Below are 72,089 nucleotides of genomic sequence, written 5' to 3' on the forward strand. Positions count from 1 at the left end.
TTCATCCAAGTTTTTCCATTCTTCATCAAGACATTACATAAACACTCTCATTCATTAGGTTTTGGATTTCATAGTTTCTTTTTTGTTTTGTGTTGAGTCAACGCTATCACATTCTCATACTTGATTACATACTAAATTTAATTGTATCTACAAAGGTGATTATACTCCTCATTGTTAGATTCAATGCTAAAACTTGCTAGAATTTCCTTTATTAGTATTTGCATTTCAATTTCAAGGTTGATTCCTCGATCTAGGGCTTGACCAAGACAAGTTCTTGTGTGTAGGAATAGGTTATGGAATTGTAAATTTGGATTTGGAAACTATCAGCCAAGGGATTCACGAAAAATTTGGGTCAACTTTGTTCTAACACTTTGAGAACATGTTTGTCATTTTGTAAACCTACTAGTAGATGTCACTCAAATTCCTTTGTACCTAGTAATTTCACATTTTGGGTTCTTTCTTGGTTTTCTATTTTGATCATAGATCCACAATCACATTCTTAGTCACAACTTCAGATCCTAGGTTTTTATAGCAAAAAAACATCTTCCTTTGCATCTATGGAGGTCATTTTTCCATCGTTCTTTTTATCTCTTAGCATAAATCTATTTTCATATTTTATTTGGTTTGATTGCACTCATATAGCTCCTAGATCTATTTTATTCTTGTCATTAATCAATTGGTTTAATTAACACTCATATTACAAATCTAAAATTAATTAACATTTCATTAAAGAGGACTTTCTTGTGTACTTCCTTAGTATAGTTTGGATTTAGTATTGGCATCCTTTTACCTTGTTTGGGTTTCGCTAGTCTAACTTGAGTTATATTGAAAGTTATGTTAGGAAGCCCCTATTTCTCTTGATCCCAAGGCATCATTAAGCTATAAAAAAAATCAAACACACTGCATTTTTTGGATCTTCTAACATTTTATAATAAATATTTAAGAACATTGGTATCTCTACTAAAGCTTGTTGATTATCATAATTAGAAAACATTTGAATGGTAGACACATTACAATGTCCTTGACTATTCCCAACTGTGGAACCATAAATCTTCTCACAAACTCTATAATTTTTTCACTTTGTCAAATAGTGAAATAACTGATCTTAATCTATGACACCATAACATAACCAATTCATCACATTCAACATCTAGAACTTGACATATGCTATGTAGAAAACATCTACATTAACACATGAAGTACACAACTCCTCATATTTAGTAACTTCCCTATGCCACTTATCTAAACATTTCTTGTTACTAGTGAAACTGCATAACAAACATTCATATTGTATGAATAGACACCCATAATTGATAAAAAAATACATTGACATCAAATGATAGATATGTTGACATCAATGACAACACATCCAACTTGCCAACATTAACAAGCTTACTTTAGCTAGAGTATTAAATAATGATTTTGGTGGCAATTGATGGTAAAATTATAAAGAGCCCATCATGAAGCACATGCTTCAAAGGATCAACCAAGAAACATGCCTTCCACAAGAGAATGTTTGAACAAAAGTTTGCATGAACATGAGATTGAATTAATCAATGAGATATGAAATTAATATGCTATAATGTACAAATGAGCCCTACTTATATAACCAAGATGATGACACAACATTTAAATTTCCCTTGGTACAAACATAAAATAAATTCCTAAGAAAATTAAAATAATAAGCTATCATCAATCATCTAGAATGCCACTTAGGATAACTAATATGATCCCGTGAGAAAATATTATGACATGTTACCAAAGAAATTATATGACATCTAAGCCTAAGTAAGCTTAAGAAGAAAATGATGTCTACAATAACAATCAATGTTTTGTAGCTACACTTATTACTTTTCCATATTACTAGAAAATGATCTATTGGGATATTACTTTTATAATGTGAAAAATGCTTGATAGTCTAAAATAGACAATCTTAACTACATAATAAACCCATAAGAGGTATAAAATCATAGAATTGTTCTACCAAAATGTCACAAGAATAAGGGAAAACAATCAACATAACAAACATTATAAACAATAATAGTAAGAAAATAATGAAGAACTAAAGCTTGGTAAAAACCCCTTCCAAACACATTACCAATGACATCCAAGTAAGAGACACTAAGCAAAATAATTCGACCTTGTGCAATTAATAAATTTATTTGACAACATATTCACACCACTACTAGAATCATCTAATGATTTAAATTGAATCTCATGAATGATTAGTTGCTTCTCCCTATAGGGAATTAAAATGTCCCCAGTAAAAAAAATGGACTATAATTACACTAGCTACATTCAAAGTTCCACTCTTATGAGACGCTGGTATTATTTTCACACCCATTAGAAGATCACAATAAAAAGAGGAAAAAGCTTATAATTCCTTTTCATGGCATACACTTTATTTTAAAGAGAATATTAGAGGTTGGGCTTGAATACCTTTTTCCAAATCAAGACTAACAATTGGTACACAACTTATTATAAAGACCTCCTCATTGCATTCCACTAAAAAATCTTTACCAATAATTGCAACAATAGATTAAAAAACACTAAATTATTTTTCTTATTGTTTATTAATTCTCTCCTTGATTTTTCATTCTTCTCTTCTCTCACCTCCTTTATTTTTTCTTAAGTTTGTTCCATTCTACAATTTTTTTATTTTTTTTCATATCCTTACTACTCTCTTGACCTAACGATGCTTCACTGAGTGTGATCTGAAATGTTGACTCAAAAAGATACGCACAATCCCTAGTTTACATTTGAAATATGTTAAGATCAAGAACTTTAAATGAAGCTTTTCGATGTCTCCTCAACCATCTTGCTTATTAAAAAAATAATAATAATAAATAATAAATAATTTTTACCATACTTAAATTTTCTTATTTGGTGATAATTATATATTAGAACTTAATTATACATATTTTATACACTATAATATTAATATATATTATAGTGTATTTAAAAATAATCAGCCCTTTTTCATAATAGGAATTTGCTTTTTTTAATTTTATATTAAAAAAATCATTGAGTTCCACTCTTCCTCTCTTCACTAGGCGTACCAAATGGTTCAATCTCACTCCACATATTTCATACTCCACAACTCTCACGTGCAACTTTCTCCGATGTTAACGTCAGTTTTATACTTGAAAAAATAATCGTTGCGACCACCTATGCTCCAGTCGTTAACATGGTAAAAGACCATTGGAATATATGACAAAATATAATACAAAAGTCTGAGACCAAGAGACAAAATCTACTCCAAAAGCTACCAAAAGTTTCCGAAGTTCTCAACATATACAATGAAAAAGTTGGGGATGGGAAGTGGTGACTTCTTCACCATATACCCATTCAACTTCTACGCTTCTAAATTTAGAACCTAACTTTCCAATTTATATGGTTATAAATATAAAAGCTAATCTATTGAATGGGGAGAACACCTTAGTCTTTTCACTAATTTTTTTCCTCCTTATGATAATTTCTAAAATATGTTGTAAAATTGACATGATATGTTGTAAAATGATAACCTTTTTTTTGGCATGAAAATAAAAGATGTTGATGGTGTGAACGCTAAATATCAAAAAAATAATAATGTGAATTTTAAGTACAATAATAATAATAAGGAGAAATCATGTTCATATTTTACAATTAACAATAATAAAGATGAAATGATGGCCCATTAATGGGCTTGGTAGGGCAGATCCTAATCTAAAAAGGGATAAGGTATTTTGAATACCACTAGAGGAACGATGGGTCAAAATAAACTTTGACGAGACTGCCAGGGGAAATTCGGGGGTCTTTGGGTGTAGTTGTGTAGCGAGAGATCATAAGGGCAACAATCTTGCTTTTGTGGCCAAACAATTGAGTAATGGCACGAATAATGTGGTAGAATGTGTTGTGGCAAAAGAGGCTCTAGTATTAGGGGCTAAATTGGGTATTCAAAGAGTCCATCTTGAAGGAGACTCGAAGATAATCACTAATGGAATAAAGGAAGGGAAGTTGGAAGCATGGCAACTTGACAAATACATTTAGCAGATCAGATGCCTGTTAATGGAGTTTAAAGATTTTAAGGTTCCCCATGTTTACAGAGAAGCAAATAGTGTGGCAGAAGCAAATAGTGTGGCAGACAAGCTGGCCAATATGAGCGCAAATGCAACTTTAGAGATCTAGAATGAAATTTATGAAGACCTTAGACTTCTCGAATTAGATTAAAGAGAGGAAGTTACAATGAAGAGGCCAAAGAAGCATTCGTGTTGATTATTTATGTAGTACAACTATCATCATGATTACATCCCCCTGATGACATATATGAAATTATGGCATTCATGAGATCACAATCTCTAGCTCGTGTCAAAGTATGAAATAATTTATTGACACCTCAACGTGAGCTTGCCTTAAGGTTATACGAAGCAAGTAAATTTAAGGAGGAAAGACCGGGCACTACATAGAGTTTTAAACAAGGGAGGTGAAAATGGAGGCAAATTTTTCCCTGGGATCAGAGAACCAGATACAAACTTATGAAGGAAAGATTATAGTCTGATGCTTGAAGAACATTTTCATTTTTGATGATCCACGTTTTTTGAAGGGCATACATTAGATGTATGGAGTGGAGTGTGTGGACTCTTACTAGAAGCGATGCTCTAATGTGGATGTGGCCTCAGTTTTTGTGGCACTAGCACTGGTGGTGGGTGAATCCAAGGAGGAAGTTTGTAGGGTCATGGCAGCTTGTGTCGACTCACAATGGCTGCATGGGTTGGAAGAGATTGTAGAACATGTTGTGTTGGGTGTGGGCTTAGAGATGGGACAAGAGTAGTGGAAATAATTGATTGGAAGAGGGGAGACTTCTATACAACCCCTAGTCATCTGGTCTTTGGTAAGTGCAAAAGGGGCGCACGTCCCACAGGTAGAGAAAGGATGGAGGAAGATAGTGGATTTCCTGTAGGTGAAGATTTGGGTGTCGGCTAAGGATAGGTGTGGATTCAAGAAGGCAACACCACGCAAGAGTTTGTTAGCTCTAGGACAACGCCTGCGACATCAGATTGTGAGGAAGAATAAAAAGGAAGGAGGAGAATCCATGGTGAAAAGCATGTGGGTGGATGTTTCATTGACAGAAGGGGCGGGAGCAAGCAACAACAAGCATCGCCAATATGTCATTCCACATGGGAAGCCAAGGCCGAGGTTTGTGCCGAATGATTGATTCACTCCAACCTCTGCACGAGAGGAGGCAGCTCGTTGGTTCAAAGATTAGCCACAAGTGGTTGGTGGAGGTGGATGGTGTCAGTTCGTTGGGCAAATAAATGTTTACTTTTTGGTGGTTATGTGGGTTTGGGTTGTTAGTGTTTATGGCAAGGTGTTTGTGCCCATTTTTTGTTCAAACATATATGTTTGGCCTTGGGGTTGGGTAGATATAAGTTTGTAAGGACTTTGGCCAAACTTTACATATGGCAATATTTGTAATTCCTCTTTTTAATATTAATACAAAATCAAAAAATGTTACCTATCAAAAAAATAAAGATGAAATGATATTATATGATATAATATTGACTTGTATTGATATTGATATCAAGTATAAGGGCAATTTAATTATAAACAATTAAAACAACTTGTTTCAAGAAAAATCTAGATCAAAGTATGCATTTCTTTTATCAAGGCTTGTAATAGAATATTTGAGAATAAAAAAGACTTAAAACTACTTAAAATATTTAATATCTATTAAGTAAGAGATACTTTACACACCAAGTCAAAACATGATATTGATTCATTTGTGTATTTATTGAGCTAAAGCCCATGTTTCATGAGTAGTAATTCACAAGAATCCTTCTCATGAGAATCAATAGAACAAAGTTTTGATTCAAACTCATTAAGCCATGTTTCATGTTTTCAAAAAGTCACCCATCTCATTACTACTCCAACTAAAAGTGCTAACTAAGAGTTTCCTCAAACTATTTGATCTTTTCAAAATTATTAAATTCTTTTGTTTACTCTTTTATTTATTTACTAATTTATTAAACAAAATTGATATCAAAGAAAAGAATAGAAAAAGTGTTCTTGTCGAGCTAGAGTACTTGCCTTTTGGAGGGTTGGGAATAGTGAGAATGGGCTAATACTAGGATTGGTGACTATGGTTGGACTACAATGTATTGTAAGCAAGGAAGGAGGCAAGAAGCATTTGTATGAAGGCATAAGTGTAAAATTGAAGGCACAAGGAGACAATTGCTAAAATATTTACATATTATATTTGATGTTGTAGTACATTGCACAGTCAAAAAATAACATTTTTCGATAATCTATTTACCAAATTTGCAGGACAATGTCGAACTTCTTTAACAAGATGCACAATTAGTAGAAGTTAATTTGTTGGACCTACATTAGATGTGGTTGTCAAAGTTAGAGCGTCAAGTATTTAATGTATCCAACTTTGAAGTAAAAAGTAAGAAGATAAATATCCTCTCAATTCTTATATTCTTAAGAACACCTCAATTGTTTTCTTGGTCTGTACATATAGGCTATAGTAATTATATATGTAGTAAATAATTTCTAGCATAGAGCAATTCAAGTCTTCACATGAACTTGACAGTGACATTCGACAACTACATGGGAAGAGGCTGGGAGTATCCTTGTAAATGGTAGTGGTAATAGATAGCCAAATATAACACAAAAGATACTAGCATCATGCTTGTGAGTAATGTTGAACTCAATTTATCATGTTAGATTAAAACTTGTAATATTTCATTAAAGTTGAACCAAAAAATTATAATTTTTTTGCTGGTTAGTAGAGTGCAATTTAAGTCTTAATAATGTCATAAACATTGTTTCATAGAGTTTTGGATTGGCAAAAATCAATCCAAATATATGTTTAGTTTTTCTAAACCTAGTCACAAAATTCTTGATCTCCAACAATTAGTAGATAAAATAAAACTGACAAGGTTGAAAAGAGAAAAATAAAAATACAGTTAAAGAGAACATGTGTTGACCAAAAAATAATATTCTAGAGAGGCGGTTCTCATACAATCTTACATATGCATCTTGGTTTTGTTTTTACTTTCCCTAACATGAAACAAAACCATAACATACATGTACAAAGGTGTTGTACCCAATATCTCAACTCCCGTAGATTATTAGGCCAACAAATCAGGGCACAAATTTTATAAAAAATGTGCAACAATATAGTTCAGATATCAAGATCTATAATTCCTTAAAAAAGTGGACAAACAACTTTGGAGAAGCTTGTCAACTTAAATTTTGAATGATCCAATTTTTAAGGTAGAACAATGCCATATTGAAACTTTGTATCTAGACTACCAGAAACATGAGGAACCATGACTCAAGCTTGTCAAGATAGTTGAAGATTAAAGCAAAAACCAATATTCCAAGATAGAACAAAGTTAGGAGTAAAAACTAGTTCAAATCAAGTTTAGAATCATTTTATCTTATTTGATGTTCAAGATTGAATGTTGATTTATCTTAGTAAAAACAAATTCCAAATATATTCCCTAGCATAGCAAACAAAGTACCAAAATAATTGATCAAAACATCTACAAGCAATAACATTGAAGTAATTGTAGTTATGATTAGCAAATGCATTGTCAATGACTCCATGGATGAAGGCTACATGATAATTTTCTTAGATAATATTGTAAAAAAAAATGTGAATAATGTAACACTTTTGCATTATGAATCATGAAACTTCCACTCTTTCAATGTATGTTCAATTTAATCCCACAATCTAGTGAGAGACATTCATAAAAAAAATCATTAAAAGTTGTTATTTGATCAAATATAATTCTTGAATAATTGGAATAAAATATGCAAATTCTTAGCCCCTCCTTCCCCATACTGCTCAAAATCTGCTACCAAATGTAATTATGACTACAATTCTAAATCTTCTTGTATTCTTGTTTTAGAACTTTCATAAAATTACCTTAGCAAGGAAACTAGGTACAGTGTGCCCATAGTGGGTTTACATCCATACTAAATGTAATGTACCAGATCCATGAGACCAATTCATTGTAAAGAACTCCTAAAATATATGAAAAACTTACGAGAACATCTATGAAAGCTCTGTCCATTGGTCCAACATTGACATTTGTGATCATCAAACAAGACACAAGTTTTATAAGTTTACAAGGTTATATACAATATAAGAGTGCCCAAATAGAATGTAGGTCAATTGAATACATGGATTAGATGTAGAATCGAATGAAATTGGGTAAACTGATTGCATATTTATGCCTAATTGGTAGAGATCTCTTAAAGATGTAAAGAAAAGAAGAATAAATGAGTAGAGTAGGATACTTGTATATGCCAAATAACTCTCAAATAATAATCTAGATGTTCAAAATTTGGAAGCATGTCCTAGATATGCCCAATATAAATCTTCCTCACCACGTTGCAAGGTAAGCATTTTTTATGACTGGAGTCTACCACAGTTTGAAGAAATATGTTGTATGATAATCTCAGATGCGACATAGGGAGATGCACCACCTTCACTCTATAAGCTATTTCTACTAAATCACACTGGTCTGACACCAAAATAGGGGAATTATGTACTTTTTGTTAATGAAAACCAAAATGCTAAATTTAAACCCTAAAAAAGGAGGATAAAATTGAATATTCAATAAAGGGGCGTTTGTGATGCAGTATGTCGTATTGGCGAATCTTGAAATCAACAAGATTGAGAGTAGTTGCTAACTTTGATGGGAACCTGGCTAGGCCCTAAACTTGGATTTGTAATTTCCCCAAATAACAAGATGTCTCTAGAGTCATATTCATTGTAGAATGATGTCTTCAATACTTGTTGTCTCTAGCAACAATGAAGCAAGGGGGAAGATTCTAGAGTTTCTTGTAACAATAAGCATGGGCAAAGATTTTAGAGCACCACCTTTTAATTTTCTAATTTTCTGCTTAGGAAAATAGAAATAAACCTTGACAAATTACCCATGGACCAATCATAAAGTTAAAATAAGCATATCATAATTGATTTTTAAAATCATACCTTTAAAACTTTTGAATGCGAAATTCATTTTTGAACATTAAAAAATTAATACTGATCTAAGAGTTAATGAGAACATTGGTTCCTTACCTTATATATAAGACATAAACTATTAAATATATTTTTGAAACTTTTGAATGCGACATTAATTTTTTAACATTAAAAAATTAATACCAATCCAAGAGTTAATGAGAACATTAGTTCTTTACCTTATATATAAAACATAAACTATTAAATATATATTTTTATAACAAATTAAATTATAATATTATTTTAACAACATAATGAATATCAACAATAATTTATTTGACTATAAAAATGACCCGAATGTTAAAGAATCATTAAAAAAAAAGAGCTCTGGAAGAGCTAGAGTCCTTGCGTTTAGTTTGAAGTAGAAGATTGCTTTGTGCCTAGAATATGACGTGTAAACATTTGTCATGTTTAGTCACAACAAGTGTACGACTAATTATATATCAAGTCTTCAACATTTGTTTCATCAAGAACAACTATTCTAGTACTTTGAGTATTGCTAGATGCCCTTTGTTGTGGTGGTCGTTATCATCACTCGTGCTCATGAAAGTAATATTCAAATTGGAGTTATTTAAAGCTTAGCTTGTAGAGAAACTCAATAGTTTATGTGGTTCAAGTTGAAGATTAAAGTTGTATGAAAAAATCATAAACTCTAAATTGTTTGATCTATAAATAGAAAATAGTTTAGATGTAGAAATCTAGTTAGTAAAGAAATTAGTTTATATTACTTGGTAAAGTTTATAGGAAAAATTATAAATATAATTTTTTTAAGTTTATTTATAAATAGAAATTTAAATATGGATATCAATTTAAAATAATATATTTATAAAAAAATTTGAAAGACACCTTTATTAATAGATTCAAGTTTTAGACATTATAAGTTAATTACTAGATTTATATACCTAGATTAGTTACTATTTATTGTTTTCTATTCTTGTAAATTTTTGTTGACTATATTATGTTTAATATTAGAGATTTTATTTTATAGTTTTTTTTTTTTGGATTGGTAAGAGGTTGGAGCCATGATTAATTATTATGTGTTATGATTAAGTTATTATTATTTATTAAGCGCTTGAGTAGATTTGAACCCAATACTTCTCCGATAAGAGGCTCACAATTTACCATTGTGTTGTAGGCTCTTGCCTAATTTTATTTTATAGTTTTAAATTTGACATAACAATATTATATTTTTTAAATTAATTTTAACAAAGAATAAAATGCAATAAACTAAAATTCCAGAGATTATATTTTTGAAATCAATTTTAACAGATTAATTTCCATTTTTAAAGAAAATATTTCTTTAAATAAGAATTAATTAATTGTGTCAGAAGCCTAAGATAAGAATGAATTAATTATGTATTGTGAAAGAGAGTACTCTTTAATCAGGATTAGATGTATGGAGAACTGCTAGTGTGAGTGCCTCTACTATCACTTGTCCCGTGAACAACTAGGAGTTGGTAAAATTGTTGTAGATTTATTGTGCTTGGATTACAACACTTGATTATTAAGACTCTAAATGGTTTACTTGCAAACTAGGAGCTGGACAAAAGGAGGATTCAACTTTGATGTGATACCAGTGCATAGGAAGTAGAAAAATTTGGGAACAGAGGATAAAACATGTTGATTGATGTAAAATTTTGAAGCTTTCTTCAATAAATTTTTTGATGACGGTTCCCAATCATGGCTAACAATTCATTGATAAAAAAAAAATCACATTCCTTCAATTATGTAAGATGCTTCAGTCTTCACAATAGAGTAAGACACTACAAGGATTTTTTTTCCTGGGATGGATTGTGTGCAGAAAAATGTCATTTGTAGTTTTAGCCTGGGTTCTTTGGCTTGGTTTAGGCAAAGAAAGTATCTCCTGTTGGATGACCAAAGCAGAGAGACTGGTGGTGATTGGCAAATTTACAACAATGAAGACAAGAAGTAGTCCAACTCATTCTCCATGGAAAACAATTATGACATGAAATTTTAGGTGAACAAGAAGAATTACCAATTTTTTGCCTCTTTTGAAATAGGCAAACCCCTCAAATTCCTTCATTTTGCAAAGAATTACCAATTAGTTAGTGAGGGCATTATTCACATGCACAAATACATAAATACCCCTCCCCTACCATTGAGGAGTCCCTTGCTACTCATGAAGTCCGATAGGAATGTCATTAGATTTTGAAAAATTAAGTCCCTTGCTACTCATGAAGTCCGATAGGAATGTCATTAGATTTTGAAAAATTAAGTCCCTTGCTACTCATGAAGTCTGATAGGAATGTCATTAGATTTTGAAAAATTAATTAAAAAATAATCTGATTCTTAACTTTAGAAATTCAATGAGGTTGTGAAGTGAAAATTAGTTGGGATCTAAAGTTAAAACATTAGTTCCCATAGGCATGGACTAAAACAAGCCAAACAAATAATATAATAAAAAAAAGGCCATAATCTATACCCGTAATGTCAAGTTGAAATTGTGTCAACCATCTACTATACTTTAGATTAATTTATTACTCAGTCCTCTAAACTAGTAGACTTCCACAACACAATACATTCGTTCATTCGTCCATGCGTTCGTTCTCTTGGGATCTCACAAACGTTTCATTTAATCTCATCCTTATTCCATCCCCGCATACATATTCCCTCTTAATGACAAAATTTTAGGTGGTGTAAAAAAGACGAGATACGATAACTAATACACTCTTGAATTTATATAAAAATGACAAAGCTCCCGGCATGTACGAGGGGACAAAGAGAGATTCTTTTCCGAGGCTTCTCTCACACGTGTGAAAACCCTAGTGCTCGCAGATAAAATCTTGGCTAAATTTCTTGTTGCTTTTTCCGCAGGTGAAAATAATCCACTTCTCAGTAGACTCGGCCTTTTCGGCGCAGTAAATCCATCCCATCGCTTATGAATTTCTCTAGCATTCTAGGATTCCTTTATACTGTTCACAGAACTTACAGTTTATGCTCAATGGCTTCAATAATTTTGAGGGCAACACTTATTTCAATGTGACGCATTTTTAGTTTTGACGATTAAGACGGGCGTCAATGAAAATCTGGGCTCTAAAAGATTGAATATGGATTAAAAAAGGTTGAAAGCGCGGGCCAATTCGTACATTTGACGCCCCCGATAAACGAAAGTGGCTTTTGACGGTGATTTTTTGACCGTCATATTCCCGAAAAGCAACAGGCAGGCCTAGAAAGCAGCAAATGCGGAAGATGGCATGCACAGAAGCAGCTGAAAAGGGCGATTCACTGACGGAATTTGAAAATTGAGAGTCAGATCGAAATGGGTTTTTCGAAGGCGCGCCCTTTTCCCGTCACATAACGGACAAAAGAAAAACAATTTTTATTCATAATCGTTTTGGTTTTTGTTTAGGAGATTATATTTTGTCTCGAAGAGGGGGTGGTAGTCCAGATCAGCGGTCAGAGAGTTGGCAGCTATGCTATCTGTACTGAGATTCCCCCTAGTAATATTATTGCACCCAATCATGTTGTATATTCAACATAGGGCAGCCAAATATTTATTCAATTCTGATGAGTTACCGTATGTCTGTTTGTTAACAACTGCAGTCAGTCTCACTCATTTCGTTGACTACAGTTAACAAGAAGAAACATTCTTCCGTCTCTTAAGCCATGGCCCGTTTCTTGTAGCATTAATTTCCAGGGATGAGGGGAGCAAAGTAAGCCATTCATGCTTTCTTATTGCAGTCATAATACTGTCTGACGAGTGATAGAGAAATCAGGTGCGTTCATAGAGTATGTGGAATGTGTCACTCTCAATGCCCATCAATATCAGGGACACTGCAATCAGTCCCTGTTTGCATGGACACCGCCATTATTACCTGTAAGTTAAGTTCAAGTAGCTTACCGAGTTCACACAATGTCTTCTGGGTGTTGCAGCTATGGACATAATACTGGCTAAGATGACTACCCTTGTTATTGTGAAACTGCTTCCAACCAGATGACGAAAAGTATGGTTTTTGTCAGCATTCTCTGAGGTATTGAGTTGGTCTTTGACATTTCTCTCTCTGACGCAGTCAAGGCTCTGAATGATAGTAGTTGGTTTATAGAGATGGGTTGCTCTACTTCAAGGCTAGAGAATGAGGAAGTGGTAATGTTATGCAAGGAGAGGAAGAAGCTTATGAAGCAGGCAGTTGACCAAAGGTATGCTCTTGCAATAGCTCATGTTACTTACATTCATTGTCTTAGAAACATTGGCGTTGCCCTTAAGGATTTTGCGGAAGGGCAGAGCGTTGAAGTAGTAGAAGAACAGGACTATGGTGATACTAGTCCTATATTGAAACTGTCCATACCGGCAACAGCTAAAACAATTGCTTTGCCAGATAAGGACCCCGCAGCTCCTCTGCCACTCCGTTCCCCCTCCCAATCTCCACCCGAATCCCCGCGACAACGCAAGGAGAGCCCTTCTGGCTCTTCTCCATCACCTGATAATAGGCCTTCTTCTCCTTCCTTTTACGAGAGTCCCCATTACCTCAGATCAGTAGGAAACCGATCTTTGTCATACGAGGAGAGACCTTTCTCTCCAGACAGAATTAGAATGAATTCTTATGTTCTTCCACAGTATGGAATGACTGATTTTTTCAGTAGCAACACGCCTCCTCATGCCCCTATTGGGCCTCCTGTCAATGGCAGTGAGAGTAGGTATCCTTATTACCCACCTCCTCCACCACCTCCACCTAGTAACTTTAGTTGGGATTTCTTCAATCCATTTACTTCCCTAGACGACTCATTTGGTTTTCAAGAGCAGAAGAGGATCAGTCGTACTTCTGATGATGATTTAAAACAAGTGAGGGAAGAAGAGGGAATTCCTGAGCTTGAAGAGGATGATCACATAGTGGATGACAGTGATGAGGAAGAGAAGGGCAACATGCAAGTTGAGGAGCGGACTGTAGAGGCTAATGCATCTTCACAGACTTCATCTTGTAGTCTAGAAGAACTTGAAACTATCCATACTTGTTCGGGGGATAAGGATGGAGATGAGGACAAAGAAGAAGAGAAATTGCATGTTATAGAGACAAAGCAATCGGATGAAGTAATAAATGAACTGAAAGTTGAGGTGATCAATTCTGTTACTAATGAAGTTATTTCAGAGAAGAAAGACCTAGCCATTCTAGATTCAAGCAGGGCAAGAAATTTGTTTGAAGTTATGAGGGACATTGAAGACCAGTTTATAAGAGCTTACGATTCGGGGAAGGAAGTCGCAAGGATGCTCGAGGCAAACAAAGTGCATTATCAGTCAAGCTTGACTGAAATTAAAGGTATTGCTCAAATTCTATTTTATTTGTAAAGTAGTTTAAATGTTAAACAGCAGAGTCTCATATAATGAAAACAACCGGAAAGGGGAATAAACAGAAGAATGCCAAAGAGAGGGTTGACTTCTTGGCCCAGTTCTGTTTATAATGCCATTCCATGTGATTTGAACTGCTGACTTTAGTGAGGCAGAGCCTGCAGGAAATATACTGGCTTAAACTTCTTAACAGGTGGTTCCTAAACAAATAGAGTGATGCTATGATGTCATGGGATTGAACTTGTTTGTGTCACAAAATAGCACGGTGTAATGCTGAAACATTGTGCATTGATAGCGTAATACTATTTATCCACAAAGAAATTTTACGGTAATTGAGGACACTACTTTGTGTAAAAGAAAATAGTTTCTCAGTGGTTGAGAATTAATCAGTACTGAGGAATTAATAACGATGAGAAGATTTTCATCTTCTGTTGGATAAGGAAACTTGCCAGTGCAAGGAAGAGACGATGCTTGTATCTTATCTACCTGCTGTGCAGAAGTGGCTGCTTGATGGCTTTATGCCCATAATTAAGTTTTTATTTGTTATGTTTAAATGCTGAGAGAATGTTTTCTTTACCATGTGATGACTTATTATTCTTACATGCAAACACAGAACATTCTGCAAAGGTTTTAAATGCAATAACTTGGCATCGATCATCATCTTCGTCGTCTCCTTTATCCAAGTCTCATTTTACATCCAGCCCAAAGAACCTAGTGAATGACAATAGTGGGGATCTTTTTGAGGATGGTGGTATGATATCTGGAAGTCATGCATCAACATTGGAAAGACTATATGCATGGGAGAAAAAGCTTTATGATGAAGTGAAGGTATACTTTGCTCTCGAAATTCTTTATTATATTATATTCAAAGTTGTAGATAGTTATTGGTTTGTCCCGTCATCCATTGACATGGAGGTTAAAATTGTATTATGCATGGCATATTAAAGTAGTTATTGATTTTAAAATCCTTTGTTATGATAAGAGGTATCTTATTGGATCATAGGCCCTTTTGTGCATCAAATTAGTAGTCGTAATATTTGTGAACCAAAAGCAACCGATCTTCAGGATTAGTGAGGGGACTGGAAAAGATCCTAGGTGTTCTCATGATATTTGATTCTGGGAATGTGACTGTACTGTATGCAGTGTAGCAGAAACCTATGAACATGTTTTCTATTCCTTCTTAACATCTGAATCGGTAAGCTTTTAATGCTTAGGAATTTTGGTGATAAGATCAAAAAAAGAATCAAATCTTTCATTAATGGATACATTGCAATTTTTTCATTTCTAGGTTCATCTTAATAGCCAATTTCTTATGGCAAACAAAACTAAAATCCAAAAAATGGTCAAATTCCATGTTCTTCATATTTGCAGATTTCATTAGTGATCGCATACACCCTTCGCAATCAATATCATGGTCCATTTATTTTTCAATATTTTGGAGCTAAATACATTCTTTTCAGGTCAAAATCTAGTCCTGCAGACTGAGACACTTCTCAAAAGACATTACATACAATACAACTCCTTTTATATTTTTGGCTTATTGTAAGGCGTTTCATACAAAAAAGTTAGCACCTATTTTGAGGACATACCATGTTAGAAAGTGAACTAAAGATTATATGCATGCTGACCGAAAAAAATATAATAAAACTAAGCATCTGCAATTGTATGCAGATATTAAGTTGTTGACAGCTGAAACAACAGTAAATGAGTAATGACAGATATAAATAAATGGAAATGTAGGTGCATGGTTGGAAGTTTTGAACAAATAAAAAGGTAGATAGTAATAAGTGAAACAGTAAAGGAATTACTGGAACAGCTGTAATGGTAGATAGAAATAATTAAAAGTAGATTGACATCTAGAAAAACTGAATGACCTTGCAAAATTATTTCCTATATATACAGATTTCTCGTATGTTGTGAACACCAAACACATGCAAAATACAATGAGCATCATAATCATATCATTTGTGTCAGAGACCAATGTTCAAGGTTCACATATCTTAAATTTCTTGGCTTGTTTGCAAATTTCAGATCACCGAGCCTTTAATTAGTCCCTGTGTATATCCAACACATTTCCTAATAATCAGGCAGCTATTCAGCTGGAATTTGACCACCTTGGTTAAAGAATGGTTATTACTTATTAGTACAATGATTCTATTATCACCATACACAATGTCCATTGGCCTAACAAATACATGGCACAGTTCAACTGTTTCTATCAGATTGGAGGTGCAGGAAATTGAATAGATAATTTGTGTCGAACATCTCTGGGTTGTTTTGTCGTCTTTGGCAGGATTCAAACCTTTGCACCACCTCTTCCTCAGAGCATGCTTTCCAACTTGCTTAAGGTGGAAGCTAAGCAACAAAAGGCACCATCAAAGCCCAATCAATCTTGTTCTCTTTGAAAATGTTACTTGAAGATGGCAATTTTTAATATAATTTAATATTTTCCAGAAACTATTATGACAGAGAACTTTGTGAACAAGAATAGGAAATCAATTATACGAGAACAGTAACTAGTCAAGGCAATTTCTCTTTAGACCGTTACAATGACAGAAATCAGTCACACAACTGTTATGCCTCTCTCAAAAAGTCTACACTATCAGTAGATCAGACCATTTTAACTTTGGATGGATTTTTCCATCATCCTAAATGTCAGCATGAAACATTATTCAGGATTTTTTTATTTGTTTGCCTTTTAGTGCATTTTGTCCTAAGTTTTCTTGTGGGAGACATGAATTTCTAGTCTGGAAACTTCAAAGGTGGTGGGAGAAAAAAACCTTGTGCATCAAGAAGTTTCTGGAGATGTCTCCAGTGCTGGAGATATGTATCCATCTCTGAGACATGTCTCAGGGGATGGGAGGCGGGTCTCCGGGTAGCTAAGTTATTTCTTCCTCTGGTGGTTGTGCAAACTATTGTACGTCAGCTATTAGATATATCAGTTTGTGTAAGTATCTTACTTCCTATTTCATCAGTGAAGCCAAACAAGACAACACTGATAAACTTTCTCCTAAAGCAATTCAGTCTCTTGTTGATGCATATTCTGATGTTTTTAACGAGCCTAAGAACTTCCTCCTTTGAGGACCATTTAACATTCTACTGAATGTCTTCAGATTGAAGATCTTTTGGATCAGCTTCAAATTGTCAAACAGTTCACTAAAATTGATTTGACTTTTGAGTATCAATCAAAATCTCATGGATCCCAGTGATGTTTTGGAAGACAGGTTTTAAGACCAAGCTTGGAGTCTATAAGTAATTTCTTATGCCTTTTGACCTCACCAATGCACCTGCCACATCTTGTTCATCTTGGCAAATTTTCTGTCTTCTTTCTTCATGATATCTTGGTCTTTTACAAGTCTTGTGATTAGCACTTGGTCAATGTGCGTTCTCTATTCAAAGATTAAGAAGTTGTTTCTCGTCAAGCCTCAGTTAAGTAACTGATTTTCATAATTTAGGAGTGTGGAGTACATTTGAATCTAGACAAAGTAATGGTCTTTCAGAGACAGTCCACTCCATCTATGTTTCAAATCTGAGGAGTTCTCTGAGAGGCATGAACTCGTCAAGAATAATTTTGTAGCTAATTTTATATTTACCACCATCTTCATAAACTTACTAGTCAAAGGATCTTCATTGAAGCTTCTGGCTATTTGTTTTGCTCCAGTGCTTGTTATCCTTGACTTGTTATTACCATTTGAGCTTGAGACCAGTGCTTCTGAGTATGCCATAGGTGAGGTGTTAAAATAGGGAGGGCATCTACTCCAATATCGTTTGGAAGCAGTTTCCCACAAGCTATAAGTTCAATTGCAACACATGACAAAAAATTCTATGCCTTCGTCCAAGCATCAAGCAGCAATTTCATTATATTCATGGTAGAGATAATTTTTCCTCTTGTATCATCAATTCGTTCAGTTTTTGAACTTATTTATAGATTCAAAATATGAACGTTACAAGTGGGTATCTTACATTAACATTTTCATTTGGTGATAAAATAGAAGAGGGGTGTCACCAGCAAAGTTACAGTTCAATGTACATCATATGATGAGTAAAAATCTTTCTACTCCAGATATGCAATTTGGCTGGCCTATTTGTTCAAGCTTTATATCTTACATTGGTAAATCAACACCTTTCCTTGCCTATACTTTCTTGGCATAGGTGGTTCAATAATTTGAATTTCACTAAACTTTGTGTTCCAACTGGGCTCTCTGGTCAACTATTTCTAAAGACACCCTTGTCTTTTGGTGGTGGACATTAGAATATAAGAAGGCATTACAGTGTCTTTGATAGTACTCTTATTGGCCTTCTAAGGAGAACCAGGTTGGGGAATACATCTTTCAGTACTCTCTTTGCAGTCAGTTTAAGGTTTAAGCTTTCCAATCAAAAGCTTGGATTATATCTATTATCAACTATTGCCAATACCTTTTCAACCATTTTTGTGGACCTAACTGTGGAATTTCAAACACGTAGCATTGCTGTGATTGTAAATTTATGATTGGCTGCTTGTTTCCAACCTGGCTATCCTTACACTATGTTTAAAGACCATGGATGCTCCACAACCTGTAGAGTTCTACAATCTTGTTCATAAATTTTGGATTGGTGCTCACCATCATTTCAGATCACTAATCATGCTTGTTGAGTTGCTTTTGTCAATCATTGTGGAATCTGTGTTGTCAAATGCACTTCTCTACATTCATTCATCTGCAGGCAGGTTGTTAATCTCAATTTTAGTACATGCACGCTGCATTTATTATTAGAGGAAAAAGCAGTGAGGTACCTTTTTTTATGTTATTGGACATAGCCATGGCCGATAACTAAGCTAGGCATGTCTCTAAAGAGCATTTCTCTTTTGATATATTTTATGCCTTCTGACTTTTGTCACCTATGAAATTTCCATAACTTTCGCAGCTCCGAAGACTTTCCACCAGAAAAATGAGCAAGGCACTATCTTTGTGCCCAAGGCATTTCATTTATTGACTTTAAGTTCATCATTCTTTTGAAGATGATGACTGTGTTTGACTTCACTTGAATGAACAAAGTTTCACAACAAAACAGCACAATTTGAAATATTTCAATTTTTAATACTATGCATCTTTCTACACGCATTCGGACCCAATGCCTTTTAACTTGATCCTTCAGCTCAGCTTGGCATCCTTAATGTCGTCAATTTGATTAAGCTTAAGTTGGATGATCCGTCTTACTTGGAGGAGGAGATTTCTATCTGTCATCCGAAGGCTACTATTCCCAATTTTAAAGTTAAACATCACTTGGCTGAAGATACTGCACTTGATGTTCAGTTCCACACAAACGGCAAATGAAATACAACTAAATACCCTGTTTGCTACAGGGGAACACTACTGAGTCAGACAAAATGGTCCTCTGAGTTAGCTGTCCCCATTTTTTCTCTCAAATCTCAACTACACATTGGGTACAATTTCCTTTAAGAAGGGATGAAACTAGAAGGGTATACTATATTCTTAGAATGTTAGCTAAAGTTTTCATGCAGACTGAGAAAATTGAAAATAAGATATATGATAGCTGTATAGGACCATAGGTAGCTATATATAAAATACTCAACAGCTAGAACAATTACATAGGATGGACAGAAATAAAATCCAAAGACAACAAAAGTGTCAAAGAGAAGATTTGTGAATGTAGACATTAAAAGTACCTTCTTTTGAGTGTGGAGATCTTTTATGGCAATTAATTCTCACTTCACAAGCCTGGGTGGAAAACATTATTTACCCAGAAACAAAATACCATTCAATCCAGTTATTAATATACACTATTAATTAAGGCTTAAAAGTAATAATACACGGAATTAAATTGAGTAACAAGCATCATTATTTAAAAGTTAAGTGGACAACTCGAGCAGCTGTAAATATCAAACAAATAATTGGATGATTTATTTATAAATAAAGAATTGTTCTTATAGAAAGAATCTATTTTACAGGATATTTACAAAATCTACAAGAGACCATTAAAATAGAAATAAAATTAAGAGATATTATTTTAATACCCTCCTTTAATGATCAACTTATCAATGACACCAAGCTGCCCCTTGAATTTCACAAACTTCTTTTGAAGTAGGGACTTGGTGTGAATATCAGCAGTTTGTCAATGGTAGGAACAAATTGCAAATCCACAGATCCATTGTCAACCAGATGATGGATAAAATGACAATGAATGTCAATATGCTTAGTGCGCTCATGGAAGGTTGGATTTTTGGCAAGTTTGAGAACCCCTTGATTATTGCTAAAGACGGGTGAAGGGCCTGCCTGAGACATGGATGATGGAAAGCATCGTACGAAGCCAAATTGCCTCACAACCTGCTTTGACTATTCCTTGATATTCAACTTTTGTTGATGAAAGAGATATGACCTACTGCTTCTTATTGGTCCAAGTGATAGCACCCGTGCTTAAACTAAAAACATAGTCAGAAAGTAGACTTTTTGTCATCAACAAAGCCTCCCTAGTCTGAGTCTGTGTAGCCGATGAGTCGGGCATCTTTGGTTCATCCATAGAGTATACCAAAATCAGGAGTGCCCTTGATATAGCACAAGATGCATTTTGTTGAAGCCCAATGATTTGAAGTGGGAGCTGTCATGAAGCGAGATATGTAACTCATTACAAAGTTGAGATCAGTTTTGGTGGCTGTGAAATATATTAAACTGCCCACTAGTTGTCTGAATGCAGATTCATTCTCAATAGGAGAAACAAATTTGGCTGATAACTTGAGACCAAACTCCATAGGTGTAGATGTACTTTTACAATCATGCATTTCGGATTTGTTTAGCAAAGCCCATGCATACTTAGGTTGAGAGATGAGGATGCCAAATCTTGACATCGAACAATAGTGAAGCCCAAGGTTGGTTATGTCAAGATATTGACAAAGATGCTGTTTGATTCCTTGAATGAATGATTCAAAACTACCAATTATAATTGAATCATCAACATATATAATTATAATGATGATATTACTGCCGGTAGTCTTGACATTCAAATTTGAGTTAGAAGGATTGCTCCAGAAACCCTGATTATTGAGGTACCTATCAATTTTCGTGTACCATGCCCAAGGAGCTTGTTTGAGGCCACAAGGTGCTTTCACCAGTTTGAGTACTTGGTGTTCTTTATTGGCAACCTTGAATCCAAGAGGTTGTGTCATGTATACTTTTTCTTCTAACTCACCATTCAGGAACACATTCTTGATGTCCATTTGATGGACTTTCTAGTCACACCGAGCTGCATGGCAAGGACTAATCTGATGGTGCTCATCTTTGTAGTGGGAGCAAAGATCTCTTCATAGTCATTTCCTTCCCATTGAGAGAAGCCTTTGGAAACAAGACGAGCCTTGTACTTAACTAACATACCATTAGCTCTGTATTTGACTTTGTAGACCCATTTGCAACCTATGGGTTTCTTTCTCAAAGGAAGATCTGACAAAACTCAAGTGTTATATTTCAAAAAGCTATGATATTCAGTTTGCATAGTTTCTTTCCACTCAGGTGTCCTGTCACCTTTGTGTGTTTGAGATTCATACACACTATGAATGTTGGCCATGAGCGCAAAATTTACAGAGTCAGAAGGTTTTCTCTTCTTCTGAGCAATTCTACCCTCGATGAGCTCATCATCGTGAAGATTGCCAATCATCTTAGCTTACCATTTAGGTCAGACAATAGAAGTGCTAACATTTGAAGGAGGAGGTGCACGGGGATCATCATCATCAAGTAGAAGATTAGATGAACCTTGAGAAAAATTAGGCGGTGTGATTGGATGTCTAGATAAGCCTATAGGAGAAGAAATTGGTGGAGAGGCAGGAATAGGAACAACTGGATCCTTCTTAGTTGAAGCCCTCCCATCAGGTGGATCTAATGGAAGACGAATATCCAAGTCTTGAGCTTGGAGAGATTGATCCTTTGACATTGTAGCTGGAGGAGAGAGTTGAAATGGCCCTCATTCCTCATTAGAGATTACATCACGAATGAAGATGATGATTAGTCTCGATGTTAACTAGGCAATAGACTTTGTGATTATCACTATAGCTACTTAGCACGAGTTTTTGGCTCTTAACATCTAACTTGGTGTGTTTAGCATTAGGGATCTAGACAAATGCAGTGGAGCCAAAACTTTGATATGATTGATTATGGGCTTATGACCTAACCAGGTTTATTCTAGAGTCAACTTCTTGACAACCACTATAGGAGAGTGATTGAGAAGATAGAGGATAGTGTGGACAATTGCAACCCAAAACTTCTTTGGAATGTGCTTGAGTCCAAGCATAGACCAAGCCATTTCGATGATTGTGTGGTTTTGATGCTCATTGACATCGTTGTGTTGAGGGGTGCATGGTGTTGTTAATTGGTGCTTTAAACCATGTTGATCATAGAATTAGGAGAAGGCAAAGCAACAAAACTGTCTCTCATTGTGAATTCTAAGAGTAATAATATGTTGACTAGATTCTTTTTCTACAAATGTTTTGTACTTTGTACTACAACAAACACCTCTGATTTCTGATAAAGAAAATACACCCACATTTTGAGTGGAATCATCAACAAAAACTAAAAAGAAAACCTAGATCTAGTAATAGAGGGAGTAGCCATAGGTCCACAAACATTAGCATGGATCAATTATAATACCTTACAAGCTCTCTAGGAGTCATCATTTGAAAATGGAGTGCATTGTTGCTTTGCGAACTCCAAGATTTTGGGTTTGAATCTTTAGTAGTCCAATGACAAAAAGATCTTCGCCAACAAGATGAGAAAGATAGTGCACATTCAAGTGTCCACATCACTAATGCCAGAGTGTACTAATGAAGGAGCGACCATAATCTTCAACAAAAATGGTAGCTGTTAGTTGAGTTTTCCGATCAATGATATTGCATTGATATAAATCGAAGATCACATCAAGTCGACAAGAATGTCTTAGAATCTAATTGACAAAGAGAAGTTGAGTTCCATGCCTTGAGCATAGGACACATCAAGGAAAATCAATTTCCTTCCTCTCGACTGAATTTGGATATTGCCTCTTTTGGAAATGACACATTCTTCTAATCCTCCAAAAATAACTAAATCTAAGAATGATTGGAAATCTGTGAACCAATCTTGATGATGAGTGAAGTGGTAGGAGGCATTTGAATCAATATACCAAGCAGAGGATTTTACATGATCGATAGGTCTTTCAGCCATGAAGGCATAAAAGGAAGATTCACTTAACTCACTGTGCTTTGTAGTTGCATTAAACATATTTCTTCTTTGGGCCCTCTAATGATTGGGCAAAAGGATTCTGTTGAGAAGATGGATAAAATTGATAATTGCCTGTGGATTTAGCTGAGAAGGCTTTGAGTGTTAGAAGATGTGCTAGTGCCACTACCAAATTGTTGTTACCAGTGATCTTGTTGGAGAAGCATTATATGGAGATCGAAAAATGAAACATTAGAATGAGTGGAAGCAATGTTGAGAGTTTCAAGAAAGTGCACATAAGAAGATGAGAAACTCTTCAAGGTGATGACCATCATGTCTTCTTCCATTTTACGCCCAATGGCTTCCAACTGATTATGAATATCCTTGATTTTATAGAGATGCTCCTATATGGATACGTGATCGTCCATCATGATTGAGAAGAGCACATTCTTCAAAGATAATGCACAACTTTTGTCCACAATTTCATGTAAACCTTTCAGATTGCTCCACATTTCTGCAGTTGTCTTACTAGAAGGAACTTGCAACTATGATGGAAAGTTTGATGAGCATGACAACTTTTTGACTCTACTTGTCAAATTTATTCCATTCTTTGCCTTCATCGGCAGGATGAGCAGATGTTCCCAAAACAATTCTGGTCAAGGCATCTATATTCAAATATGGTCATCACGCGCTACTTCCATGTGTTGTAGTTTCTACCATTGAATCTTTGACTACCTTCTAACAGAATGTTGGTCAAAGATGCCATTGCATGCTTTTTGAGGCATGAAAAAGAAGACTAGGTGGCTGAATGCACAAATTTGAATATGTTGATTACAGAGGCAAATACATGCACAAATTGCAATGTGAGTTTGTTGGCACAAAATTTGAGGCGTGAAAACAGAGTCACACAGAAATTTTTGAAGACAACCTAGTTGAGGTCTTGAAAAACCCACCAAAAATCAATAAACATAATAAAATTCCAACTAGACAGAAATTGAGGTACCTAGAAAAATCTGAAAGCAACCCAATTGAGGTCTTGGAAAACGACCAAGAATTTAAAATCAGATTTTCAATCTGATAAAAGAACCATGTTTTGAAAAAACCTCTAGCTAGTTGCAAAAATCTTCAAAAAATGGTAGATAATGTGAGGAATCACTGATCGCAGGTGTTGAAACCTTTTGCAGCGAGTAACAGATAGATCAGGACGGAGTTTGTTCCAGAGTAATGTGAGTTAGACTTGGCTCGGACTCGGCAAGGGTAACTTGACTCGTGACCCGGCTCGAACTCGACAGTGACTCAGCAAAGTGAAAAAATTTCAAAATTTTGAGATTTTTTAGGATTTAAAGAACATTCCATGCACCCATTATTGAATAAAGCTTAAAGACACAATAACATCATTAAATAGAAGATGATTTGATCATAATGCACATACTTAAAACTTAAACATAAATCGATTACATAAGTACAATACTACAAAGGTAAATTGCTAAATACTATATTACTAGTAACTAAACAGTAGCTGAAGGAAATATTATAAAAGTAAAACATAGAATCATATATAAAATGATAAATCCATGCAACCCATCAAAATGTATATGTATTATAAAATCTAACACGTCAATAGTCATCATCAAATGTTCCAACTTCTGATTATATGTTAAGTTAAACAAAAAGTTAAAAACAAAACTATAGCTATGGCTCCTAGTCGGAGTCCTCATCGTCATCGTCATCCTCATCATCATCCTCATCCCCAACCTCAACCTCAACCTCAACCTCAGGCTCCGTATAATCTATAAAATGCCTCTTAGTAAGGCATCTAAGGTAGGTCCTGGATGACTGATTAGTCATAGCATTAGCCTGTGAGGTGCCTCTAGGATCAACTGTAGTCTTTGGCTTTGCCAATGCCTGTTAGGTGCCACTAGGAACAACTGGAGCTCTTTGGTCCTTTGCTACCATAACTACAGCCTCATCCTGACCCTCTCTATTTGCCTAGTCAACCCACTGTAGGTCCTCATCATCAAAGATAGGATCAGTAGCCTCAGTGATCCAGTCAAACTCTGGATCAACCTCCTCTAGAGTAATCGGAGAGGTGTCACTATCCAAAATCTCCTTGGTCCTGATGCGCAGGTTGTAATGCACAAAGACTAGCCTATTCATTTTCTCCACAGACAACCTGTTACACCTCTTCGAGTGGATGTGCTCGAACATGCTCTAGTTGCGCTCACATCCAGAAGCGCTACTTGGCTGGCTCATTATGCGGATGGCGATTTGCTGAAGGTTTTTGGTTGAAAGCCCAAACATTTGCCACCATCTATCAGAATTTTGAAAAAAGGAAAAGAAAAAAATAATAGGCTCATTTCAAAATTCGAACTTTAACGCTAGAAATTTAGAAACTAGATTGTATAAGGCTTAAGCTGCAATTTTTACCTGGCTGCAATTTTGTACGACCTTCTTTGCAAATTTGACTTGAAAAAATAGGCCCTAATGCATTATTATAGGCATCCATCTCAAGCAATATATCTGTGGCATTAGTGGCCATCTTCGATATCACAGTGTATAGGCCACTAGGAACCTCCTCATCTGCCTTGAAATCTTCACGGAAATGGTATGCTGGATTGAGGTAATAGGCTGCTGTGTGGATGGGCTTATGAAGCTGATTTTGCCATCTCCTATCAATTATGTCCCAAATAGGGCCATAGTTTTCCTCAACTCCTACATATTTGGGCTTAATAGCCTCCTTGGCCCTATCCACGCCCTCATATATGTAGCCCATAGATGGCTTCTCCCCATCAACAACTTGTAGGAGGGCTACAAGGGGCTCAGTAATCTACAAAACAATTAAACAAAAAAACAATTTAGTTAATGATGAAACTTTGCAAAGTTGCACAATGAAAACAAAACAAAAATATGTATGAGATAAATAAATTTATAAAATTTTAAAACTTAAGCTTTTAAAATTTAAATTACCTCCACAACCTTCTAACATGATAAATGCATTTTGTTGCATCTATCCTTGTAGGGGTGGTGGCAAAGGAGGAGGAACTCCATTCTGGACCAACAAACATGCACCTCAAAGCTAACCTTGAACTTAGCAAGGATTTTAGTGTGATAAAATTAGAGGCAAATCTTGTGATACTGGGACGAGCCAACTCCTTTCCCTTTGTGTATTGCCTCATAGTGCTGAGGACCAAGGCATGATTATAGATGAACTTACAAAGATTTTTGGCCTTAGCAACACATGATTTCACCCATTCAAGCTTGCCAATATCCTCTAACACGAGGTTGATGCAATGGGCCACACATGGAGTTCAAAAGATTTTTGGGTGTCTCTCCATCAAAAGTTTTCTTGCAGCAATTCTAAATTAGTTAGTAAACAATGAAAATTTTTGATGTATTAAAAAACCTCTAATTTTTAAAATTTAATGAAAAACTAAAATATTTTTTTTAGAACTTAGAAAGTTAGAAATTAAAATTTTACCTAAAGCAACATAATTAGCTGCATTATCAGTCACCACTTGGACAACATTCTCTTCTCCCACCTCCCTTATGACCTCCTCAATAGCCTTACACCTCCCTTATGACCTCCTCAATAGCCTTACATAAGAATTTTGCATTTTTCACATGCGAGGAAGCATCTATAGACCTTAAAAACATGGTGGATCCTGAAAGTGAAAATTAAACAAAATAATTATCATTCAAGAATCAATAGTCAATAAAACAAAATTTTCATTATTCAATAATACATTAAATTTTAGACTTCAAGAAGTAGAGGATGATGAATTACCTCCCCGCTAGAAACAAGAAAATTTAGGAGGGTTCTATTCCTTCTATCTGTCCACCCATTCGTCATAATGGTACACCCCTTTCGGCCCCAAATCTTTCTGTGGTCCTCCAACTCAAGTTTCATCTCCTCAACCATATCTAGTAAGAGGGGGCCACTCAACTCATCTTCAGTGGGGGTTTTAAACCCGACACCACAGATGGAAACCGCATCAATCATCCCCTGCCAATAAGGAGTCTTATTACATTTATAAAAATATTTTAATTAGCATATTTTAATTTTTCAGCATCAAGTTAAAATTATAAAATTGAATTTAAATTTTAAAACTTAAAAGTTTAAAATGTAAAACAATCAAATATAAATGAAGTTGAAGTACCTGGCTGCTATAAATGGAATATTGCAGAAAAACCAAAACTTGCAAATTGCTCTTATCCCAGCTTCATGGATCTTCTTATAGTCCAAGCTCTCAAGTGAGGGTTGTGCACTAGGAGTGGAACGCGGTACACAAAAATTGTCCAACCTAGATTTTCTGACTCTAGGACGAAAGGTAAAGCCAGTACTACTAGAAGGGGTAGCAGCCGCAGCACCACTAGCAGTGCAAGGAATAGATGTAGAAGAAGTACGACTGGGAGAAGCACTAGGACGATAGGGGGAAGGGAAGAACCTTCTCCAACACAACCTACTGAACCTAGCCCGGGTGTAAAACTAGACTCAGAAACATTTCTAGATGAGCGTGGAAGGGAATTGGAACCAATCTGAGCTAACTCTGCTAATTGTTTTTTTTAATTCCTTTTCTTGTTCATATTTTTTTAAGGCAACATAACAAAAAGGTTGAGCCTCAACAGTTGCAACTCTAAAAGGCTCAGCATCATGACCACGTATGCCAACAATATGCTATTTCAATCTATTTATCCCCCCACTATTAATGATTTTGCAAAATAGGCATTTTGTTTGAGTTCTAGCTCTACCTGAAAAGTCTATGGTGTACTTCCAACACTCATCTTTTTTATTGCTTTTAGAGACCTTGGGTTTTTTTACCTCTACGAGCCATTATGAGTAAGGAAAAATGTAAAAGTTGTTGCAATAAGACATTTTAGACCAAATATTACCATTTAAGCATTGGATTATATGAAGATCTAAAGTAAAAAAAAAAACCCATAAACATACAAAAAAAATTCATCCAAAAAACCCATAAGCATAGAGAAAAAAATCATCAAAATCTAAAAAATCAACTCTTACCTCTTTGAAATTCTTTGGGAAGTGTTGAGAAGAGCTCCTATAAACTCCTTGATGATCTAAATGCAAGCTCCAATGTCACAAATGCAAGATTTTCTCCTCTTCCTTTCAGCTGGTTGCAAAACAATGACACTCTATTTGTCTTCTTCCTCTCTCTCTTTCTTCTTCTCACAATAGTGTTATGAAAGCCCTTATAGGGTTATAAGAATAACAAAGAAGAAAAAAAACATTTTTTTAATCATATTTTAACCCAACCAGACGTTTGCTATTGCGGCCAGGTCAAGTTGCTTGTGACCCGTGAGTCAGGCGAGTCACGTCAACTGACTCGCCACCCTCGGGTCACGGGTCATTTTGACTTGGCAAGCCGGTGGTGACTTGTCGACTCGGGTGACTCGCTCGACTCGTGGCGAGTCACGTTACATTGGTTTGTTCACAAAAGCAATCCTCAATATTGTTAGACACGAGCAGATTGATGATTGTGGAGTTGCAAAAAATGTGGGCCAAAAAAAGGAAAAAAATGCAGAAAAACACTCATTTTCTGGAGAATAATAGCAAGAACAATGTGGTTTCGTGCTAAAATACCATCTAATGCAGGTGGAGGGACATCTTAGATAATATCTGAGCCAAAAAACAAGGGCATAGCTGTGTTTTTTATAGAGAAAAACGAGATGAATGTGGCTAGGGAAGAGAATTTCTCCAGAACAAACATAATCATTTTGAATAATCTACTAAAGAAGAACCAAACTCCAAAGGAAAAATTTTAGAAATTGGTTTTTTTTACAAAAGAAAATTAAAATCCCGCTTTCATACCATATTAGACAAATAATTGGTAAAATATTGGGTGATTCATTTATGAAGAATGAATCGTTCTTAAAGAGATTGCAATCGAGATGTTTCTAAAAAGAAATATACAAATAGTAGAAAAAATCTATTATACAAGATATTTACAAAATCTAGAAGTGACCATTAAAATAGACATAAATTTGCTCAAGAGATATTATTTTAATATTTAATAGTAAAGGCCCAAGGGTATATGATGGCTAGCTGGAACAGCTGTATAGAGTAGATAGAAATAATTAGTTACTTGAAAGGCAAAATTTTAGAAACTGAATTTCTTACAAAAGAAAATTAAAAGTCCCACTCTAATACCATATTAGACAAATAATTGGTAAAATATTGGATGACTCATTTATGAAGAATGAATTGTTCTTATAGAGATTACCATCGAAGTGTTTTTAAAAAGAAATACACAAATAATATAAAGAATCTATTATACAGGATATTTACAAAATCTAGAAGTGACCATTAATATAGAAATAAATTTACTCAAGAGATATTATTATAATAGTAAAGGTTAGATAGATGGCTAGCTGGAATAGCTGTATAGGGTAGATAGAAATAAATAACTCTGAGTGACATTGTAAGATTGTTTTGCCTATAGATACAGGTTTCTGATTCAACAAAAACTCTGAGAAACACAATATAATCATATCCATTACACATGGTGCTCACTCAAATATGTACATGCCCCTTGGTCACTGCAAATATGCTCAACCATTTCATTGAATTTTGATTTTTAAGTCATACATTAACATTGATAAAGTATTTTTGCTTTCGTGCTTTTCTTTTCAATTTGTTCACCTTTATTCTTGTATGTAGTAAGGTCAACCTGCATTTTTTGTAGCTAATACATTGCAAGAACTGAAGAAATGAGTTTTTCTAATAAATAAATCAGTTAGTAATACAATACCACGATGCGGGGATCCTAGGGTTTTAATGCCTCTTTCAAGGTATGCTTTTAAGAATAAATACTTAGAAGGGGTTATTATTTGTATTTCAGTCCAGCATGAGAGGGATGTCTTCCAAATCTACACATATTGTTGCTTCAAGGAAAGTTCAAAATGTCAATGAAGAAATGTCGTATCTAGTGATATCCATATTGGTGGTCTTCAAAAATGGTCGTATCTGTATCTGATACTGTATCCCTATCCATGTCCGTACAAATTTGTTGGGAACTCATTCTGGCAAAAATGGACTACTGTCTTAGTTGTGTAATCAAATATGAAATAATTGATTCTGAGATAAGGTTTACACAAAGTCAGTTTCATTTACTTAGTGATAGTTCCTCGTATTGGTGGAAAGAAAACATCTGTGGTTCTTGTAGATGATTGTATGTTGTTTCTTCAAGCAGCCCACAGCTTTTGATTAGATGTTCTTTTCTGCAATGTTGCTTGCTTGCTGAAAATGTGGAGGGATGAGGTGGTTGTCCTTGCTACCTGAGTTTTGTCCTGTAAGCTTGGATTTACTGGAGGTGTGTTTGTCAAGTTTGGTGCATCTGAAATTTTGCAATCTTCCATTTAATTCTACCATATCTTGTATAACAGGGCAGGATGAATGTTTTTTGCACAAATATGTTCTGATTTATCCATTTGGTCTGAAAGGATGCTACCACAGTTTGCAAAATCTGTGAGTACTCCCCAAGTTGCCAAGTACCCTCTATTTATTTGCTGAGCAGGTAAAAATGCAGACACAGGTAAAACACTGGTTAAATTTGTTTTCACATGTTTTTGCTCTAAAAGCAAGCATTGTTTCTTTCAAAATGTCAATTTTTAATTTAATGCATTTTGTAATTGAATTTTGTCAAAACAAAAAAGTTTCAAGAGATTTAATTTTAGTACTTTCTAAGTTAACAAGTTTTTGTCAAGTTCAAAATTTTGGGGTTGTTGAGTACTCTCTGAGTCTGAATCAGTGAACTATCTGTTGTACAACTTTTTTCTTATCCGTCATGACCAGTAAATTTAACTTACACTTTCATCTATTTGTGTCTAGAATTCAGCATGGCTTTTGTGTTCAAGGTTGGCTCAATGCAAGTACACCTGTTTCAAAATCTATTGTTGATTGAATTTTATAGTTGCATAAGTGCTTCCATATCATGGTGGCTCAGTATTGCATTGGGAGTCAGTTGTAGTTTTCTGGTTTTGTTTGAAGAGTCACGCTGCTTCAAAAATACATTGGCTTTTAATTTGGATCCAATTCTAAACTTTATTGTTGGTTCATGGATGTTTCTGATTGAAGGCAACAAGATTTGATTTTCCATATTGAGAGTCCTCCCATGGCATTCATGTCAACGAAAGGCCTCCTTGCTTTGAGGAGACTACTTTTTCCTGTAGAAACCTCTCTCATCAACTGGAAGCCTGTTCTTCATTTAGAATCTTCCTTCTGTTGTTGGTGACAAAGGAGTTTGTTGTGATAACAATCTTAAAATGGTGATTGTCTCTTTCTTTGTCATCGGATCACATATATACATTGTTATTGAGAATGAAATTAGGTTATGAGGCATGACATTATCACATGAATCATCAGTTGGTTCACATGATCATAGGAAATGGGCTTGCATCTCTATAGTTTGGTGATCTGATATTGTACACGAATAATTAAGAAGCTTGAGCAACAAGATAAATGGCTTGACTGTTTGGCAATACAATTAGTTTCTGATCAGCATATGATTCCCATACGGTCTAAGACGTTAGTTGTCAGTGTTATTCTTTATTCTTCAGGAGCTCATTTTCTCCCAAAGGACTTGAACATGATAGAATTGCTTTTTCTCTGTCCTCAGGTGAATAAATTTTTCTTAATTATTGATTCCAGTATTTTTGAAAATTTTAAATTTGCAGGCTGGGGAGCGCACAAGAATAACTTATGAAAGGAAGTGCGTTCAACTGAGGAATCAAGATGCCAAGGGAGACGACCCTCAATCAATTGATAAGACAAGGGCTGCAATAAAGGATCTACACACAAGAATCAGGGTTGCGATCCAAGCAATTGATTTAGTATCAAATAGAATCCAGAAACTGCGGGACGAGGAGTTACAACCACAACTTGCAGAGTTACTGCAAGGGTATGATCTGTTCCCTTGGCAAAATTGTAGCAGTGATATTTTGTAGTAGCCTTTGAGGAAACCTGTCTTTCCATGGGAAGGCTGTTTAAATATCTGACATAGCATTTCTTCTTTAATTAAGAGTCTATTCATGTCAAGATTTAAAATTATATAATTCAGTTTTTTCTTCTTAATGATATTGAGTTTTGGATAGTTGAGATATGTATGATACTTAGCACTGTAGCTCAATAGATATATGTAATCACTGATAGGCTGTATAGCTGCACATAAGTGCTGAGCAAATAAGCACAGGTCTTGTTAGTAAAATGATAGATTAAAAAAATCACAAGCCATCAAGCCAAATTTTGACTTGGACTTGGCTACCTAACAAAAATATGGCTAAAACGTTTCATGCACTAGCTCTTTCTACAGACTCCTGGATACTTGCCATGAGTTTCTCTCTAAAACATTCTGGAACTTGCCTGCATGTAATAACAGCTGTGAAAATCATAGTTTGCAGACTCAATCATGGAGAGTACTTGGCAAGCCCAAAAAATTTCAAGTTGGCAAAAACTCACCAAAAACTCACCAAAAACTCAGCCTTTTAAAGAATACTAAAACCGTAAATCCCTTACGAAACTTTTTTTTTTTTTTGGAAAATTCAATTACGAAGTGTACTAAATAAAAAATTGACACCTCAAAAGACAAAATGCATGGTTTTAATTTTATAGTAAAAACAATGTGTTTTAAGTTTTAACCAACATTTTGCCCATGTTGGCAATTTTACCCATGTTTATCTTGCATCTTGTTGTGACCTAATTACACATCGCCCATTGATGATGGGAACCCTATCTTTGAGCTCACTTGGTCCTTTTGTTTTGCCTTGTCTTGGTAGCTCTTAGCTTTGTCCCCTAGGGTTTCTTTCCGTTTTTGCTGAGAAATGATAGGTTTTAATTGGGTCTTGAGTTAAATTTTGTCCCTACCATTTTTTGCAATTGAATTCCTTCATGACTAATGATTACGAAGTAATATTTTGATTTTGAATCCTTTTGAAGTGAACCAATAAAATCCAAGTCCTAGTGAAGCTTTTATTTTTTGTGTTATTGATGAACATGGAGGCCAATCCTAAAGAGCAATTTCAAAGGGCATTACAAATGTTCCTGAATGACTTGAAGAACATCCAGGAAGGGAAGAGGATGAGGCTGGTTAAGTTTATGATTAAAATTAGTTACTCACCATGTTGATTTCAAGATGACCCTTGAATTTTAAAGGCCAGGACTCCAAAGAAGTTTTATTTGTACCCAAGACATTAAAATCCCATCCAAGTTATACCTAGCCGATACCATTTCATCAGTTTTGCGGAAATCTTTTAAAAAGGTTTGGGATAGAAAGGGGGACCCTTTATGGCTTGATCAATACTAAGTGAAAGAAAATAAAGTGTGGAGATTTCATAGAGACCTACCAAAGGCCATACAATCATGTGCAAAAAGCATCTGAAAAGTTGTTATTAAATTTCCTCTCCAGTTGGCTACCCTCAAGCACAAATAATAACGAAGAAATTGGATACATTATCTCCTAAAAGTTGAAAGGAGTATTGATTAAAGCAATGGAAGAGGGAAAATGTGTAAAATGCTATCACCATAAAAAGGATTTGAGCACAAATTTCCCCTTTTTATGGGCACGAGATATGAAGTTGGAGACAAATTCTTTACACTTCTCCAATACAAGCTCAAAACGAAGGGAAATCATTCAAAGAAATGTTCCAACATGCAAAATCACTCCCAAAGAAATGGATGAACAAAGCGAAGAGATAGTTTGAAAAGAAAAGGAGGATCACAACCAATTACTCACTTCCAAATATGCTTTAAGCCCATGTAACATGCTATTACGAAAATAAGAAGTTTGAAGTGCCTGAAAGAAAAACCACCCTATACTCATTGGGTTTCAAACCAAATTGCGAGTACAATGTTAAAGAATATCGTGCAAATTGTCTTGCACAACATCACATTCCCATTGTTTGTAGTCGAGAAATAGTTTTGAAGAAAGTTTTCGAGAACAACCACCCATGACAAAGGCTTCATTTTGAGGTCAAGCACTCCATCATAGTGAATGAAATAAAACAATCAAAGTCAAGAGATTAATCAAATATTTTTACTTGACCTCAATCTACTTCATAGACAATGAAAGAGCACCAAAATAAGCATGTAGATATAGCTATGTGTTAAGGAAAATCCAAATCCGAAGATTGTTGTGCAAGGAGGAAAACCTTTGCCACAAAGAAACCTTGTTAGTGTTAAGAATGAGCACTCAAAGTACATGTTGCAGTTGAGGAAGGGAATGGATGATGTTTCAAAAGGAATAAGATTTTCCATTACCTATTAGGTGCACCCCAAAAATAATTGCCTAAGATGGAGGCTATGAGGCAAATCATGTAAGTAGAAGCCAACACGTGTAGTGTAGAGAGCTGATTTCCTTACAAACACCCACTTTCCAAGCTTGTAAGCACTAGAATACTAAATCAAAGATGGCATTTTAGCATGAATTTCTTCCATAGAGTTGGTCATAGGGAAGGAAAATAATTTATTATAGCTCCATCTATGTATGCTCAAGGAATATGTAAAGTAATTAATTTCTTCTCAATAATGGTTCTTGGCGTGTTTTTGTAGTAATCATGGCCACAAATTTGTTGAGAAAGAGGAACCCATTGTGGTCTAAAATGCATCATGCATGTCTCATTATGCCCAAATTGCAATTATTTTGTGCTCGCAAAAGCTTGCTGAAGCATGAAAATACAACTACTCACGATGAATACACCACAGAAGCCCATCCGAGTGCGGATTTCCATAGCTCAGGATATTTGGAGCATGTTTCAACACCACTCAAGGAAAGTCAAACCAAAATAAAGTCTGCCAAAGCGCGAAAATACACGAGTGAAGGAACATTTTTGATTAAGGAAAAATTAATGACTGGGCAAATATCATGCTTGAGCGCGAAATCCAGCAAGTCACGACAAACTTCCAAAATAGAAAAGTCTTAGGTAATAGTAAATTTCCTCTCAGCACATTTTGAGGGGGAAGGAGGATTTCTCCTTCGAGAAGAATTCCTTGCATGTGGGGAATTCCCTTTTCTTGGTGCACTTTTGAAGGGGAAGGAGGATTTTTCAAGTTTAAAGGAATTCCTTGGCCTTAGATAATTAGTGCTAATGAGCGCTCTTGGAGCTCGGAGGAGGAATTTTCTTTGCTTGGCCGTTTTTCACTTTCTTCCATGTTCTTCCACTTTGGGTGCATCTTGAGGGAGGGGCAAGGAATTTTGCATAGTTGAGAAATTTTGCATGTTTCATGCCACCTTGGGTGCAAATGAGTGATAGAGAAAGATTTTCCAAACTTCAAAGAATTCCTTGGACTTCGGCAATTTCCCATCTTACATGGGTAAATGAGCTAGGGAGTATTTTTCCAACTTTAAAGAATTCCTTTCACTCTACGAAATCTCCCTGTTGGGCACAAATGAGGTAGGGAGAAGGATTTTCCCATTTTTGAAGAATCCCTTAAAAGTGCGAGAATTCCCTCTCTTGGGCACACTTTGAGGGCAGAAGAGGATTTTCTCCACACTTGGCCAGATTTGGATAATCTGCCTTTGCCACTCATTCATCTCAATTTAGAATTGGATTCTTTGTTTCTTCCTGAGTGCGTGCTCATCTGTTGCCAAAATTAAACCTACCTAAAATAAACTTTCTAAAAACAATAAGTTTGTTTAAACACAAAATCAGGCCAACTAGGGACACAGTAGGCTTACTGAAAACAGAAACTGCTAAAAATAGTACATTTTTCCAAACACACAATTAGACCATTCCAAGATGGAGTCAAACTTAAAAAAATAAACAATTTTAAATATAGAAAATCCATCAATGCCCTCAAAATTTCAGTGGCATCCTCTTTGAATGACTGATTCCTTTTCATTCTTGACTGAATTTGCTGTTTTTAACAAAACTTCCATTTTTTAGATCCAAAGACAAACGACACCCAATTCTGTACTAGCATGAGTCTTCAATGTATTCCAATGGTTAGGAGACAACAGTGACTGCAAAAAGACTTGCTTATTCAGCGAAAAGAGGGGGTTCCCATTTGCAATGGTGCGATGTGTGAAAAGGTCACAACAAGATGCTGATGCTATGGCATTGCTGTATACAGTATTAGTCTACCCGCTGAATGATAGAGGATGTTGATTGTCTTCTATTCTCTTTGATACTTCTGTATGTTTCCAGGTTGCTGTAAATATAACTGTTTGTTGTATTTGCTTCTATTCAATTCTACCCTCCTCTTAACTCGTACACTCATTATTGTATTTATATCTTCATCACCAAATGAAATGATGCATCTCTTCAATAAATAACTCCTTGTGATGTGAATATCAGGATTTAACTGTGTGATTTTGAGTCAAACTCGATGACCCATGTTTCATGAGTAGTGATTCAACATGAATCCATCTCTCATGAGAATAAATGGAACACTTAGCACTCATTGGATCTAGGTGATGCTCACAGGGGTGAAGCACCGGGACTTCCCGGGAGGTCACCCATCCCAGTACTACTCCAGCCTGAGCGCGCTTAACTACGGAGTTTCCTCCACAGTTAAACCCAAAGCTTGCAACCCCATTTGCAAAACCTTCACCAAGTGTTGTGTCTTATGAACCATTCATTAGAAAGCCCCTTAAGCTCATCAATTGATAAGTAGGAGATGATTTCCACAGCTAGTCAAATTGTGATGTGAACATCAAGATTTAACTGTGTGATTTTGAGTCAAACTCGATGACCCATGTTTCATGAGTAATGATTCAACATGAATCCATCTCTCATGAGAATAAATGGAACACTTAGCACTCATTAGATCTAGGTGATGCTCACAGGGGTGAAGCACCAAGCTTCCCGGGAGGTCACCCATCCCAGTACTACTCCAGCCTGAGCGCGCTTAACTACGGAGTTTCCTCCACAGTTAAACCCTACTCATGAAACATGGGTCATCGAGTTTGACTCAAAATCACACAGTTAAATCCTGATATTCACATCACAATTTGACTAGCTGTGGAAATCATCTCCTACTTATCAATTGATGAGCTTAAGGGGCTTTCTAATGAATGGTTCATAAGACACAACACTTGGTGAAGGTTTTGCAAATGGGGTTGCAAGCTTTGGGTTTAACTGTGGAGGAAACTCCGTAGTTAAGCGCGCTCAGGCTGGAGTAGTACTGGGATGGGTGACCTCCCGGGAAGTCCCGGTGCTTCACCCCTGTGAGCATCACCTAGATCCAATGAGTGCTAAGTGTTCCATTTATTCTCATGAGAGATGGATTCATGTTGAATCACTACTCATGAAACATGGGTCATCGAGTTTGACTCAAAATCACACAGTTAAATCCTGATATTCACATCACAATTTGACTAGTTGTGGAAATCATCTCCTACTTATCAATTGATGAGCTTAAGGGGCTTTCTAATGAATGGTTCATAAGACACAACACTTGGTGAAGGTTTTGCAAATGGGGTTGCAAGCTTTGGGTTTAACTGTGGAGGAAACTCCGTAGTTAAGCGCGCTCAGGCTGGAGTAGTACTGGGATGGGTGACCTCCCGGGAAGTCCCGGTGCTTCACCCCTGTGAGCATCACCTAGATCCAATGAGTGCTAAGTGTTCCATTTATTCTCATGAGAGATGGATTCATGTTGAATCACTACTCATGAAACATGGGTCATCGAGTTTGACTCAAAATCACACAGTTAAATCTTGATATTCACATCACAATTTGACTAGCTGTGGAAATCATCTCCTACTTATCAATTGATGAGCTTAAGGGGCTTTCTAATGAATGGTTCATAAGACACAACACTTGGTGAAGGTTTTGCAAATGGGGTTGCAAGCTTTGGGTTTAACTGTGGAGGAAACTCCGTAGTTAAGCACGTTCAGGCTGGAGTAGTACTGGGATGGGTGACCTCCCGGGAAGTCCCGGTGCTTCACCCCTGTGAGCATCACCTAGATCCAATGAGTGCTAAGTGTTCCATTTATTCTCATGAGAGATGGATTCATGTTGAATCACTACTCATGAAACATGGGTCATCGAGTTTGACTCAAAATCACACAGTTAAATCCTGATATTCACATCACAATTTGACTAGCTGTGGAAATCATCTCCTACTTATCAAATAACTCCTTTCCAAAAGATGTGACTTTATAATTGCAAAATAATTTTATAATTTCTATCCCAAGGGCTGCTATATTCTTCTTTAATCCTTGCTGCAAATTATTTACTAATTACTACCTGTTATTTCATATGATATCACATTATATTCCTTGCATCTCCATGTCTCAAATAACATTTCGTCCCTTGCTTATATACCTTAGCACCTCTTTTTAAGCTGTGAGGCGCCCTTACCCAGGGAGACTTTCTTAAGAAAGGAGGTGTCTAATCCTCCTCCATTATTATATTCAATATTCTTAAACAATAAGCCTTCATTTAACTAATGAAGTTGGCCTATTGGATATCATCACTGCCTTTCTTTTAGTACTGATCAATGTTCTTTAAAATATTATAAACGTTGCTCTTTACTTTCTTTACCAAGCATCATCTTCTTCTCATTAATTGCTTCTTATATCCTTTTCATTAATCACTGTTTTTCTGCTCTTTAGCTCATTTCAGCTACTGTCTTTTATAATGAATGTAATACCTGATTGTTGTCTCTTAAGTTGGCCTGCACTTAGTCGGCTCATTCGGTCGTCCCGGAATTATCAAATTCTTAATATTTGCTGATGCTAAGATATTGCAGGTCCATTACCTTGGGAACATGACCATTAGAGATGCAGGTTGTTCCACAATTCTTCTACAGATGGCGGGGTTGTGGTGGGGAGTATTTCAGTAGAAGTTATAAACTTTTAATCCTTAATCAATTTAAACTTTTGATGAATTTTCTCAAAACTTCAATATGAAAAACTGAAAAGAATTGAAACTGAAATTAGAAAGAAATCCAACCACACAATGGAGTCAATGTACAAATGATGTGTGGAAACCTAGGATGGGAATAACCATGGTGAGAAAACGCTGCTAGGATCCACTGTCCTAACCTGGCCTCACAGTTGAGATGTTTACAAAGTTTTAGCACACCAACTCCTAGGAATCACCAAAATCCTTATTAGAGCACCAACTCTTTCAAAACACCACTTAACAACACAAGCACCAACCCAACATTCCTAAAACGCCAACTATGAGAATATCACAAGATACACTTGTTTTCAACCTCTGAAGTTTTACTTTACAACATTTGTAATATGTAAATGAGCAATCACAATCGGAATGTTAACAGACTTCAGATGTCTTGTATGGTTTTCTTCCTTTTAATCTGAGTTGCTGAAATGTGAGAATTTTCTGGGCGTTTCCGGGTACAAAATGCACCAGAATCTGATTCTGAAACGAATCTCCTGTGGGTACATATTGGGGATTTGTGTTTTTAAATGCTGAAATGTTTAGTGGTCTAGATTAATCTTTTAGATATTTTTAAGATCTAGACTGCTTATGCAAACTCTGAACTTATGTACCATTAGATTCTGGCTTGATCTTCTTGATACAAAGCCTGAATTTAAATTAGAATGATATATTTCAAAATTTGAAATTTCTAAGGTTGCATGGGGATGGGGGTACTTAGGGTACAGACACAGATACTACTATTTTTCGAGATAGGGGATGAGGGTACTTGGATATGTCAAACTTTATTTTTAATTATAGTTTTATATTTATAGAAAATCTGAAATTATGAGTCACAACAACAATTTTTCAAAATAAGAGCAGTGTTAAAGTTTGCAAATCTAATGCATTGTTTTCAGTTTCAGATTTGCTATATGTTTGTAATAATTATATATGACGATGTTTAGATGCATAACAGAGAAGGCAGACTTTTAACATGAACAAGGTGGTCATAAATCATATGACAATGACATGTTGCAAATGATAAACTTCTGACTTGAACAGTGATAGTCTATTGATAAACAAGAAGCTGATACACAAACAAAAAACCGATTTTTTTTCAGAAATTGTAATCAAGGTCCTTAGCTATGATGCTTGCCACCGAATACCCAGTACTTGGGATACGTGTACTCGGTACTTGGGTACATGTACCAGGGGTGTGGGTACGAGTACCCATGCAACCTTAGAAATTTGTAAATGTTTTGTTTAGTACATGTATAGGTATATGCCATTCTAAACTTAATTCTATTTTTAAGCTGCATATATAGATACATACATACATATACACACATACACATACATACATGCATACATATATAAATATATACAATGTATATACATATTTGTATGGACGTACCAAAAACGCACCGGATCCCCTACAAAAATTTCTCCTGTACCATTTTATGTTTCATTTCTGTTTGCAGAGTAAGGATCGAGCAGTACAACTGATTTTATCAACTTTGCAGATCATATCACCTCAGATCGGGTTTTAGTCAATACATAGCAGAACAGACCAGATCAAGACTAAAAGAAGACGTGGATAGGAAAAATGGATATATTATTGAGTATTTATATGTATTTGTTAATTTAATCATTCGTATTTCTGTCCAATCCACTGATTTCCAAGGGTTTCTGTTCTCATATTTTTATAAATGATAGCCAAACCTGTTAAGCTTCTTAAAGAGAATTAAAATAAGTGGAGTATATCGAATGACTTTCTCAAATCCTCTTTTATAATCCTTTTATAGTCCTCTCATGAAATTTCTAGAAACCCTATTTAATTGTCCACTTTTAATATTCATATTTGCTGGTAATTGGGAATAATAATAAATTGACCCCTTAAATATTTTTAATAACTTAGTCACTTTTTGAATTAATTACATATTCATTTTATATCTTTTAATATTCTCCATTTAACACTTGACGGAATTATTTAAAATCTTAAAACTTCCTAGGCGCCAAAATAAAGTCACTTTATGAAAATGACATAAAATCACTTCAATTTCCTTTATATTGTCATATCATAAACTTATTTAATATAATTAATATCATTAATAACTTAAAGTCTTAAATCATTAAACTCTTGATAATTACCAGTATGAACTCCTAGGAATAATTCATCCACTTTCTAGATATAGATTTGATGCCAATTAGCTACCTTGATGACGTACTATAAATAGTGAGTATGAGCAAAACACACAAGTGACTAAAAATAGCTAGTGTGAATCAAAGTGCCCTGAATGATCCATGGAAGGCACACCACAAGTAAACTAGGATACTGAGCTGAAGAATGCTGAAAGAAGCAACAAAAGGTCAGCCGAAGAGACATAGAACAACCTTGGAAGGGTCCACTAATCACCATTTTAGTCTGTGAGAACCAAAGGCATAAGATAAATTCTAGAAATATACTGATGTCATAAAAAAATACATTATATATTCCTATTTATAAAGAATATAGACTTATACAAACAAGCTCACAACGCATAGACTTGACACATGTTTAAGTTGCCAAAAACTTCACAAATCACAAAGCTTTTTAAATAAGATTCACAAAATTTCTTTTATCATTTAATGTAAAAGGACTCCAAACGAAGTTCCAATGGTGCTAATGTATGTGCCAAATATGAAAATTTGTTAAAGATATACATTTGTAAATAAAGTACATCACCGTATAAGCTGTCTTTCAGCATAAATAGTCAAATACACTATTTACCACATCAATCCTATCTATATCATCGCATTTGAAGATGTTCTTTGCTTGTTAACAAAAAGTATTTCTACATGTTGAAGAGCCGACAAGGAAATGTGATTTTTGGCAAATTGTGTAAAGACAGGTTCAAGAAGCTCATTTTTGTCAGTGTATTTGTGAATCAGGTGAGAACCCATGAATGGTTAGAAATTCGTATAGAATTTGTTCTTGGATTGTTTAGAACCAGTCTAATCTATTGAAGTTTTACATAGTCTTATAGCATTAGATATATGCAGTGAGCAGCACAAGGAGACCGAGAAACAAGGGTGCCTTTTAATAGGTGCTCTTCATGCAACCAAATAATTTGAATTATTCATGATTACTTGCTCACAATTCTGTGTCTATCTCTCAGTCAAGCTTCTCCAATAAACTACCATCCAAATGAATACATTTTATCTAAATAAAGGTTTCATAAATTTCAAAAACGTTATATGCACCATTTAAGAGACAACACAGTTTACAAGTGTTCTAACCCATTTGTCTGTCTTTCCATCCAACATTGTTGTGGTTGTTACGGACTTTGTTGCCAAATTCCTGGCTTCTCTTCTATTAATGAATTTCTATCACATGCCTAAACATTATCTTATCTCTTAGGGGCTATAATCCGCCTAATTATCAACGCAAATGAGTTGCGTGCCTAGTGCCCGCTGATATCTCGTTTCCATCGCCTCCATATTTTTGCTTGCTATTACTTTGGAATTCATTGGTCCGTCTAGCAGCAATCTCTATTGGCAATTTTTATTATTTTGGTTAGGACTAGTGAAAAATCGGAAAGATGATGCGAGAATAAAAAGATCCTAACCCTAATCAAAACCCAGAAACTCTAAAAATCGTGATTTAATTGAAAAAAAGGATAATGGTCTTCTAGAAAATTTGAATCGTGAATTTTCCGTGATTAAATTGTGATTTTCTGCTCAAAAGATCAGTTCGACTTTCTGCAGAGGACTGCAATATTTTAAATAAACAACTACCCGGCAGGGAGAAATGGTTTATTTCAAATTAGGTCAATTTAATACTGATTACTTGGCGCACACCCACCCCAACTTGGTATACATCCGCTTGTCTTGAAATGATGTGTATCACATGCCTCACTGTGTACTTTTTGCTATGCAGTGCATCACCTTCCTCTATTATGTCTCATTGCTTGTAACATGGAAGGGACAAACCGTATCGCCAACTTGCTGCTTCCCCTTGGTGATCTCTCCACCGGACAACAGTTTCCAAACCTTGGGTATGTTATCATATTGCTAGCATAAATGTTTTGAATATTTTACGGCATGCGGCAGATTATAACAAATGGTATCCTACGTATGTGACCTACGTATGTGACTTGTTCTAGTAGATTAGCCCAATGAACCATGTTTGGCTGAATCGTACGGTCTCTGAAATTGATGCTTGTGTACATATTACATTGTAATAATTTGCATGTTGTTTAAATTTTTATATACACTCGATTAGTTTCGTAAATCATAGCATGAAATTCGCATTCTAATGTAGACACACAACTAGTTTTCTGAGCCCAACTATTATTATTTATCTGATGCCATACATAACATAGAATTTAATTGGTGTATGTGAGCCAATCATTATATAAAATCTTTCGAGTCTGAAGCAAACCCCAACTACATATACACGAGAGACAAAACTGTTTAGTGTATTGTATTTGGTGCAACGATCTGCATGATCTGGAATGCGACGTGGCTTTGAAATCTTTCAATATCTGCCCCGAAGACGCTGAACAAATATAGTTTGAGCATTCATTTGGCCTAGAGTCAAGAAGTTGGGAAAGGTGTCATAAACTTCGCATCTATATTATTTAATAAATTGCTTATTCTTATAGAAAACGGCAATTACATTAGAAGCTGGTCATAATTGTTGTGTACGTTTTGTTATGATATGTCTAATAGAGTATCTCGTGCATTTATGACGATGCATGTATGAGGGAATTAAACTTATAATGCATCTTATCTGGTTTCATAATACAACTTTGGATGGGTTTGAATATGTCAAAGTGGGGACCCTTCTAATGAGGCTATGATAACTTACGTCCTCTTATAATAAGATACAAGGCATCTGCTGATATAGCTTGAGGACTAGCTTACAAAGAAGCACTTTGAGGCAAAATAAGGCATCGCTTTTGGTTCGTAGTTTTGTAACATAGTTATGGTTTGAATTTGCTGAGAAAGGTTTAATAGTAAGTTTGTAGGTAGAGTTCCTTTGGAACAACTTAGATGGGTATTTGACGCTTTCTTCTGTGAAAACAGTAAATATTGTAACCGATACTGGTGTGATTAATACATTGGTTCACAGTTTTGAGGATAGATTTTTCTTGAAAAATATTATTCTAAAATACATTATTTTATGATGGATAGTTTTGTGTTCATATTCTACTTATAATTGTTATATTATATTTTATCTACATTTCTCTTTTAAGTTTACGAGGCATTTTCACATCGTAACTTACTTTCACAAGATATCTACAAATCATTTTCTTCAAAATGAAGAGCCGAAACTAAAAAATCAAAGGAAAGAAGCCTTCCTTTGGAAGAAAATCAATACTCCACACTAGAAAGCAAGCACTTATTTTAAAATATGGTCCTGAGAAGTGAAAATGTTCAGAATAGCATGGGTGCTGTTCATAGGATCATATTTTAAAATCTTAAAACTAAATTCTCTATAAACATTGAAAATTTTCTGGAAGACTTACGTAAGAAAAGAAAATTTATTTTTTACATAGCTATTAGCAACTGAAAATGGTTAATCTTTTTGCAAGCTGTCAATGCAAATCCAGATGTCCAAATTGAAAGTAGTTGCTGGAGAATATGTGACTGTTCCATTATATTTTTTTATGTGCTAAGAAACTGGAGAGTGCTGTTGATCACTCTTATCATATGCATAAGCCATGCTTTCTTCATCGGTATCTTGTAATCCACTGGTTGAGTCTTCAGTGTTTGTAACTGAATATTGACAACAGACTAGATTTCGAGCGATGAGCATGTCAGGGTAGTCACAGTAATCAGTGCCAAATAAGCTTTGTCTTTCATTGACATAGGACTTCTATCGTGTATGACATGTAGTTAAGTCGTCAGTGCACAAGAATTTCTATCACGTGTAATTTATCCTTTTTAAAAAGGATGGAAGTAAGCTCGAATTTTTATCATGTAGTTAATTGATCTCTGCATGAGAATTCTCATCACATTCTATTTAAATTTGTATCAACTGAAAGATGGAAGTAAGCATGCATTTGCATAATCTCTGGGCAAAGTTTGCAGTCGTAGAATTTTCCTACTGGAAATCTTATATATATATAACAATAAGAATGATGGGCTATGTTTGTTGAATTAATATATTAATATTAGTGTTAAAATCATTTGTTTTTGTATCAAAAGTTTGTAATGCTAATGTCCAATACAAATGTCAGATTTAATTCGATACATAGAAAGCAGTTAAGCCATCTTACGAATTTCTAAAAATGTGCTGACTACCAAGTCAACAATTAGTTGCTACATTCTTTGTCAACCAAAATCACATTTGCTTGTGAAAGTTGTTCAAATGATTTTATGTATTTTAGCCTTGCCTTTTGGTAGGTTGCATTGATAATATTTTATTTCTTCTGTGTAAGAGTTAATCCGTTTGTCTTAAAATTGTTAAAATTGTGTGTTATGCCGTGCAAGAGCCTTAATATTGGGGTTCTTAACCCGAGTTATTATTAATAATAGCATCTTTGCAATCAGATGATTTTAGTTATGGATGAAAGATACCAGTTTTACATTTTCAGTTTACACACCAGGGAATTGATTTTGCAGGCTGACGAGAATGTGGAAAGTGATGCTGGAATCCCATGAAACACAGAACCAGATAATAGCTGAGGCTAAATCTCTTGGTAGCTCCGTCGGTTGGAGAATTTCAAGCGAATTGCACCGACAGGCAACACATAAGCTAGAAAATGAGCTCCACAGATGGCATACAAGCTTTACCAATTGGATCAGTGCCCAAAAGGCATATGTAGAAGCCCTGAATGGTTGGCTCATGAAGTGCATTATTCAAGAGCCCGAAGGCTCTTTGAAGGGAAGGGTATTATTCTCTCCTCGAAGAATAGGTGCTCCTCCTTTGTTCAGTATATGTAAAGATTGGATTCCTGCGTTTGAGAAATTGCCAGAGAAGGCTGTTGTTCATTCCATCCAAAGCTTTGCATCAGCCATCCGAACATTATCATTGCAGCAAGATGAAGAACAGCGTCAGAAACGAAAGGCTGACAACTTTGCAAAAACTCTTGATAAAAGGATTGCCTCCTTACAAAGGATAGAAGGTAGGCAGATCGACCCTCATTTTTCCTCAAATGAAAAATCTGAATTGGACCAAGGACAGGTTATAACTGCTGACAGGAGAATGTCCATAGATTCATTTAGAAAAAGAGTGGAAGAAGAGAAGGTGAAACATCACAAGGCTATGCAACATACTCATCACCAAACCTTGAACACTCTGCAGTCAGGATTGACATTTATATTTGAGGCATTGACAGAGTTTGCCGCAGGCTCCAAGACAACTTATGAGCAATTGTACACTTACAGTGAAAGGCCAAAGTTAACTTATGAAAATGGTGGCATGCCTCACGTCAGAGATGGTTAAAGGTTCAAGTCCCATTTTTCAAGAAGAATGAATGATTTGTATACCATTTACGTTCGGGGTTTCTTGTCTTGGAACCTGAAGCATACATAAGCATATGAATATGTAGGATATTTTTTTTCCAGGCAGGACATTGGGTGAGCTGCTACTCTATCAGGCTGGGCTGGAATGATGCCTCGAGTTGTACATTCTTTTATTGTTAAAGAAGTGAAGGTGAATAACCTGTTTATTGGAGACGAGAAGAAAAACAGAAATTATAGTCTGTAAATAACTTGTTCATTATTTGTCAAATTATTGTCAATTATTCTATACGGAAATGACACATTTTGAAATGAAGTTGTTTTGGACATAATTCAGCATTCGCGGTGAGATTTTGGTCTCCATAGACAGACTAGAAGCGATTCCTAACTTGTAAATGTAATTTTTGATGACGAATGGTACACGTGCAGATTCCGTTTCTAAGGGCATATCTTCATACGTGTAAATCTACATTGCAAAGATTTCTGGTCCAAACTAAAGCGGATGAAGAGTGAGAGCTATTTGTTTTAAAGAACAGGCACACTGCGCTTCAAATCTGATCATGTTTTAGCCAAACCCCAAATTTTGAAAAATCTGCAAACAATTTCAATATTTTTGATAAGTTCTGTGACATATATTTTGTTCAGACGTGTATAAAAATGTTGCAATGGCTATAGACCGGTTTAGATGGGTCGTAGTTTTAAGTTTTTTGAATCAAACAAATTCTTTCGATTATATTTGTTTCAAGTAACTGACCATCAAATCTCGTTTTTGGAGGTCTTACTGACTGTAGTCACTGTACGCTCTGGTTTTCCCTTGATAAAACTATTATTGGGCATTATGGGTGTTTTGGGCACCTATGCATTTCACTGTCGGTGGCCACGGGCATGTTACGAAGGGAAGTGTTGGCCCTCGGGTAGATTCTTAGCTCAGGAGGAGTTTAGGCACTTTGTATACCGACGTGGGGAGGAACAAATTACATTTTTCATGGATCTTGGAACTGAATTTGCTGATATAGGATTGGCCGCGAGCAGAATAGCAAATGCGTCTTGGAGTGTCTTCAGGAAAAACATTTGATTTTCACTGGTCTTGTCATAATTGCCTTATGCTTTGTATTCTGCAAGCATAGTGCATGATCGTTGAAGAATGTCGCAAGTAACAAAACCTTAATGTATAGAAGTGTTGATTGGCTAATCTCCAGATAAAATACATTAAAGACAAAAAAGAAGAAGTCAAATATGATTTTTTTCAGATTCACAAAATACAGTGAAATTTTCTCAAAAAAATTGTTGTTTTTGATCACAAATATACAGATCATGAAGATCAAATGTTCAAAATTTTAAAAAAATTCATTGTGTTTTAGTTTTTTTAAAATTTAGTCAATGATACAATTTGTAGTCTCAACATTTCTTGGTACTGTTATATAATTAGTGCTGTGATATTAAGAGTATTTCTTTTGCATCTAAATGGATATGAGGCCTGAATTTCTTAGTTAGCAAGCTAATCTCAATCCCATATTAGTTTAGATTTTTTATTAGTCTCAGGGCAGGATACTAATGTTTTCTATAAGTGCACTTTTTTTTTTCAGAATTAGAAAACATTACATTCTAAGGTTGAAAATATTCTATTTTGAAAAAATATTTTTGTATATAAATTTCTGAATTCTCATTGGTTAAATCTATTTTTAATAAGGTTAATATTACTTTTTGAATTCAAAAAATATTAAAAAAAAAACAAAAAAAAACCGAAAAAACGCTTCAACTTCATTCTAGAAGCTTCTCCTCAAAATTCCAGAATGTGCTCGCAAAGCTATTTTCCAGAGTTCTAGATTATCTATCCTTATTGCGTGAATAGCGGGGGACCATTCAATGGGATTACTCAATGGTGTAGCCATCATCTCACTTTGTATTAGACTGCCCATCGTCAGTATTGGGCTGCATTTCTATCTTGTCATTTGTTTTTGAAATCAAATATTTAAGGGTTATCTAATTTTATTATTTTTCGAGCTATCTTTCCAGAAATTTGAGAGCCAGAACAGTAGGATTTTATATTTGTGATTAGTCTTAAGGTAAGAGTTCTAAATGAATTTGTCATCCGACATCGATACTCTTATCATCAAGATTAGATAGATTGTGCATCTATGAGCGTTGACATCAGAGGCAACATTTTTTCTTGGCAAGTACTCAATATAGTATCATATCTCCTTATCAAGAAAGTTGAAAACTTTTTCTGCAAATGACAGGGCTATACAAAATAGACAACGAGCAAAGTCTTCCACTGAGGTTAAAAGGTGGAAACCACAAATCTTCATGCACTGCCAATATCAAATATATTAACGAGCACCATTATACAACAAAGAAACATGATGAACAACTCCAGTAGCAATTGTCATATCAGTGTAGGAAGGGGAAGGTCATCAAAAGATCGCTAACTCAGCCAACTTGAAATAAAATCATTTCGGAGAGCTCTCAGAAATGTTATTTGTCCCTCCCGAGTTATAATAATGCATTTATTTATTTCAATTGGTTGCCCCTTTTTAGAGGCTAACCCAAATGTAAATGAATATATATAATGGGATCTATGAAGAGTCGTGTTTGACTCTATTATTCTTTTATTGGAAGTTAAGAAGGTTAGTAACTACGGGTCATTAATAGAATTGGTGACTTGTAAATGTAGTTCAATCCTTTGGTTCTTCACATTTTGATGTCTACGACTTATATTTGAACCTTGTAAGCTCAACCAAAGGCTAAGATATGGAGGAATCACCACAGACTTCAAAATTTCACACTGGATTCACCTCATTTTGAGGATAAACAATGCTAAATTTTTAGAAACACTCAAAGGGAAACCCTGTAGACTTAGTTTTGACATGAGTGAAAGTTGTAAGACACCAAACAAATATTATAAAGAAAAATAAAAATCTAAGAAAGACAATGAAGACAATAAAGGTTTCACCCTAGTTCAGAGCAAGAACTTCAAAAGACTTTCCCTTTCTCCTAGTTAACCTATGCGCTGTGTATTTTTTATTTGTGATTTTTTTTCATACAATAAGTTTGGATACAAAAACTAGTAAATGTACAATTCAAATTGGATCGCAATATTTTATTGGTCAATGTTATGCTTGCAATAAGCTTGAGCATAAGGAAAATGAATGTAGAAGCAAAATGACGAGAAAAGATTTTGTGCATATGAACAATGCCAGAAATGCAAAATCTTTCAATGCATATTATTATGTGTTGTGGTTCCACAACACCCCATTTTCAACTTCACAAATGGAGACACTCTTCTTTCTTTTGCATCTCTACCTTGCACAACTCGTGCCTTTTGGGTGCATCAGATAATGACCACTCCCAAGTGTTCTTGATGGTTGAGAAGCCCTTTGGGTTGCTTGGTAGGTTTTTGGGTCAGTCGTCTCATTTTTGCCTTCTGGTTATGAGTTATTCTCTTTACTCCAAGTTCTTTTTGAACTTGTGGAGTTGTGCACTTGCGCACCTCTGCAACCCCACATTGTGTCATTTCACATTTTTCTAAAGCCTTTTTGGACCTATGGAGTTGTGCACTTGTGCACCTTTGTAGGTCCTTAGAGTTGAGTTGCAAGCAAAGAAAGTCCTTTTGGACCTGCAAAGTTCTAGAACTCCACGAAGTTCGACAATGCACAATCTTTTTGCTAGTTTTTACGCAATTGCACAAACTCGTAAATTTATGGAGTGCATTGGGGCACACTTCCCAAGGTTGATATCAGCGCATCCTAGGGTCTATAAAAGGTGTTTGAGGGCTTTTTTTATTTCATTATTTATGTTTGTACGTACTTTGTTTTTGTTGCTTTGACCTTCCTAGTCTTCTATGCTCGCACTGTGTGATTGGGTGTTGTTTGTTCTTGCTACTGGTGCAGGGGCCCTAGGTCCTAAATAAGGTGGTCAAACATCAAAGAGGCTAGTATAGGAGGTCAATAAGTGTTCATGATGACACAAAATAGTTTAGGCAATCTCAAACATGCATTTAGGTAAGTTGTTTACATGTTGTAATAAGATTATAGGCAAGCCAAAGGGTGGTCAACAATTGGTCAAACATTGAGAGTTGACCAAAAATTTTCATTTTCATGTATTATAATCTTTTTACATGTTTTGGTATGGTTTTGTAGGCATTTGAAATCTTTTGTGTAAAGTTTGTGTAAAAATTGTAAAATTGCAATAAAAGTTGTCATGCAACTTTTTTGCAATTTTTCTTGCAAAATAGAAGACCAATAGTTAGTTTTACTGTTGGGTCAAATTTGAAGTTAGGAAGTTGTAAGGTCAAGTGGTTTGACCTATATATTGAATGTTTTGAACCTATGAAGAGGTTAGATTGAGTTGTACAGATTTTGAATGAATAACAATTCGATTTTGGAGGGAAAATTGTGTACACTTAGAGGATATCTTTCTAAATCCAATTGCAGGTTGACAGTAAGTTTTTGGTTATGTTTTAGAAAGTTGAGTTTTTCTTATTGGTGAATGCAATATTTTTTTTTTATGAGTAGGAGAAAGTTATATTGAGTTTGGATTTTATCTAGTCTGTTGTATACCCTAGCTTGCAATCAGGGTTTAAACAAAAATGGTGACTCTCTCCTAATTCCTTTGGTGAAAATACTTGATGATGGTTGTGAAGAGAGGTATTATGATGTGGAAGATGTTCATGGTTTATATCCTTTCAAGCTTCACTTGATTGTGGTATTACAACAACATTTGAGTCTCTATAGTCAGTCTGTTCAACGTGCTGACAATCTAAAATCACATTATAGAGGTCAAGAAACAGGTCATGGAGGTTTGAGATTTGGTAGGTAATAAGGTAGAAGGTTGACAATATTGATGGTAGAAGAAAATTCATTGTGGGTTTCAAGGTTGGAAGCCTAGAAGACAAAATAGTGTGTTTAAGCCTAAAAGCCTAAAAACTAGGGCTCTAGGGTTAAGGGGTCAAAAGAGGTGATCTAGAGCTCATTTTTTGGAATTAGCTAGGTAATTTGATGTTATGAAGGATTCTGTAATTTATTTTGGGGGTTTTCTTGGAAGTTATTTGAGTTTGGTGTTATTTTGATGAAACATGGCTATTAGGAAAGAGCCCCAATTAGGCCTCCTAGTGTAACTTGTAGATTTGTCTTAGGAAGAAGGTCAAGACCTATCAGAGGGTCATACAACTTGGTGGAATGGTGGAGAAGGGTGGAGAAGGATGAATTGGTGTATGTGGAAGCTTGAGATCCTAGAGGGTGTAAGGGAGTGAGGTGTGTGGAAGTTTGTTTGCCTTGTTGAAGGCTTTAGGCTACTTGGAAGATAGGGACAGGGTTGTGAAGGTGAAGTTGGTGTGTGGAAGAGACCAATCACCACTACCCTAGTCTTGAGTAGGTTCTAGGAAGGGATATTAGCAAGTGGCAGTATATAGGATTTTCCTATTCTTTTTGATGGTCCTGGGAAAGATACACATTTATTGGAAATTGATGGTAATGATGACAAAGTACTCTTCAACATGTGCGAAATTGAAGGAATACTTAATGATGGAAAGTAACTAGTCTTTTCAATTATGCTCTTTGCATCCACACACATTTCCCTCTAGGTTGCATGTCTTAAAGGACTCTTTTCTTTTCATTTTTCCTTAGTTGTTTAAGTTAAAAAAATCTATTTTGTCTTGAGATACAAGGCGATAGCGATAGCCACATTATCAACAATTCTTATACAACCAACACGGTAAGTCCTCCATTTTCTTTCTGTTAGTTGTTTCCTTTTTGCAATTTTTTCGCTTGTCTGTGTATTTGATGCAGGAGCATCCTAGATGTAAGAGCAATCTTGCATCAACCAAAAATATTTTCTTTTCAGTCTTTTCTATTTTAATAAAGACTAGTAGACAGGGTGGTTAATATTTACAGGAACTTGCTATTTTTCATAAGTTTGTCATATGAGCTTAGAATGTTCTCATTTTCTATATGAAGGTTCACTTTAGAGTTATAAGCCTACCATAAAAATCTCATTGCTCCAACTAAGTATCAGAGAAGGTATTGTGGATTTTTTAGGGGAAAAATTTGTAGAAAAATCTTCAGGCTCACCGTTGGAGGCCTTAGAGTGCCTAGATGAGGTCTGAAAACTTAATGGAGCCTGTAGATTAGGAGTTGGCATTTTCGGAAAGTGGTTATAATAGCCAATCAGAGCAATTGTTCGTGAGTTATGGCCTTTCAAAGTTGGGCTACTCGAAATATCTAAAATAATTGTCAAAGATGTATTTGGCTGACTCTATATGTATTGTCAGGGTCCGTCAGCCCTAGGTATTAAATTTCAATATCTAGAACCTTCTCGTATGACGTAAAATTGCCTATTTAAGAAAGGCCCGAATATTGTCTAGGACAGCTCTAGGTGGTAGTTAGCAGTAATCTTGCAGATTACTATAATGAAGGCACCCATGTGGGTTAGCATATTGTACTTGTGAATTCTGTAATTCTGCAGTTGTGGCGCAAATAAGAAGTCCATATTTTTTCTCGCAATTGCTGTTGTTTCTTTGTTTCTGTTACGAGTTTATGGTTTTAAGGGGAGCACCCTTCATCAATATTTTCTTTTGGTTTTGTCTTTGCTTGCTACCAGTCAGTCTCTAACCCTTCATGGTTGCCTTTCACCCCAAATTACCTAAGAAAGACAAACCATCGACTATAAGTAGTTTTCTACCCGAGATTGAAGATACAGTCCTGGCTAATGAGGACATTCACAAGTTAGTGACTAGATTCTCCAATGCAAAACCTAGATCAATATTTGAAAAGGTTTGAAGTAGTGGGTTATTGCAAGCCTATGGGTTTCCTGATGCTATCCCCTTCCTAGAACTAGTTCTAGTATGCCATGATAGGTATGATGTTGCTGAAAGGTGTATCTGCACATACAATGGTGAAGTCTTGGTATATGTGAACAAAGTTGTTGTTATGGGTGCATTGAGGATTCCCTCATGCGAGGTTTATGAAGATTGGACCATCAACTCTTCCTATGCCCAATTCACTAACAATGCCAATAAATACAATAATGTAATTGCCAAGGGTTTGTTACTCAAGCCTAAAAGAGGCGGTTCCCATCTTCTAACTCCTTTGATTAGTAAGCACACAATCCCTAAAATTAAAGATATCATAACCCTGTTGAACAAAGTGAAAGGGAACTCTCATGCCTTCCATTGGGAAAATTGAATATACTTTTTCATCCAAACTATTCTAGGAAAGGGTAAGTTTATTGATTGGGCTGACATTATAGCAATGAGATTGCAAGAGGAGCTTTCTCAAGTATTTGCAACCTCTAATTTTTATATGTCATCGTATCTGTTTTACATTCTGGCATGTGGAAGAGAATGGAAAGGCCTACATCACTAGGTGTGGAACTAGGACATGCCCACTTAGGAATACTACCTCTTGTTACAAAAGGATAAAAACCTAGAAGGTTTTAAGAGAGTTCAAGATACCTTTTTGGCCAAATTAGTATTCAAACTTCAAGGGAAAGAAAATAGGAGGCTATTAGAAGAAGTTGCTTAACATTTTCGATAGTTTCTTCATTCATTTTCAAAAAATCACTTACTTGAGGATTCAAGGATATGAAGGGAAACCTTTAAGATTGATTTGGCATTTCCTTGTTCATTATGTGTTAACTGAAGTATGCAGGCAATTAGTAGAGGTCGAGAAGAAATCCAAAGCCTAGAAAGGTTCTAGTTATACCTTTCCAGTAGAAGTTGGACACTATAGATGCAAGTCTTTTCAAGATGCCCTGAGCCTAAAAGTGGAGGGTAAAACTATGAACCTCTCATCCTATGCCCCTTACTCCAACTTTGATAGTCAAAATTTTGCATCAAAGTATTTTGAGATGCATTCATCTTTCTCTCATGTTCCTCTAATTGAAGACTATTAGGAAGATTGTGAAGATGACTATGAGGTTAGGAAAAGATTGTGGTCAAGGGTTAGTTTGAAGGAAATCAAGGTTTTAAATCTAGAACTTAACATCTCAGGAGTTCTTGAAGAAGTTGGTGAAGAGGTAGTTGATTCAGTGTATATTGAATAGATTGAAGTATACCCCTTGCCTGTTGTTGATTGGTCGACTTTAAAAGAAGATGACTTACAAGCCAGGACCCTGCTTGTGATAAATCAGAACTGAACAATGACTCGCAAGAAAAATACGACCCTCACCAAGTACCCTTAATGTTCAAGACACACTTGCTAGCCCTACTTCAAATCATCATGTTGAAGACACTACTAAAATTGTTCACTCTCACACTACACATTTGCCGAAGGAGAACATTGAACTTGAACTAACTATTCAAAAGTTTAGTTGAAATCCCTCCCTTGGTCAAGTGGACCTATTTGCATAGCAGGAAGAAGTTGAGTCAGCAGACCTCTATCAGGGAAGCTTGCATGAAGTTGATTGAAATAAATCCAAAGGAGGACTTTGTGGCTTAGAGCTTGAGTAAAAAAAATGATCAAAGAAGTAAGCAAGCAGTCGAAGGGGCTAATACTTTCAGTTCAATGACGCTCAACACTTCTTCCATGTTTTAAACATCTCCTCCAAAGGATAGCTCTTTAGTTCCCAATTGGTTTGATTTATTAGTAGTGATGAAAAGAAGACTAGTTCTTGCAACTCTCTCAGTTGAAGACATGGTTAGAAAATTCTTGGGAAAAACCCCCTAAAACGAAGAAACCAAAGGTTGAAACTATACTGGACATTGATGAAAATATTGAACATTGGGTAGCAAATGTTCCAAAGCCGATAACTGACAAGAGTTTAGATGAGGTACTCCCTTAGGATTATACCATGAAAAAGACCACCCTCGGTCTTGCCTCTAGGTCTACAAATATGAAGATATGGAGTGTTGGTAATTCTAGGATCTCTCATCGTATGTGGAAAGACAAAAGGGATAAGAAAGAAGTCAAGCAATCCTTGTGCAAAATGGCAGAATATATTCACGAACTTTAGCATCCAGATACAGAAACCCAACCAAACACAATTTTTGTAATTGATGTTACTTCTTCCACTAATAAGGGCTTTATTGAACATGTAAAAAGGGACAAGTTAGTCACTCATGCTTATGATGAATGGTTGAATGTAGTGAATTCTCAAGCAACTAGTTATTTCTCCCATTTCACCAACACCAATGCCAAAGAAAAAAAGATGATGATCACTATAGAATCTAAGAAGAATGCATGGGAATATGAAAAAGTAAAATGAGATGAATACATCATTGACATTTCAGAAGTTTAGGATATGGAGTGAATAGATTTTGGGTTGAAAAACCTGGAGCCAATGTTAGCTCAAATTTCTTGTTCATAGCTCAAGCTAACCTTGAATGGAGGAACATCATGATTGAACAATCTCTAGACGAATGTGTTGAGTTATAGAAATAAATGGACTATTTGAAGAAAATTTTAACTACTAACATCAAATGTATTGATGTGCAGATCATGGAAAAAACAGACCAAGAAGGCAAGGCTTCTAAAGAAGTTGAATCAACTTTCCTTTCCAAAATAGGGGCATTGAAATAGGCAAAATAAATTACTGTTAAGGATCGCGCCATTGTCGCTAGGGTTGATTCTATGATGATCTTTTCTGATAATCACCTGGAAGCGCAGGATAAGAAGTTGGAACACATCAATAGAATTATGATGATGTGGAAGCTATGCTTGGAGAAACTTGGAGTTCCTTAGCAAAATGAATTGATTAACTTTCTAGCCATTCACAAAGCATGGAAAGAAGTTGGCGACAGTTTTCCTATGACCCAAGAATAGAATGTTAACACTGGCAATCTTGTTGGAAATTAGTTAGAGATCTAGGCACCATGAGCCATAATGGTTGTATTTTCTTTTGATTAATGTTTTCTTAAGACTTGTTTACTTGACAGTTAGTAACTCCTTAAGGAGTTAGTTTGTAAAATTGATTCAGAAGCCCTACGTGGCTATTGCACTTATTTTTGGTTAGATCCCTAGGGTCGACTCTTTGAACGTAGAAGTAATGATAACAATTTCTTTTTGATACAACAATAATCATTTTTGGTGGCATTTTAATAGTAAATTAATGACAAATAGTGTTTAATCGTATGATTATTCTCTGGCTATCTGTCATATGATCGTATGGTTGTTTGAATTGGTTGTTATTTTGTATGAAATCCAATCTCATTGTGATGGCTTATTTTCATTAATTTGCTAAAGTAGTGTGTGCATTTATCTTTATAGTTTAGTAAGTTTGATCAAGAAGTAGAATATCATTTTGATTTATGTCATTTGGCATAAGTTGTGTAATAGTTATTCTTTGAATCTGCAACACTCTTTTTGTGTTTATAAGAGAATTTTTTTACTTCCTTATGTTCTTTCATGTTAAAAGAACCATTATTCAAAATTCATTTATAATAAGTGATTTTCATGATTAATCTTTTAGAAAGGGAGTTGCACCTTTAAACAAAGAGAGTCTTTTGTTTTCTGTTTAAAGTGATAACAAGATTTAGTTGTGGTAAGTTAGTTTTTCTTTTATTGATAAGTGGTAACAACTCTCAAGAAGGAAAATCTATTTGGTAACAGGTTTTGGTGACTCTGGTGGGGAAATACTTTGAAAAATAACATATATTGGTCTTACCCCATCAAGACATTTTCTCTATTCTCCTACTAGGCTTATGTTTTGATAATGCCCAAGAAGATATCATCTCCAACCTGAACACATTGGCCTGGAACAAAAAAATTAGTACTTAACAATACCTACAGGTTAGCCAAGTCCTTAAGGATAAAGAAGAATGTGTTGAACTAATCCGAGGTGTACCCATAGCCCAAGAAGCAATAGTGGTAGAAAGATTAGTTCAACAACCAGAAGTAAATAATGATAATCTAGTTCAAAGACCAAATCGTTGAATTTTAATTTAAGCATGATGGTTGGGAGTAAGTATACTCATAGTGATAAATATAAGGGTTCCATAGATGAATATTATGAGTTTGTAAAATTACAAAACTTCGCTCCTAATCTCACCCATAGAAGGAAAATAATAACGAAGTGTAGGAGTAGATGACATTCCCCTTAAAGACCCACTCTAGTTATGACAATCCTACAAGCCTTAGTACTACTTGGAACCCTAATCCCAACACATTTCAACACACAACCAATCAATTGCATACTACCAAACATTGCTACAAACCCTTGAGGTGCCCAAGTAGGACCCCTTGCCCTAGGACCTAATTTTGACCCCCTTCCAAAGGGAGCTAGGGACATCCTTCACAAGTTCAATGGTGATGGGAAGAAATTGACAGATAAATATCTAAATGCATTTAATAAGGCCTGTGGGGTTCTTGCAGTTTTTATTGAAAATATAGCAGTCAGGTTGTTTGTTCAAACTTTGAACAAAGTTGTTGCTGATTAGTTTCATTATCTCCCAAATGGAGCCATTATTGACTAGACCTCTTTGAGGACTTCTGTCGAGGCAAGATTTAAGGCAACTAATGATGAACATACTTTGTTGTTGCAATTGTCATAGCTCAAGAAAGATGTCCATGAGCCCATGTGTGATTTTGTAACAAAGTTCACTAGGATCTGACACAAAATCCTTGTTGCAAAAAGGCCTAATGTGGAGAACAAGGAAGGCTTCTCTGTTAATTCCATGCTGCCTGATATAAGCTTCCATCTAAGTTGTGACATAGTAGCAGACATTAACACATTGAAAAGATTGGCTATTGAGTTAAAAGCTGATCTCCTTGCTGTAGGAAAATGGAGAAGAGATATGCAAACTCTAAATTCATAGGTGTCCACTTTTGGTTCAACAGACCCTCTAGTTTAGAGGTTGTAATTGAACGATATCTTAGAGATGAAGAGAAAAATGCTAGGAACATGGGCATCATACTGTGATATCCCTTGGAACTTCCAACATCCTAGAGTAGGAGGAAGACAACCCAACATGTTGCCAAATAATTAGAAATTAGCTATTGAATTTCCCTCAACCATGAGAAAAAATATCAGTATCTTCCATCTTACAGATGAACATGATGGGATTTCTTGTCTAGAAGTGATACGTTATCAACAATTGCAAGCTAATAAGGAGACCGTAGAAGAGGTGCCCACAGATGAAGAGTCTTCAAGCGGACCTGATAACTCTATAAGTTATTTCCTTGAGTATGAATTTGACTTAGAACGAGGCGGTGACATTTATACTACTATTGAAGATCCTTCATGCACATTTCTCACTAGAAGAAATTGCAATGACAAGTCCCCTACTATTTAATCCTCCTCCACACCTACAAGTAAGTGGCATGAACAAACATGACAATGCGAAGAGGATATCAAGGTTCAAAAGAACCCTGTTGAAGAGGTAAAGTTCTTAAAAAGGCCTAATTCTAAACCCACATTTGACATTGATGAATTTTGTAAGTTTGCAAAGATTCAAATTTCTCCTTTTGACTATTTGAAGTCTAATCCCAATGAGCTATATAGGTTGATTGAATATGTTAAAGGTTATGTTCCTTCTAGTTTGGCTCAACGAGCAACTTAGTGGTAACTGTCGGGGTTTTCATGAATGCCAGAAAACCCCTTTAGAAACAAGAGAGGGCGACAAAAATGATATTGTTCAATTGAAAGGAAATCACATTCCACAAGGATTGGTAACCTTAGAACCATTATTTGATAGGAAGATTTTTGTTTCACTAAGAATGCCAACACAAAGGAGGAACTTATAGGAGAATGCGAGAAGATCAATATTGGTACTAAAGATAATCCAAAGCTAGTTAGCCTAGGTAAGTGTTGCAATGAGTTTGAGAAATGCAAATTCTTGAAATTGCTTAAAGAGTTTGGAGATGTGTTCGCATGGTCTTATGAAGACTTGAAAGACTTTCGAGAAGGAAAGTTCAAACATAAGATTCCTTTGAAGATATGATTAACTCCTTTTCATCAGAAATTGAGGAATTATAATCCTAGGGTAGCTAGTACCCTTTTTAAGGAAATATATAAGATGTTGAAAACACGTATAATATACCCAATTAACCACTCGACTTGGGTAGTGAATATAGTCCCCATAAAAATAAAAGTGGAGAGATTAGAATTTGTGTAGATTTAAGAACCTAAACCAGACCAATTTAAAAGACAAATTTTCCTTATCGCATATGGATCACATTTTGTAGAGGGTAGCGAGTTCATAGACGATGTCCATGCTTGATAGATTCTTAGGATACAATCATATCAGTGTGGCTCCATAAGATCAACACAAAACTATATTCACTTCTCCTTGGGGTACCTTTGCTTATAACAGAATGCCATTCAGTCTTATCAACATAGGTGCCATGTTCCAAAGGGCTATGAATTCAACTTTTGAGCATCTATTGAACAAGATAATTGCCATATACTTGGATGATATGAAAATTTCCTCAAGGAGGAAGAAACATCTAGGTGACTTGAGGTTAGTTCTTTAGAGATGCAGAGAACATGGTGTCTCCCTTAATCCCAAGAAATCCACATTCTGTGTAATTGAAGGGAAACTTCCAGGACACCTTATGTGAAAGGACAAAATCAAGATAGATCCTGAGTGAGTTCAAGAGATCCAACAATTATGTCTTCTTTCTAATTGTAGTGGTATCCACTCTTTCTTTAGCTAGATCAATTTCCTAAGAAGGTTTGTGCCCAACTTTGTTGAAACTACCAAGCCTATTGAAGATTTTCTTAGTGAAAAGATAACATTTAAATGGAGTGATGGAGCTAGGAAGTATTTTGACCAAGTGAAGGTTTCTATTGAAAATGCTCCAGTTCTTGCTCACCCTGATTATAAAAAATATTTTATCATGCACTATTATGCCAATGATCATACCATGTCTATCGTCCTATTGAAAACTGATGAAAATGATTATGAACTAATGATATATTTCATGAGTTTCCCTTTGAAGAATCATGAATTAAGATATTCACTTATAGAGAAGTAATTCTTTTTAGTGGTAAAGGTAGTAAAGTACTTCTGATATTATATCTTGAACTCCCACTCATCAATCTTTGTTCTGAGCATAGTTATAAAAAAAAAATCTTAATCAACATGAAGTTTCTATGAAAAACATAACAACTTGGGTTTCAAAGGTTCAGGCATTTGATTTAGAAATCAAGTCAACAAAATTGGTGAAAGGACAAGGTTTATGCAAATTGATGGCTAAAAATATGGGAAGAGCTGAAGAAGCAAAATCATTGGCACTGTTCGTAGGCCTAAAAGAAAATTGGTTCTCAAACATTTCCTATTACCTTACCTATGGTGAATGTCCCAAGCATTTAACTGGCAAAGCAACAAGGAATTTGAGGTTAAAATCTACCAAGTATGTGATTGTTGATGATGTTCTTTATAAGAAGGGTCTAGATGGTGTGTAGATAAGTAAGAACAAGATAAAATCCTTCATTCCTTCCATGATAAATCTTGTGGCAATTACTTTTCCTCTACCATAATGACTTTCAAGATACCAAGAAGTGGGTATTATTGGCTTGGAATGTTCACAGATGCTTATAAATGGGTAGGTAAGTGTGAAAATTGAAAGTTATTTTTTGGTAAGCCTAAATTAGCAAGTCTCTTGTTAAGGTCTATTGTTATAGAGGAACCTTTCAAACAATGGGAATTAGATTTTGGAGGACATCTCAATCCAACTTCTAGTGTAGGGAAAGTTGTGATGTGGAGTCTAATTAGACTTGGAGGTTTATTTGGCATGGTTTTCTCCCCATATTATTTCTATGGGGGTTTGGAGGCAGTGCCCCTGTGGGGTCCTAGGGCAGTGCCCCAATTGCGCTCCCTGTCGTAGTATAGGGTGGGGTTGAGGGGCAACGCTCCCGTGGGGGTTTTCAGGGGCACTGCCCCTGAAGCCAAAAATGACCTTATATTGTATAGGAGTTGACTACTATTTTTATATTATTATAACCCTAATTTTGTAAGCGACAAAAAACTTGTATAAAAAGGCTTAGGTTAGGGATTTTTCATAATGTGTGATGCAAACATTGGTTCTTGTGATAATATTGAGCTATAAGGGATTACAGATTGCAATCAAGTTGTAATCACTAGATAATAATAATATTGGACTTGCTGTTGGTGGACATAGCCCAAGGATCAGGTGAACCATGTTAAATCTTAGTGTCTTGTGTTCTCTTATGTGCGATCTACTATTTTCTAGTATTGGTTATATTTTCATGTAACCATTATTTCTATCTGAGGTTAATCCTAACAAGTGGTATCTGAGCCAAATGGTCGTTATTTTTTTAATTTTTTGGTGATCAACTACAAGAAGGTCTCACAGTTGAGTGGGAGTCTCACGGTTGAGTGGGAGCGATGGCAAACGAGGGTAAGATGAGAGTTGACAAGTTTAATGGGCATAACTTTTAGTTATGGAAGATGCAAATGGAAGACCATCTTTATCAAAAGGATTTATGGAAGCCGTTGGAAGGAAAAACTAAGAATCAGGGATCTATGACAAATGATGATTGGGATCTTTTAGACAGAAAGGCACTTGGAAGCATTCGGTTATGCTTGGCACCATTGATGACATTTAACAGTACAAAGTGAAGACGATAGAAGAGTTGATGCAAACCCTAGTGAAATTGTATGAAAAGCCCTCCGATTCAAACAAGGTATTCTCATGAAGCATTTATTTAATATGAAAATGATAGAAGGTGGATCTATTGCAGATCATTTAAATGAGTTTAATATTGCTACTAGTCAGTTATCTTCTGTGGTTATTAATTTTGATGAAGAAATTAGGGCTCTCTTGATTTTGTGTTCTTTTCTTGAAAGCTAGAATGGCTTGGTAATGGTTGTGAGTAATTTTGTTTCTGGATCTAATACCCTAAAATATGATGATGTGATCAGTGTTATTTTGAGTGAGGAAACTCATAGGAAAACCTCATGTGGATCTACATCAGGAAGTGCTTTGAACACACAAAGTAGAGGCAAAATGATTGAGAGAGGAAATAATTCTAGAAATCATGGGAAATCAAGAAGAAAGTCAAAGGGGAAGAGAACTCAATCCAGAGGACTAAGAGATTGCTGGTAATGTGGGAAATTAGGGCATAAGAAGAAAGATTGCTGGACTTGAAAGAAAAATGAAGGAGATAAATCATAAGGGAACAAGGAGGTAAATATGCTAAATAAAAAATCCGAAGAGGATGCTTTGCTTTTGTCTTTAGAAAGTGTTGATGATTCATGGGTTTTAGATTTTGGTGCTCCATTTCATGCTACACCTCATAGAGGTTATTTCATTGATTATGTCCAAGAAGATTTTGGGCTTGTTTATTTGGGGTATAATGAACTCTATCAGATTATTGGAAAGGGAAAAGTTAAGATTAAGTTTCAGAATGAGAATCATTGGCTACTACATGGGGTAAGACATGTTCCAAGGCTGAGTAGGAATTTAATTTTAGCAGGGCAACTCAGTGATGAGGGTTGTGTAGTTACTTTTAATGATAAAAATTGGAAGATTTCAAAAGGTTCCTTTGTAGTAGCAAAATGTGTGAAAGTAGGCACCTTATATTTTTGTACAAGTCATATTGTTCCTTCTACTTTGATTGTTTCAGAGAAAAATGAATGTTCAAGAATAGTTGTGTTGGATACAATTGTTCAATTGTGTGTTGTCTTTGATGTTACACAAATGTCATATCAATCATCAGATAGAGTCTACCGAGCTCAATTGGTTAGCAAGGAAAAAGATAGAGTCTACCAAGCTCAGAAGGTTAGCAAAGAAGGTTTACAGTGTCTACTGAGCATTCTCATGCTTTACCTTGTGCAGACAGTTGCTACCGAGCTCACTCGGTCATCAAAGGGAAATATGGTAGAAATAGTTCTTACCAAGCTCTCATGATCAACAAAGAAAATTTAGTTCTTACCGAGTTCACTCCGCAGCCAATTTTTTTTGCAAATTTTGTAGTGTTAACCAAGTTGAGATGGTTAACTCAAGAAATTATTTCTGGAAGCAGTGCTTATCGAGCAGGGTCGACCAATGGAGGATTTCATTGTTTTGAGGAATAAAGTTTATTTGTTTAATGTAATATTTAGCCGACTGATGTATGGTTTATTGGTAAATGTAACTTGTGAATGAGCCGACTTGATAATTTGAATGGTATATATAAGAGGTCAAGTTGCAATTTCTAAGTGTGTGTAATGGATTTGATGTAATGCAAATGTGAAGGAGGACTGATTATTGTGAGAGAGAATTTTGAAGGATGATAAGAGATTATTGAGGAGCAACAAAGCTATATTTGATTGAGGAGGATCTAATAGTGCAGAATAGAGATATGTAATCAACAAATTCAGTTGCATTATATTCAGGTCAATTCATTATTACTTTCTAATCATTGTAGCAGTCATTTCAAAATCTCTTAACAGAGTTGGTTTGACAATCATTTTGTAAATCCTCTAACAAAGTGACAATTCAGTTGAATTGTTCAAAAGACCTCTAGCAAGGCCACTCCTAATAGGGTGATTAAATCCTCTAACAGGGTCACACCTAACAATGTGTATTGTAACCTTTAATAGGGTTGGTTCCTACCAGAGCTCACTTCAGAAGAGTGAAAATTGGTAGCTAGTTACTTGGTGGTTTTTCCCAAATTGGGTTTCCATGTTAAATTTGGTGTCTGTTGTGATCATGTTATTTACTTTTGCATGCATGCTAATAATTACGAATGCTTAAAGATCAGTAACAAGTTAATCTACCGAGTTACAAGCATTTTTGTGATGTGTTTATTGAGTGACAATAATAACTAGTTATTTAAGACATCTAAGGGATCAAGATTTTTTTTTGTGGTAACTAATTCACCCCCCCTCTCAGTTACTTCATCTATATTTCCAACAATTGGTATCAGAGCTCTTGGTGCTTGCAGGAAAAGATTTCAAGGATCTAAGCTAAAGATCAAGATGTCTTACAAGAGGGAAATTTCAAGACTTAACAGGGACAAATTCTTAGCATGGCAGGGATTGATTAGACTTCATCTGGCTTTTATTGGTGATTCAAGGCTGAAGTACCTTGATGAAAAATATGCAGAACCTGCTGGTACATTATCTATCAATGATATTGCTGAAAAGAAGACTCACAACAACATGATGATAGATATTACATTTGCTCTAAGTTATGAAGAATTTGATGACATCAAAGATTGCAAAACTACTTTTGAAATGTGGAACAAGCTGAAAGAGAACTATGGAGGTGATGATAAAGTAAGAAGAGCCAAGGCAGAAAGTTTGAGAGGACAATTTGATCAAATGAGGATGAGAGAGGATGAAAACATAGAAAAATATGTTGAAAGAGTTAAAGCAAGTGTTAGTGCAATCAAAGCATCTGTAGGAGATATCAAGGAGGAGATAGTTATAAGTATAGTTCTTAGAACTCTACTTCCTATTTATGCAATTAGAGTCTTAGCAATTCAAGAAAGAAGATGTGAAGCAAATCATAAGATAAATCTAGAGGCCATAGTTGGAAGATTGATTGCATTCGAGCTAGACAACTATGATAATTATGTTCCAGTTAGCAAAAATATTGAATTGGCATTTGAAGCAAAGTTTTCACTCAAGGAGAAAGGCAAGAAGACAGAGGATCTTCAATCAAATAGTGATAAAGAATCAGAACAGAGTTCAGACAGTGATCTTGAGGTAGTTGAAGCTCTGCTAGTAAGGAAATATTCAAGAGGCAAAGGGAAATACAAAGGTAAGGTTCCTCTAATCTATTTTTCTTGTGAAGAAATTGGACATATTACTGCTAGGTGCCCAAATAAGCAGGATAAGGATGAGAAGAAAGGTCACAAGTGCAATAGCAAAAAAGACTTCAAATCATTCAAGGATAAAGGTAAGAAAACATGTTTCATGGCTAAATATTCTAATGATTGTGATGATGAAGAAGAAGATGAAATTATTTACATTGCTGTAAAGGATGAGTCTGATAATGATGAAGAAATGGCACTCATTTCTCATGTGAGAAAAAATGATACATGGATTATAGATAGTGGTTGTTCTCATCACATGATTGGTGATAAAACTAAGTTTGAACATTTTGAAAACTATGATGGTGGCAGTGTGAGATTTGGTAATAATGAACATTGTTGCATAAAAGGAAAAGGAAGAATCTCACTGACCAAAGAACTTGTATGTGATAATGCATATTGGGTAGAAGGACTAAAACACAATCTGTTCAGTGTGGCATAGCTACTCAATAACGGATTTAAAGTAGAATTCATGCATGGAAAAGAAAGACTGCTAGATGGAAAAGGAAAGCTGATTGGATCAGACACTCAAACAAAAGGTAACTTGTTTTATCTTGAACTTGGTGAATGTTCATGTTTTATTGCTCAAGTTGAAGAAAGTTGGTTATGGCATAGAAGGTTGTGTCATGTGAACTTTGATAATTTGGTAAAAATAAGTAAATTTAAGAAAGTAAGAGGCATTCCTAACATAAAAAAACCTGAGGTTGGTCTATGCAAGAATTGTCAAATTGGCAAGATGGGAAAGACTAGTTTTAAATGCAAGAACTATCAGTCTGACAAAATTTTAAAAATTATGCATACTGATTTGTGTGGACCTATTGGCATTGAAATTTATACTGGTGAAAATTTCTTCATTCTTTTTGTTGATGATTACTCAAGAATGATGACTATCATGTACCTAAGAGAGAAATTAGAAGCATTTGAAAAGTTCAAATGGTATTTAGCCAGAGTAGAAAAGGAAACAGACAAAAGACTAAAATGTTTGAGGTCAGATAGAGGTGGTGAATTCATTTCACATGAGTTCAATAAATTTTTCATTGAAAGGGGAATCAAAAGACAGGTTTCAACACTTGGAACTCTTGAACAAAATGGAATAGCAAAAAGAAAGAATAGATCTATCATGGACTATGCAAGAACCTTAATGATTGAAAAGAGCATTGCTATCAAATACTAGAGGGAAGCTATCAACACTGTAGTTCATACCTTGAGCCAAGTATAGCTAAATAAGGACTCATTCAAAACCCCCTATGAGTTATGGTATGGCTACAAACCCAATGTAAGTTACCTAAAAGTATTTGGAAGGAACTGTTACATTTTGAAAGAATCTAGAAATGGTAAATTTGATGTAAAGGGTGATGAAAGAATATTTTTGAGATATTCTTGCAAAAGTAAAGCATATAGATATTTGAATTTGTCTACTCATAAATTCATAGAAAGTGCATATGTAAAAGTTGATGAGTTTATAGAAAGAACTAAAGAAGAAAGCAAAAGGGAACTTGAAGACTATAGGAGATTTTTTTTCATTGAACCTGATATAGTGCCAGGCACACCTGTCAATCAAAAATCTTCTACTCTAGAATCTTTTGTAGCCGAGTTGTAGGAAGTTCAAACCGGGCTAATGCCTATAGAGCTGCAAAGACCCGAGTTGCAAATAGATGCTACCAAATCAATAGCTATTGAGCCCAAGCAACCAGAACCAGAATTTGAAACATAAAAGGATAACAATGGAAGTCATTCAAAAGGCAAGGATCTTGTGCTAGCCAAATATGTCAGAAAGCATCATGTACCAGATCATATCATTGAAAACAAATCTGAAGGAACAATGACAAGAAGTAAGTTGAAAGACACTTGTTTATTGCTGATTTTGAACCTAGATATGTCAAAGAAGCATTAGAAAATGAAAGTTGGATTGAAGCTATGAATGAAGAGATAAAACAGATAGAGAAAAATAAAACATGGACTCTTGTACCTAGGCCTAAAGACAAAAATGTGATTAGAACTAAGTGGGTATTTAGAAACATGTTAAATGAAGATGGTAAGGTGTCAGGGAACAAAGCTAGACTAGTATGCAAAGGATACTCTCAAGAAGAAGGTATAGACTATGGAGAGACTTTTGCTCCTGTTGCAAGATTGGAAGGTGTTAGAACCTTGCTTGTATATGTTGCATACAAAAGTTTATCAGATAGATGTCAAGTCAGCATTTCTCAATGGTATACTAGATGAAGAGGTTTACATTGAACAAACTAAAGATTTTGTTGATCCAGAGAAGAAGGACATGGTCTGAAAATTGCATAAAGCATTGTATGGTCTAAAACAAACCCCTAGAGCATAGTATAAAAGATTGCATAACTATCTTATTTAGATTGGTTTTCAAAGAACTAATGATAACAGTAGTTTGTACATCAAGGAAGGACCAGAGAATAAGATTGTTTTGGCATAAATATTTGTAGATGATACTTTGTTCACAAGAAATGATGATCTTTGTAAAGAAATTTTAGAACAAATGAACAATGAATTTGAAATGTCAATGTTTGGTGAGATCAAATTCTTTGTTGATCTTCAGATTCATCAGAGTAAGAATGACATCTACATCACTCAATCTAAATACATCAAGGAGATACTGAAATTTTTTGGTATGAAAGACTACAAACTAGTTGGGACTCCTATGTATATTGGATTAAAATTTACCAAGGATGATGAATCAAAGGAAGTGGATTAGACATTGTATAGATCTATGATTGGAAAGTTGCAATATGTAGTGCATACAAGACTAAACATTCCCCTTTCAGTAGGAATTGTAGCAAGATTCTCGACAAAATCAAAAGAAAATCACATGATGGAAATCAAAAGGATCATGAGATATTTGAAAGGAACTGAAGATTATGGATTATGGTATAAACTTGGAGGAAATCTAGATTTAAAAGTGTTCATTGATGTAGATTGGGCATGGAATGTTGATGACAAAAAGAGTACAAGTGGAGGAGCTTTCTTTCTTGGAAAGAGGTCAGTTTCTTGGACAAGTAAAAAGTAGAACTGTACATCTCAGTCCACAACAGAGGCTGAACATGTTGTAGCAATAGTAAATTGCTCAAACATTGTGTGGTTCAAAAAATTATTGGAAGGTATGAAGTAAGAAATTAAAGAACCTGTTGTTATGTTTTGTGATAATACAAGTGCAATCAACATATCCAAGAATCTAGTGATGCATTCAAAAACCAAGCACATTGCAATAAAGTATCACTTTGTTAGAGAATTGGTGTAGGATAAGGAAATAAGATTGGAATATGTCCATACAAAGGAACAAATTTTTAACATATTCACAAAGACTTTACCTAAGGATGCATTCTTGTATCTAAGAAGTAAGTTAGGGGTCATTCCCCTATCTGAAGCTCACTAAAATACAATTTTAGTGATGCATCAATAGAAATAGAATTGAATATATATTAGTTGATGCAGCAAAATAATGAAGATATTACATATGAATTAGTACATAAGGTACATTACTATTCATTTGATTTATGTTGTCTTTGGCATGTGTTGTCAAAGAGGGAGAGTTTACTATCATACCTTTTTAAAATTTGCAAGAAAAAGAGAGTTTATGTAAGAGGGAGATTACTGTATTTGAGGAGTTTTGCATAAGAGGGAGAAACATTCTTTCAAAAAAGACTTGTTTTCAAATTTCATTCTGCTATGACATGTTGTGTTGCCATCAATGCCAAAGAGGAAGATTGTTGGATACAATTGTTCAATTGTGTGTTGTCTTTGATGTTACACAAATGTCATATCAGTCATCAGACAGAGTCTACCGAGCTTAGTTGGTTAGCAAGGAAAAAGACAGAGTCTACCAAGCTCAAAAGGTTAGCAAAGAAGGTTTACAAAATCTACCGAGCATTCTTATGCTTTACCTTGTGCAAACAGTTGTTACTTAGCTCACTCGGTCATCAAAGGGAAATATGGTAGAAACAGTTCTTACTGAGCTCTCATGGTTAGCAAAGGAAATTTAGTTCTTACCGAGTTCACTTGGTGGCAAAAATATTTTGTAGATTTTGTAGTGTTAATCGAGTTGAGATGGTTAACTCGGGAAATTATTTCTGGAAGCAGTGCTTATCGAGTAGGGTTGGCCAATGAAAGATTTCATTATTTTGAGGAGTAAAGTTTATTTGTTTAATGTAATATTTATCCGACTGATGTATGGTTTATTGGTAAAATATAACTTGTGAATGAGCAAACTTGATAATCTGAATGGTATATATAAGAGGTCAAGTTGAAATTTCTAAGTGTGTGTAATGGATTTGATGTAATGCGAATGTGAAGGAGGACTGATTATTGTGAGGGAGAATTTTGAAGGATGATCAAAGATCATTGAGGAGCAACAAACCTATATTTGATCGAGAAGGATCTAATAGTGTAAAATAGAGATATGTAATCAACAAATTTAGTTGCATTATATTCAGGTCAATTCATTGTTACTTTATAATCATTGTAGCAGTGATTTCAAAATCTCTTAACAGAGTTGGTTTGACAACCATTTTGTAAATCCTCTAACAAGGTGACAATTTAGTTGAATTTTTCAAAAGACCTCTAGCAAGGCCACTCCTAACAGGGTGATTGAATCCTCTAATAGGGTCACACCTAATAGTGTGTATTGTAACCTTTAATAGGGTTGGCTCCTAATAGGGTTCACTTCAGAAGAGTGAAAATTGGTAGCTAGTTACTTGGTGGTTTTTTCCATATTGGGTTTCCACATTAAATCTGGTGTCTTTTGTGATCATGTTATTTACTTTTGCATGCATGCTAATAATTATGAATGCTTAAAGAGCAGTAACAAGTTAATCTACCGAGTTACAAGCATTTTTGTGATGTGTTTATCGAGTGACAGAAGTAACGAGTTATTTAAGAAATTTAAGGGATCAAGATTTTTTTTTGTGGTAACTAATTCACCCCCCCCTCTCAGTTACTTCATCTATATTTCCAACAAGTTGCTGTAGTTGAGCAGGGAGAATAAATCGCTGCTATAGATTCTGATATAATGTTGTGGCACAACAAACTTGGAAACATGAGTGAGAAAGGTATGAAAGTACTTCATTCAAAGAAAGTTTTACTAGTTCTAAAATGTGTTAATATGGATTTTTGTGAATGTTGTGTGTATGAAAAAAAAGAGGGAGTGATTTTTGTGAAGACTAGGAAGGAAAAGAAAAGTGAGAAATTAGAGCTTGTGCAAAGAGATGTATAGGGACTGGCTTAGGTATCCTCCCTTGGTGGCTCTCATTATTATGTTACATTTATTGATGATGCAAATAGAAAAGTATGAGTTTATTTCCTTAAACAAAAATTTAATGTATTTCAAACTTTTAAGAAATGTAAATGCTTGGTTGAAAATGAGACTAGTAATAAATTAAAATATCTCAAATCTAATAATGGTGGTGAGTATTGTAGTCATGAATTTGAAGATTATTGCTCCACTAATGGTATTCGTAGACAAAAAACTGCTCCAATGACTCCACAGGAAAATGGAGTGGTTGAATGCATGAACATGACAATAATGGAGCCTGCAAGAAGCATGGGGTTGCCCTTAAACATGTGGGCGGAGGTTGTCAATACTGCTGTATATTTGATTAATAGAGGTCCCTCTACTCCTTTGGGTTGTGGTATTCCAAAGGAAGCATGGACTAGTAAGAAGGTGAATTATTCTTTTCTCAAGACCTTCAGTTGTGAAGCATTTGATCGTATAAATTCTAAAAATAGAACCACGTTGGAAGCTAAGTCAAAGAAATGTGTATTTTTTGGATATGGCATTAATGAATTTGGTTATAGGCTTTGAGATTTTAAAAATCATAAAATTGTAAGAAGCAAGGATGTCATATTTGATGAGAAAGTGTTGTACAAAGATCTGTTGTAGAAACATAAGAAGAAAGAAGATGATTATGTAGTGCTGGATGATACTCCAAAAGCTAATGTTTCAGAAATTGCTCATGATCTACAACAACCACAACAAAAAATACCACACACTCCTGTGAATGTTAGACAATCAATAAGGATAAGTAGACCTCTAGAAATATTTTTTCCTTGTATTCTATTTTACTTACTGATGCTGTCTGAATGTTATGATGAAGCTGTGCAGGTGGATACAAAGATTCTGAGGGAGTCTGCAATGAAAGAAGAAATGAAATCTTTGTTGAAAAATAAGACATGGGATTTATGCAAGTTGCCTCCGGGTAAAAATGCTTTATAGAATAAATGGGTTTACAGGTTAAAAGAAGAGGATAGAGGTAAGAAAATATTTAAAGCCAGGTTAGTTGTAAAAGGATTTGCACAGAAAAAAGCATTGATGTTGATGAGATATTCTCTCCTGTTGTTAAAATGACTTCTATGTGTACTATTTTAAGTATTGTGGCTACCGAAGATTTGCATTTGGAGTAGCTTGATGTTAAAAAAAATTCCTTCATGGTGATTTGGTTGAAGATATATATACATACATATATATATACATATATATATACATACATACATATATATATATACATATATATATATATACATATATATATATATACATACACACACACACACATATATATATATATATACACATATATATATACATATA

The 72,089-nt window shown here is 35.1% G+C and overlaps 1 protein-coding gene across 1 annotated transcript; it reads left to right on the plus strand.

The window, feature by feature from the left end:
• Positions 1–11,944: 11,944 nt before the first annotated feature.
• On the plus strand, positions 11,945–47,427 carry LOC149554980 (protein ALTERED PHOSPHATE STARVATION RESPONSE 1-like). The gene is made up of 4 exons (XM_089829016.1): positions 11,945–14,292; positions 14,935–15,149; positions 32,186–32,409; positions 45,944–47,427. The coding sequence occupies exons 1-4, from the start codon at positions 13,086–13,088 to the stop codon at positions 46,764–46,766; spliced, it is 2,469 nt and encodes an 822-aa protein (XP_089685142.1). The 5' UTR covers positions 11,945–13,085; the 3' UTR covers positions 46,767–47,427.
• Positions 47,428–72,089: the final 24,662 nt, after the last annotated feature.

The sequence above is a fragment of the Cupressus sempervirens genome, chromosome 5, assembly GCF_028749045.1.
Source record: "Cupressus sempervirens isolate cs-2001-9-10 chromosome 5, ASM2874904v1, whole genome shotgun sequence".
Classification (NCBI taxonomy): domain Eukaryota; kingdom Viridiplantae; phylum Streptophyta; class Pinopsida; order Cupressales; family Cupressaceae; genus Cupressus; species Cupressus sempervirens.

Excerpts from the sequence above, each read along its gene's own strand:
- LOC149554980 (XM_089829016.1), top strand. The coding sequence starts at position 13,086 with ATGGGTTGCTCTACTTCAAGGCTAGAGAATGAGGAAGTGGTAATGTTA. Across the intron at positions 15,150-32,185 it reads AGCTTTATGATGAAGTGAAG|GCTGGGGAGCGCACAAGAAT; the intron begins GTATACTTTGCT and ends TTAAATTTGCAG. Across the intron at positions 32,410-45,943 it reads CTTGCAGAGTTACTGCAAGG|GCTGACGAGAATGTGGAAAG; the intron begins GTATGATCTGTT and ends TTGATTTTGCAG.